This window comes from Trichechus manatus, unplaced genomic scaffold, assembly GCF_000243295.1.
Source record: "Trichechus manatus latirostris isolate Lorelei unplaced genomic scaffold, TriManLat1.0 scaffold00026, whole genome shotgun sequence".
Classification (NCBI taxonomy): Eukaryota; Metazoa; Chordata; class Mammalia; order Sirenia; family Trichechidae; genus Trichechus; species Trichechus manatus.
In genome coordinates, this window is record NW_004443962.1 from 21,846,911 (window position 1) to 21,909,935 (window position 63,025).

General features: G+C 38.5%; 1 protein-coding gene across 1 annotated transcript; it reads left to right on the top strand.

Annotated features, from left to right (window-relative positions):
* The first annotated feature begins 4,927 nt into the window (after positions 1 to 4,927).
* BTLA (B and T lymphocyte associated) lies at positions 4,928 to 44,361 on the top strand. Its single transcript, XM_023728894.1, has 6 exons — positions 4,928 to 5,197; positions 23,885 to 24,208; positions 33,383 to 33,418; positions 35,037 to 35,180; positions 39,955 to 40,001; positions 43,803 to 44,361. The coding sequence occupies exons 1-6, from the start codon at positions 5,110 to 5,112 to the stop codon at positions 44,076 to 44,078; spliced, it is 915 nt and encodes a 304-aa protein (XP_023584662.1). The 5' UTR covers positions 4,928 to 5,109; the 3' UTR covers positions 44,079 to 44,361.
* The last annotated feature ends 18,664 nt before the right edge of the window (positions 44,362 to 63,025 follow it).

The following is a 63,025-nucleotide window of genomic DNA, read 5'->3' on the forward strand; positions in this document are numbered from 1 at the left end:
CCATTCTGTCACTCTCCGTCTCTTTATGGGTGCATTGAGGCCATTTACATTCAGTGTAATTATTGATAGGTGTGAGTTTAGTGCTGTCATTTTGTAGTGCTTTTTTTTGTGGTGTTGATGTTTTCTTTCTTCCTTTTACTCTCCTGTGCTGAATTCCTTTTTTTTGTGGATTTTTTCTTCATTTCTTTTGTTTTTGTAGGTTTTGTTTTTACTGAGACTTTATGCTTTTCCTCTTTATTTTTATGAGTAGGTTTGTTAACTTTCTTTGTGGTTACCTTGAAATTTACCCTTATCTTTCTAAGTTTGAAGCAGTCTATTATTACTTGTCATTGCCTTGCCTTTCTCTCCATTAGAAGGTTCTATACCTGCGTCATTTATTCCCTGTTTTATTGTTGTGATGCTGTTTTCATTTACAAATTAACCTCTCTAGTTCTCTGTTGTAATTCTTTTGGTTTTGGATAGTCCTTAAGAGTTCATTTCTTAGGTTCGTATCTGGCTGGTACAATCCTGTGTCCTAGATTCAGCCTGTGGTCTGATGCTAGTTTGTTCTCAGATCGAAGGACTCCCTTTAATAAGTCTTGTAAGTTTGGTTTGGTTTTTACATCGTCCTTTAATTTCTATTCATCTAGAAATGACCTAATTTCACCATCCTATCTGAACGAGAGTTTTGCAGGATATATTATTCTTGTCTGGCAATTTTTTTCTTTCAAAGTTTTATATATGTCAAAAATCCCATCCCATTGCCTTCTTGCCTCCATGGTTTCTGCTGAATAATCCGAGCTTAGTCTTATTGTTTCTCTTTTGTATGTGACTTTTTGTTTTTCTTGAGCTGCTCTCAGGATTTTTGTTTTCTTTGGTTTTAGCGAGTGTGATTATGATATGCCTTGGTGATATTCTTTTGGGATGTATCCTATATGGTGTTCGTTGAGCTTCTTGGATGGTCAACCAGTCTATTCTTTTTTTGCCTCGTGTGTTATTGCTGGCCCTATAGACGTGTCTAATCTTTGGCTGAAAGGTGAACCTCAGGAGTGACTTCAGTATTGAGTTAAAAGGGTGTCCAGAGGCCATACTCTTGGGTTTCTCCAGTCTCTGCCAGACAAGCAAGACTGATTTTTTTTGTTTTTTGAATTTGAATTTTGTTCTACATTTTTCTCTCTCTCTGTTCGGGACCATCTATTGTGATTCCTGCCAGAGTAGTCAACATATTTCTAGCATTTTAAGGAAGAACCATATCATTTTCCAAAATGGTTGTACCATTTTTCATTCCCATCAGCAGTGCATGAGAGTTCCAATCTCCCCCCAACTTCTCCAGCATTTGTTATTTTCTATTTGTTGATTAGTGCCAGTAATGTTGGGGTGAGATGGTATCTCATTGTAGTTTTGATTTGCATTTCTCTAAAGGCTAGTGATCTCGAGCATTTCCTCATGTGTCTGTTGGCTGCTTGAATGTAGTTTTTGCTGAAGTGTCTGTTCATATCCTTTGCCCATTTTTTAATCAGATTATTTGTCTTTTTGTTGTAGAAGTGTTGGATTTTCCTGTAGATTTTAGAAGTTAGAACTTTGTGGGATTTGTCATAGCCAAAAATTTTCTCCCAGTCTGTAGATTCTCTTTTTACTCTTCTGGTGAAGTCTTTTGAGGAGCATAGCAGTTTAATTTTTAGAAGATCCCAGTTATCTAGCTTATCTTCGGGTGTTTGTGTATTGTTAGTTATGGTTTGTATCCTATTTATACTATATATTAGGGCCCCTAGCATTAACCTTATTTTTTTTCCATGATCTTTATAGTTTTTGGTTTTATATTTAGGTCTTTGATCCATTTTGAATTAGTTTTTTTGTATGGTGTGAGGTATGGGCCCTGTTTCGTTTTTTTACAGATAGACGTCCAGTTTTGCCAGCACCATTTGTTAAAAAGACTGTCTTTTCCCCCATTTAATGGACTGTAGGCCCTTGCAAAGATCAGGTGACTGTAGGTGAATGGATTTTCATCTGGGTTCTCGATTGTGTTCCATTGATCAAGGTGTCTGTTGTACCAGTACCAGGCTGTTTTGACTACTGTAGCTACCTAATAGGTTCTGAGGTCAGGTAATATGAGGCGTCCTACTTTGTTCTTCTTTTTCAATAATGTTTTACTTATCCAGGGCCTCTTTCCTTTCTATATAAAGTTGATTAGTTTTCCATCTCTTTAAATAATGCTGTTGGCATTTGGATTGGGATTGCATTCTATTTATAGAGTGCTTTTGGTAGAATTGATATTTTCACAATGTTAAGTCTACTTATCCATGAGCATGGTATGTTTTTCCATTTATGTAGATCTTTTTGGGTTTCTTGCAGTAGCATTTTATAATTTTCTTTATATAGGTCTTTTATGTCCCTGGTTAGATTTATTTCTACATATTTTACTTTTTTTAGGGGCTGTTATAAATGGTATTGCTTTCCTGATTTGTCTTTCATAGTTATCTTTATTGGTGTATAGGACTCCAACTTATTTTTGTATGTTTATCTTGTATCCTGCTAATCTACTGAATCTTTCTGTTAGTTCCAGTAGTTTTCTTGTGGAGACTTTAGGGTTCTCTATGTATACTATAATATCATCTATGAATAGGGATAGTTTTACTTCTTCTTTACCAATTTGGACTCTCTTTATTTATTTATTTTTCTTCCTTATTGTTCTAGCTAGGATTTCTAGCACAATGTTAAATAGGAGTGGTAATAAAGTGCATCCTTATCTTGTTCTCGTTTTCAGGGGGAATGTTTTTAGCTTCTCTCCATTGAGAATGATGTTGGCTGTTGGTTTTGTATAGATGCCCTTTATTATGCTTAGGAATTTCCCTTCTATTCTTATTGTGCTGAGAATTTTTATAAGGAGTTTGTCTTTCTCACTGATTCTAGCTAAGGAGGGGTAAGAGAGCCTGGTATGCTGATAAAGGTAACAAAATGTATCTCTTAAGAAAATACACACAGCAAAAAACAAAGAAAACAATTGTTGTATAGAGTTGACTCTGGCTCATGGTGCCCCTTTTGTGTCAGAGTAGAATGGTGCTCCATAGGGTTTGTGTGTGTGTGTGTGTGTGTGTGGTAAAAGTACACACAGTAAAAGCATATACCAATTCAATAATTTCTGCATGTACTGTTGAGTGATATTGATTACATTCTTCAAGTTGTACAACCACTCTCATTATTCTTTTCCAAATTATTCTACCACCATTAACATAAACTGACTATCTCCTAAGCTTCCCGTCTAACCTTTCAAGTTGCTGTTGTCAATTTGATCCCATATGATAGTTCTTTAAAAGAGCAAAATACTTAAGGCAAACATTCCTTACTAACTAAGCTAAACTATTGTTTGGTTTAAAGATGACTTCAAGCGCTCCACAGGGTTTTCAATGGCTAATCTTTCTGAAGTAGATTGCCAGGATTTTCTTCTGAGGCACTGCTGGATGGACTAAAATTTCCAACCTTTTGTTTAGCCTCTGGGTGCATTACCTCTTTGTACCACCCAGGGACTCACAACACACACATTAGATGTTACACAGGTATCCCCCACCCAAATGTTATCTAATTAACGTAGACTTTTTATATGCAAAAATCTTTAAAGTAGTGAATCATAAAGTTTTATGCTGAGATAAACAAATTTATTACGGCTTCTTTCAGGTTTGGGACAATAGTCTGGACTCTCTGGCCTATGGTTTATAGCTTCTGACCTCTGGGACCACTATAAAGGGACAGTGAGCCCTGTCTCAGCAGCCATAGGAAGTTTGTGCTCCATCTTGAGCAGGGGAAAAGAAAGGAGTTGTGTATAGATATTTCCCAGAAAGAAGATGTTTATTTGACCAGGAATGGAAGCTCATAAGAAGATATGTAGAGTCGCTCTATATTACACTGTGTATGGTTGAAATGATTGAGTAGTTAAGTGCCAATACTAAAGGCTGATGTGAGGAAATTACAATACCGCTGGACTATGCACTGTTTAGAATCAGGGACAGTGACTTATTCATCTTTGTATCTCCAACCATAGTGCATTGTCTCTTTGAATCAATGTATGCATGATAGCTGTTTTCTAACCTTATGCACTTATAACCATTGAATTCTGGCCTTGGAAGAAAGTCACCAACCTCTGAGGGAAATACTTACAAAATCAACTTTCTGTCCATGACCACAAATGCCACAAATCTGATCTCCCACCTGGATTGTAAATGCTGGGCAAATCTGATTAGTTGCTGTGGTTATTAAATAATCTAATTTTTACAAATGGCCTTGGAGAAAATGGTTACAGGATGACCCTAAGCTATCTCATCTGGAACAATTTCATTTTTTCCATTCCTCTTTTGAATCTACTTAATCCAGACAGCAACTGCAGGAAGAATGTTGAAAATGCAAGTTTCATTTAATTGATACTCAAGATGCCATTCGGCTCAGAAAACGTAGCCAATACTAGCAATGATCTTGTTCCACTGATAATGATCTACAGGTTGTCCTTCTCTCTTCTGCCGAGAAAGCACTTCCTGTCACTCATTTTCTCCATAACCTCAGATAAGCCTCCACTGATTGAATGGCAACAAGCATTATCATCTTACAATAACATGATGTTTGGGGGAAAAAGTCTAAAACCTTTCACATAAAAGAAGTTTCAAAATCACAGGCTATGAAAAGTGGGGAGAGAGGATATTTACCAGAGGGACTTTTAACATGAATTTCCTGCCCTTGGTTTGATTAAAATCTCAACCTAAAGATTGCAACAATATAGATTTCTTTCAAGTTTAATTGTTCATTTCACTCAACTTTGAATGAGAAAAACCTCAAGGTGAGGCAAAAGAGGAGGTAGAGCGGAAGGAGAACTTAAGGATGGAGCTGCTTTGCAGATCAGAGCTTTTGAAATAAGCAGTCGATTTGACGAGAAGCAAAACCACAGAACAGAGCGTCACATTGTCTTTCTGTTCACTTTGTTTCACAAAATCATTTGGGCTCTTCTTACTGTCCTCTCCCACCTCCTATCTCTTCTATTTCTCAGATGCTGCTGGGATAGGTAACCTGATTCAACCCTGAAGAACTCAGGGGAGGGAGAGAAGCCTTCTACTTGAGAATTTTTTCCATCCTTCATAGCCACACAAAATGAAGACATTGCGACGAATGCTTGGAATTGGGAAATTGCTTTGGGTCCTCTTCCTAATCCCTTATCTGGGCATCTGGAGTATCCACGGTAAGACACCTGCTTAGATTATTTCTGGATTTATTTCTCAGGGAGTGTTGGAGGCAATGCTTTCTTTTGCTGAGCTCAGTAGACTGTGATGTTCATGCCAAGTGATAATGGTAGACGAAACCAGGCCGTTAGATTTGCTCACTGAAGGTGTTAGAGGGCATAAACAAATTAAAGCATGGTACTCACCTGCCTGAATAGTGGCACTTTGCCCACAGCTTGGTGATCTTCCTAAAAGGTGTGGTGATGGTGAGGAAAGCGAACGGCACACGTGTTATACATCATTACGTGCAAATCTATCACTACAACCAGCAAAAATGCTCTAGCTGCCACACTCAGGGTGAAAAGTAGCTTGTTCTTTCCAAACTGAGTCCAGGACAGAGTTGTGTGCTCAGCTGGGTTGGATGGTGCTGGATATCCAGGGTTATACCTAGCTCCATGGTTACTCTCTGATTTTGTTGTCTCTAAACACTTGTTTCAGTGGGATGTGTGTTTTGAAAACACTGAACGAGGAAATACTGAGAAATACAGAAGGAAGCATTCTGTCATTGCTCCTATTCTGCTGAAAATGAATGATTCCTCCTTGGATGTTGTTTCCTATGAAGTAAATAGGAAGCAGCTGGGGCTCTGGCTTAGCTAACGTTTGTTTACCCTGTAGAGATTTATGCAGGCAAACAACACAACTTCTTCACAGTGCGGTCACTCGCTTCCCTACACGGACCCAGGGACCCACATATTGTGAAGGGGGAAGCCTATGAATGGCTAGCAGAAGTGTGTGGTTTTCTCAGTGAGTTCAGGTTTCAAATATCCTGCCTTATTGTGCTATAGGAGTCCTTGGGTGGTGCACATGATTAATACACTCTGCTGCTAACTGAAAGGTTGGAAGTTCAAGTCCACCCAGAGGTGCCTCAGAAGAAAGCCCTGGTGATCTACTTCCAAAAAATTAGCCATTGAAAACGTGGAGAACAGTTTTCTACTCTGACACACATGGGGTTGACACAAATCAAGAGTCGACTCAACAGCAACCGGTTTATTGTGCCAACTGGTTTTGTGTGCTGAGCTTTTAAACTTGAAAACGTGGTCACTGAGGTCCTGTGGAATGTCATCTTCGGTTCTGGAACTGTATGCTCTAGAGTTTGTCTCCATGATGCCGGGACCCCACACAACCAGGTGTAAAGTAAAAATTGTCTTTAGTCAACTAAGCACTTTTGTGCTTGGAGGATTTGATGGCCGACCACATTTTTCATTTTCCATCAGATAGTTACAGTCACATAGATACAACTGGAGTCAAATATTATTAAGCAGAACTCTTACCAAATATGTGAACTAATTTTTATGAAATAATATGAAGTAAAAGAATTTTCAGCACTGTGGCACACTGGGCTAGGGTACAAATTCTATTTCTCCTCCCAGTGTGGGATAGCATGTCATTGTTTTTAGGGGCCGTGGAGTTGGTTCCAACTCATAGTGACCTTATAGAACAGAGTAGAACTGCCCCATAGGGTTTCCAAGGAGCGGCTGGTGGATTCAAACTGCCGACCTTTTGGTTAGCAGCTGTCACCCTTAACAACTAAGCCATCAGGGCTCCAATGTTGATTATAAAATGGACTTGGGTGTTAGGATTGCGTTCCTTTACTGTCTCTTCCACTTAGTGTGTGACTTGGTTAAGATTCTTACCCTCTATTCTCCTTAGTTTCCTCATTTATAAAGTAGAGATAATAATTGTAAACTCTGGGGCTATTGTGAAGATCATAAACGCAACAACACGGGTAACGTGCCTAACGTGCCTGCACGTAGTAAAGCTCGGTAAATGTTAACGGTGTTTTGACTGATATTTTCATCAACCCACTCCGTAAAATTCAACTTTTAATATTATCATTTAAAATAATTTAATTTTTAATGCTAAAATAAAATGAATAAAATATATAATGCAATATATTTAGGCCAAAATATAGTGGTTCAAATTATTTGGAAAGGGAAATGGAAAGAGCTGGCCTACGTCCTGGCCAGTGTCTCGCGCTGCAGCCTGTACCGTGCGCTGCGGCATTCGTTGCGTTAACGTAAGGATACGGGTTGTGATAAAGGGCGTTTGGTGAGATTTATTCTCCCAGACAGAGCTAATGGCTCTATTCCTGTAGACCACGTTAATTATAACCTTTCTATCTTGGAAATTTCCTGTGATTTACTTAATTGCTGCCTTCTTTGCACTTGCACAGTTTCAAGATGTTTAAAGATAATTTTTTACAGGAGATTTTTTTTCTTACTTGAAAGCAATGTGAGGTCTGTATGCCTCTTTCCAGGAGGGAGGCTGCATGTGAAACAAGTTGGAAAAAGGCAATGTTCTCTACAAGCCTCCTATTTAAGGGCTTTCTTTATTGAGAAATTATGCTTCCTTTTTTGTGTGTGTTTCTCAAAAAAAAAAAAAATTAGAGGAAATCTGTACCTCAGTGTCGGATGAAAGTAATAAAATTGTCAACAGCTTTCCTTCCCCGACCGATGATGCTGGCAATACTCGCTGGGGCTGCGGCGGCTTCTGGCTATTGTCTGTCCCGTGGCCACGTGAGCTGCTCCAGCTCTGAGGCCCTGGGCCCTTGTTCAGTTGAAGGTCAACAGAGGATTTTCTACCCACACAGGAATTGTTAAGTGTCTTCTAGGGCTTTGACAATGCCAGCAAGTCTCACAGTGTGATCTCTGTAGTAGAATGTGTTAGGGATGTGAGGAAATATTCTGGAAGGAAGCGGCAATGGACTTTCCAATTATAACACACATGGCACCCTTACTCTGGGCATGACAATAACCACCTACCATTGAAGGCAGTATTTAGAAATACCCATGTTGGTTTCTGATAAAATACCAGAGGCTCTCTTGGATGCTACTTTCAAAAACTTCTAAAGTATGCTTTCTCTGCCCTACTTTTTTCCTGAAGTCACTGGGACCACGGTGATGGGCTTAGCATCCTCGAAGGGCAGGGCCCATCAGTACCAGGGAAGTCTCCCCTGACCAGAAACGTTCTCTAAATTGTCAACATGATGAATTTTTCCTTATGGCCCATTTAATTGGCTAAAAACTTTTGCTGCTCAAGAGAGATAATTACACATTGGCCAACTAACGCTCCACCAGATACTCATCCTTGTCAAACAGGGTGGGGAGGGCTCTGAAGAGGTGGGACACGTGTGAATCCTGCAGCCTGGGGAGGCAAAAGCAGCGACCAGTAGGCAGAACTGAAAGGAGACGTTAATCACCTGGAGAGAATGAGGGAAGAAGCACTGAGAGCAAGCTTGGAAAAGCATCCCAAGTTCAAGGTTTTTACTTCCCAGCTTTGTCCAAGGCCGGTTAGTATAACTCTGTAGAATTTCATTGCTCATATAAAATAAGGGCATCTTTCATCTTTATATGAGCTGTACTGCCTTTTCTATCCTTGTTTGCCTGGTATTTTTTATGTTTATTATATGTTAAGTATGGTGTAAACACACCAGTCACCATGCACTGCTGAGGATCCTTAAAGAAGCAGTTAGGAATAGCTGTTCAGAGCACAGACACTTGCGACAGGCCTTCTGGGTTTCCATCTTGCCTTTGCCACTTACTGGCTTTGTGGCCTTGGATGATTATTCAACTTCCTTGTCACTTCCCTAGATTCATCCTATCGGAAAGAACACAGTAAAACCTGCAAAAGCCAAAATTAACTCAGTAAGGCGGAAACCTGTCAGAGAAGGAAAACTCAAATATTTTCCACTAAATAGAGAATGATAAAAAATAAAGTGGTGCCTGCATCCTGTCAAAGAGTGAAAACTTGCAAGACCTGAAAAAACAAAGCAGTCCGTCCAGTTCTGGCTCTCAGTTTTTACTGTAATAATTCCTGGCATTTATTGGTGTTTATTATGCTCTAAGCACTGTGCTAACAACTTTTCCTGTATTGTCTCATTTACTTTCTCAACAACCCTAACAGGTAAGAGTTTGGAGTTAGGCCTGGATTCAAGTCCTTTCCCTGGCTCTGCCACCCACTGGCTGGTGACCTTGAGCGACTTAAAAATAAAGAAAATAATGGTCACTACCATATAAAATTGTTGTGAGGGTCAAATGAGGCAATTTAGGTATGGAACCCAAAAGTGCCTAGCACACAATCAGAACTCAAAAACTATTAGTGACATGCTTATTATTTGACCTGTCAGGATGACAATGTGAGGAGCAATGAATGCAAGGCAGTGACTCAGGGAGGACCCCACAAATGGGACTTAAGCTGTCCACCTGCTATCTGACCTGATGACCCTTTAAAATCTCTGCTTGTCACATTCTTAAATATCTTAAGGAGAGGAAATGGCACAGGCACTTACTAAACTTCTGTTACAAACGGCTTTGGAAAATACCAAAATGACTGTTTCATACAAAACATTTCAGAATTATCCCATCCTAGATAAAACCAAGAGATACATGGCTTAAGCCCTTAAATTACTGAACACAACTTGAAGAGACAGTCTTCAAATTTTCCGCCAAAATAGTCATATCAGTAAGTATGAGAAATTCTAGCCCTAGAAAAAATTTCTTCAAAGTGCACCATATGAAAACAGATTTTTTATAAAAGGTTTTTCATGCCATTAGAAGAAGATATACTTTTGGAAGAAGGAGATTTTCAGAGGAAGTAATAATAGAAGATGACTGTGAAAGTTCTCTCACTTTTCTTGTTTCACGGTCTTTGTTTTTTAAGTAATGGAAATAAATATAGATTCATACCAGGTGAATTCTTGGTGTGAAGTTCTTTCCAGTTCCATTTTTGCTAAGGCAACTTTTTATCAGGGGCATTGGTGGTTCACTGCTCAATTCTTGACTTCCATGAAGGAGACCTGGGTTTGATTCCCAGCCTACGCACCTCATGCGCAGCCACCAGAGCTTCCGGATTAAGATGGACTAGGAAGAAAGGCCTGGCAATCTTGTTTTGAAAATCAGCCAGTGAAAACCCTATGAATCACAATGGTCCTATCCACAACTGATCATGGGGATGGCACAAGATTGGGAAAATTCTATTCCACTGTGCACGGGTTTGCCATGAGTTGGGAGGCTGACTCGACAGCAGCTAACAACAACCACTTTTCCTCATGCGAGTGCCTGTGTCGTGTGTTTAGTGAGGAGATAGCTAAAGAGCAATATCAGACAATACCCACAGAAAAGAAGGACTTCCATCTGCTATTACACAGCATTTCTGTGTCTGGGGTCTCTGTTACATTCATTAGGTGCTCTTTGTCAGGGAAATGAATTTCCATTTCACAGTGGGGAGTGAGACTCGGTTAGTTTTTCATTTTACACCTAAGATTAAGTCCTGGGGTTTTTCTTAAACTAAAAGTGGCCATTCTTTACTATAGAAGCTCTGATTTTAACATAAGTGTGTGTGCACCATTCTTATTCAAATTTCCCCAGATATTCCTAGCATCTCTGGTAATATATGACTTAAAAAATCAGTTCTTTTATCACAGAGTTAAAGTAACAAGTTTAATCAACATGACATAATACAACATTAAGTTGGTGGCTTTGACCCTTGGTGGTGCAAAAGATTAAATACTAGGCTACAAACCAAAAGGTTGGTGGTTCGAGTCCACCAAGAGGTGCCTTGAAAGAAAGGCCTGGTGATCTCCTTCCCCCAAACTCAGCCATTGAAAACCCTAAAGAGCACAGTTCTTCTCTGACACACATGGAGTCGCCATGAGTTGGAGTTCACTCAACAGCAACTGGTTAGTTATATAAGGTGGAAAATTCCCACTCTAACCTCAAAAAAAAGCCCCCAAAATAAAAAACAACTGTCCAACAGATAGTTAAGCATTTGACTACTAATCAAAAGCTTTGCAGTTTGAACCCACCCGGAAGTGACTTGGAAGAAAGGCCTGGCCATGGGCTTCTGAAAGGTCACAGCCATGAAAACCCTTTAGAGAGCAGTTCTATTCTGACACACATGGGGTCTCCATGACCGTATTCTCATGTCATCCCTTTCTAATTTTGTAGGTCTATGTCAGCTAACTTAAGAAGATATTCAATCTGGACTTTTTGATGCATGCGATTCCCTAAGGCTGTCTAGGTTGATGTCCTTCCAGGATCTCTGATGCTTGATTACATGGCTGCCATTCTGTGTATGGATTTCCTTGATTATGCTCAAGGCACTGCTCATGGGACCCTTAAGCCCACACTGATTTGCAAGGGCAGGGGCACTTACTTCCTTTCCCTGATGACCATCACATCCCACCTCTCCTCACTACTCCAGCCGTTCAAAGTCAGCCAGAACACACCACCAACATGCTCTGGAGGCCTTTCCCTTCTGAGTCTAGACCTCTCCTTCTGTCAACTCCCACAGCGTGTGCCTGAAGCTTTTGCTTGTTTGTTTATTATACTATTTTCTGACAGAAGCCAAAATTCTGGTTGATGTCACAGAAAACTAATGGTATATTATGCCTTTAGCAATCACTTTAGTGTTTCAAAAATTATTTGTTTACCTTTCTTTGGTAAACTCTAATACTGTCTTAGCTCAGACTAAGGCAATCTGCATCCTTTACAGCCATTGATTTCTCTCAGTGAATGTGACCATTTTGAACTTTCCATAACTTTCTAAGAATTCTTCAATGGAGAGATAGCAAAGTTCACTGGAATTTTTCTCACAATGGTACTTATAATCAGGCATGTGGTCCAAAAGATTCATAAACACAAACTTTCATTTTTTTAATAGCTAAAATACTTCACAAATTAGCTCCCCTCTCCAGCTCCCGACTGTAGTTTCACATGCAGCTGTACGGAGCAGCTATGTAGCTGCTGGTAGCTGGATGGCCAAGGAGTATCACTTCTTAAATATCTTGAATATCACTTCAGTATGGACATAAATCAGGCCTTCTGACACTGCACACTTGCAAGCTGTAGTTCTTCTTTAGTGGTTGCAACTTAACCACCACAGAGTATGTCGAGGTGCACTCTTTACTTCAAAGGCTTCTGGCCTGCCCGCCTCTCCCAGGGAGCACGCGGCAGAGTTGGGAATCTTTCGTGAAGCTTTCTGTTCAGTCTGAGTGCATGTCTGCCTTCTCAACTTCATGCCTTTTCTAGGGCTGTCTTGCCCTGCAGTGACAGGTACCAAGCCACCATGGAGTTACCGACAAGATAGAAAGACAGATGCATAAACAGATATTCAGAAGTAATAGAGTGTGATGCACATCACACAGAAATGTCATGGAACATTCTCTGGGGGAACACCAAGTGGTCTAGGGTTTCTGAAGTATGAAGTATAGTGAGTTTGTATAAGGGAGGGGGAGATAAATGGTATTTGAGAAACTGGACTTTTTTTTGTAGGCATTGGGGAGTATCTAAAGGGTTTTAAGTAGAAAATCTTGTGGTTAAGTTTTTTTTTTTAAGAATGTAAACTGTGACAGTGATGTGGAGAATGGATGTGGGTCTGGAGAGAGGGGAGCAAGACCAAGTTTGGAGTGTAGCAGACTAGCTGGTAGGCTGTAACAATAATCCACATGAACTATAATGAGACCCAAATTAAGCAGTGGCATGGAAACAAACAAATCTGAAAGATATTTTGGATACCGAATTAACTTGTTGGCTGATTGAATGGGTCGGTAAAGAAGGAGATAAATACAGCTCACAGGTTCTGGTCCATGTTATTGCGTAGATGATGGTATTATATTGTGGTAAAGGGAGGAGAACCAGGTTTTCCCACAGAGGTGGACTGGATGTAGGGAATGGAGGAGGTTCAGCTCCATCCATCAATATTCTACATATCTTTGAAAACCTTGTTGAAATGCCACCTCTTCCATGAAGCCCTTCCTGATTGACTCAGCCAGCAGTGATCTTTGAGAGACTGTAATCTTGTCAAGATAATGAAAGAAAAATCTAGAGTCATCTAGGCATCTTTCTGCATCCCTTTACATTAGAAACTGTCACATTACTAAACTGTCTTGGACAGTGGGAGTGGACAGCCCTGGGTGTGGGCAATAAGTGAGAACATGGGTCTGTACAGAATTTAAACACAGCAATAAAGCTGACTAAAAGTTGGTCTGCTTTAATTAGCACCATGTACCAGCAATTCTAGACAGTATCAGTGATGAAATGCTCCTCTTCCTACAAGTATTTTTGGTCTAAGTAACTACTATGTTTACAGTTTTAATAGTATACATGTAAGCTCCTAATTAGCACATTTTTGGTACTTATCCTTTGATAAGGAGCCCTAGTGGCGCAGTGGTTAAAGCATGGGACTGCTAACTGAAAGGTCGGTGGTTCACAACCACCAGTGGCTCTGTGGGAGAAGGATGTGGTAGTCTGCTTCTGTAGAGATTTACAGCTTTGGAAACTCTATGGGGTCGCTATGAGTTGAAATCGACTCAACAGCAGTGGGTTTTGTTTTGTTTTATCCTTTAATAAATATTGTATAATACATGAAGTTTAGCTCGGAGAACTTCCCAGTTATAGAGTTGGCCTGGGATACATATGGATTCAGCTAACCAAAAAACAAAACAAACTTGTGCTGACCAGTTGATTCTGACTCATAGTGACCCTGCAGGACAGAGTAGAACTTCCCCATAGTGTTTCTAAGGCAGTAATCTTTACAGAAGCAGACTGCCACACCTTTCTGCCCTGGAATAGCTGGTGGGTTCGAAACACCAACCTTTTGGTTAGCAGCCAAACACCCACTACGCCAACAGGGCTCCTTACAGGCTCAGCTACATGTGTTCATTTCAAGAGCGAATTCATAATGTTCCCCATCGCTGGCACTTCCTTCGTGCAGCTTACATCTCCAGTCCCTGTGGAACTACACACTCCCACGTGTAAACAGTAGATTCTAAATAAACAAGGATACCACAGTCATTGCAGAGACAAAGAAACAGAACTTGAGCCATTTCATTTCTGTCATTCTATGCAACCACTTTGAATTTTTATTTGTGTTTAAAAATTTAAAATAGTGAAACAGAGTGCAAATTGTGAGGTGATATTTTTGTTTGATATTAGTTCATATGTGAAATGTTTTACTAAATTTGAATAATATCTTTACAATTGAAATTTATTTTTCTTAGTAAATTGTTCATTGTTTGTTATAAAACTAAAGAATTAATTGAGAAAATAAAACTTTAAATTAGTGGTACAATTTAGTAGTTCCCTAAATTTTATCATTTACAGACATTTCAATTTTAATAAAATCCACTTACTAGTTACTGGACAGTTATTTACCTAAACTAAATGCAAACAATGGCTCACAATTCAATGGTTTAGGTAGATATAAACATTATTGAATAAATAGCTATGCATTTTTCCTCTTTTGTATTATGATGTTATTTTTAAATATTTTTACTTGTAAGATTTTATATATGAAGTTTAATAAAAGAAAATACCCACTGTCTATGTTTATTTTCTGGTCATTTTTATTGTTTGTTTCACTTCATGATTATTTCTGACAATATTTTTTCATAGAGAGGAGGGAGTTGTTAAAAATGATCCACTCTGTGCATCAGATATGCTAGGGACACCCACTCATGGAATGTATATACTACAATAATACAGTACACCCACTCCTCACTTATCGACATAGTCCAAAGACCAGGTCATTATGTGAAAATCGGTATAATGTGAAAATGGAAGATGACCAAGTCAGATCACAAAATGGAGGATGACTACATCATTACATAACTGTTAAACCACCGAGAATCATGGCCCAGCCAAGCTGATACATAACCTTCACCATCATAGCCAGTGTTACTCTTGCCTCACACTTATGTCATTAATGTGCAAGATAGTCAGATAGTAGATTTGTTACTATTGTTGTAAATGTGAAATGTCAGATAATGAGGTAATAAGTGAGGAGTAGGTGTACTAGTTTTTATAAAGGAACCCTGTTGGCACGATGGTTAAGCTTGGCCACTAACTGAAAGGTTGGTGGTTTGAACCCACCCAGTGGCTCTGTGAGAGAAAGACCTGGCAACCTGCTTCTGTAAATATTATAGCCTAGAAAACCATATGGAGGCAGTTCTAATCTGTCACATGGGGTTGCTATGAGTCAAAACAGACTCGACAGTACCCAACAATAACAAGTTTTCATAAGATTTTAAAAATAAGAGACTGCCTAAAACTAGAGCGATTTTAAAAAGCTATGTCCTCATATGAGGACTTGGGTATGGTAGACGTTTTTGTCCTCTTACTGCATGTATTTATTTTAATTATTTTTGAGCATAGCAGATTCCCTACCATCAGATGTGAATGTCTGAGAAAAACAACAGGAACAAACAGCAGCAATAACTGATAGTTGGGAGATAAGTCACAGCCGAAAGCAACTATGAGCTTCATTCCTTTCCAGAAAAGTTTTGGTTGAAAAGATAAGCCTCTTATAGATAGCTTTGGGTATTCCGAGTGTCATAAGATTGATATGCATAATTCAAGACAAGCAGAAAAGAAGCACCCAGATGCTCATCAGGTGGGAAATTAGAATTGTGCCTTGTGGCTTAGTGGATCATTCTGGCACTAAAAATACTAATTTGAGTCTCAGAGAGATAGGAAGTCTAAGATCTGTGTTTGTATAGAGGGAATGCTCTTGATGAATTTTAATGCCTGTTTGCAAGCCTGCATTCATTCATCTATTCATTCCTCTATTCAGGAAGGAGGAATGGCCAGTGTACCAGTCAGTGATCCCAATCTGCTGATTAGAATATTCAGAATTTACACTGATGTTTCCATAATTCCACTGAAAGTCAGTGATGTGGTCAGGACTACCACCTAGCTCTCTTCTCTACTCCAGCCTATCTTTTGCCCTCTTGCCAAGCATATACTCATAGGATGCTGGAGCTAGAAGGGGTGTTCAATTGTACCGCTAGCATTGAGTGACAGTCTTATGGCTAAATGGGAAGGTAACATAGTGTAATGGAAAGAGGGACTTAGAAGTGATTCTACAGTGTCAACGACAAGCACGAACGGAGGTGAAGTTGTGCACGTATTTATGTATAGGAGGGAAGGGTGGTGTTGCTGTTGTTCTGTACCATCGAGTCGATTTTGACTCTTACCAACCCTATATGACAGTTCTACTGCCCCACAGAGTTCCTTAGGAGGGCAGGGTGGGTAACTACTTTTATATTTTTGTAGTCCAACCTTTTAATCTTATCTTGAAGAAATCGAGGACCAGTGAAACTGCGTGTCTGTCTCAAGGTCAAAATGTGTTAGTATTTGAACATCATGTTCAAATGAGCATTCTCCTTTCTAACTATTCCCATGCTGTTTATGAATATCCCAAAATGTGATAGGTACTATATTTTCTCACGGTAAATAAGCAAAGCTTAAACTTCTCCATGATCCAGGTGTGTATCAATTCCTTGAATCAGCCATGAGGTTTCTGGCCTCTATGCCTTCGCTCTTCCTATTTCCTCAGTCTAAAAATACCTCCCATGTCCCATTCACTGCTCTGATTGTCAAAGGGCTACTCATTAATTGAGGTTCAGCTCAAATACAACCTTTTCTTGGAGCCTTGCCCTGATAGCTCCAGCTGGAGTTAATCCTCTGCACTCCCATGCAAAGTGGTTTGTATCTTTTTAGAGTGTTGTTTCATTCTCCCATTTGTTATGCATCTTAATGTCCCATTAGAAGGCAAGCTCCATAAAGACAGGGACTGCATCTAATACCCTAACAACTAGCATACAGGGCCCCCTGAGCCTACTTTCAGCTCAGGTAAACATGTAGAAAACAGGAGTGGTAGATAGTAAGTTTATTCCAGAAAAGTGGCCTTGTTAGTTAATCTTGCCTCAATTATCAAATGGTAAGCTCCTGGAGAGCAAGAGGGTCTTTGTCTGTAAACTCCTTGCAGTTTGCCACAGCACCAGCACAGTTACAGGCTCCATAAATTATTACGGACTTATCCAAGCAAACAAAAGGGAAGTTAGGAGGCTAAGATTGGCTATTAACTTTAGGGAGAGGAACCAACTTCTGGAAACAGGGGTTTCACTTGGACTTTCTGCCTCTAGTTTCCTTGCTCTTTTGTCATGAGTCTAACCACATCTAGCTGTTATGTTTTAAGATAGTTCCTTTTGGTAAATTATCACCCTTTCTCTTCAATTTTTTGAAAACCTCATCCTCATAATTTGCCCTTTCATTTTTAATCTAAATTTTTGGAAACAACTGAATTAGGAAGTTTTAAAGTGAACTTGCTTAAGGTCTCAAAGCATTTACAAATAAATAAACACTTAGAGCCTCTAAAGTTCTACAGGTCCCTGGCCCAATCTGGTTCTTGGGAATTCAATCAAGTTTCAATTATTCTGAACAGAGGTTGATAAGCTGCGAGCAGGAATTAGAGTGAGGGTTTTATTGGGCATTAGGAACTAGCTAAAAATGAGAAAAAATTGGGACATTGTTCTAGGTACGGAGGTATGGGGAGTGTGAGCCCAAAAGGTGTGCCCCAGTTCAGTCTTTGACTAGCTGTGTCATCATGGACAAGGCCCTTAGCACCCTGGGGTTCTGCTTCTTCATCTTTAAAGTGAGAGGGTTGGTGGTAATCTCAGATATGCTTATGTCGTTATAACCTACAAAACTGTAAATCTATCCAGAACGCTTGGAGATAAGTGACAGAAATTAATGAAGGAAATGGGTTGGGTATATTGCTGGGAGAAAGATTAGTTCAAAACAGAAACATAGCACTAAGAAAATAATTAAGGTTATAGGGAAAGGAACTTAAAGAGAAAACAGTCTAAGGCCATGCTTAGCCTTAACCTTACTGGAAAAATGTTGTTGTTGTTAGCTGGCTTTGAGTTGGACCCCAGCGCCTGGGGACCCAAGGCACAACTGAATGAAATACTGCCTGGTCCTGTACCATACCCATGACTGGATGCAGATTGGACCATTGTGATCCACAGGGTTTTCACTGGCAGATTTTTGGAAGTGGACGGCCAGGCCTTTCTTCCAAGACCATCTCAGTCTGGAAGCTCCACTGAAACCTATTCATCATCACAGCAACACACAAGTGTCTATTGACAGATGGGTGGTGGCTACATATGAGGTACGTTGGCCACGAATACAGTCTGGCATTCCCGCAAGGAAGGTGAGAATTCTACTACTGAACCACCAATCCCTCGCTGGAAAAATAAAAAGACATAAATTACCTCTAAGTGCTTAAGTAAAGGGATCTGCTTATTTTAGTTATTTTATCAGTGCAGGAGTCATTTCCACAGTAGAGTATTTCATGACTTATACGTACTCATGACGTAGCTGATGCAAATATACATAACAAATGAGGTTTTAAATACGGCCATTTCTCATACACTTTTTATGCATGGGTTTCAAAAGGGATAAAATATTCCAGCATTTATCAAAGAATAAATTGTTGTTGTTACATGCCATCAAGTTGGTTCTAATAACTACACTATGTACAACAGAATGAAGCAATGCCTAGTCCTCGCCATCCTCACAATCATTGCTATGTTTGAGCCCATTGTTGCAGCCACTGTGTCAATCCATCTCGTTGAGGGTCTTTCTCTTTTCTGCTAACCCTTTACATTAGCAAGTATGATGTCCTTCTCCAGGGACTGATCTCTCTTTATACATATCCATCCACTCTTCCAAGGAGCACTCTGACTTTATTTCTTTCCAGACAGACTTGTTCATTCTTCTGGAAGTCCATGTTCAATATTCTTCACCAACATCACAGTTCAAAGGCGTCAATTCTTCTTCGGTCTTCCTTATTCATTGTCCAGCTTTCACATGCATATGAGGCAATTGAAAACACTATGGCCAGGGTCAGGCACATCTTAGTCTTCAAGGTGACATCTTTGCTTTTCAACACTTTAAAGAGTTTTTTTTTTTTTTTTTAGCAGATTTGCCCAATGCAATGCATCTTTTGATTTCTTGACTGCTGCTTCCATGAGTGTTGAAGTAAAGTGAAATCCTTGACAACTTCAATCTTTTCTCCATTCATCATGATGTTGCTTATTGGTCCAGATGTGAGGATTTTTGTTTTCTTTATGTTGAGATATAATCCACACTGAAGGCTGTGGTCTTCGATTTTCGTCAGTAAGTGCTTCAAGTCTCTACACTTTCACCAAGCAAGGTTGTGTCATCCGCATAACGTAGTTTGTTAATGAGTCTTCCTCCAATCCTGATGCCCAGTTCTTCTTCATATGGTCCAGCTTCTCATATTATTTGCTCAGTACAGATTGAATAAATATGGTGAAAGGATACAACCATGATGCACACCTTTCCTGATTTTAAACCATGCAGTATCCCCTTGTTCTGTTCGAACAACTGCCTCTTGGTCTATGTACAGGCTCCGCATAAGCACAATTAACTGTTCTGGAATTCCCATTCTTCACAAGGTTATCCATAGTTTGTTATGATCCATACAGTCTAATGCCTTTGCATAGTCAATAAAACACAAGTAAACATCTTTCTGGTATTCTCTGCTTTCAGCCAAGATCCATGTGACATCAACAATGATATCCCTTGTTCTACATCCTCTTCTGAATCTGGCTTGAATTTCTGGCAGTTCCCTGTTGATGTACTGCTGCAGCTGTTTTTGAGTGATCTTCAGGAAAATTTTACTTGAGTGTGATATTAATGATATTGTTCAATAATTTCCACATTCTGTTGGATCACATTTCTTTGTGATGGGCACAAATACGGTTCTCTTCCAGTTGGTTGACCAGGTAGCTGTCTACCAAATTTCTCGGCATAGACAAGTGAGCACTTCTAGCATTGCATCTGTTTGTTGAAACATCTCAATTGGTATTTCAATTCCTGGTGCCTTGTTTTTCGCCAGTGCCTTCAGTGAAGCTTGGACTTCTTCCTTCAGTACCATTGGTGCTTGATCATATGCTACCTTCTGAAATGACCGAACATCGACCAATTCTTTTTGATACAGTGACTCTGTGTATTACTTCCATCTTCTTTTGATGCTTCCTGTGTTGTTCTGTATTTTGCCCACAGAAGCCTTCACTATTTCAACTCGAGGATTAAATTTTTCTTCAGTTCTTTTAGCTTAAGAAATGCTGAGTGTGTTCTTCCTTTTTGGTTTTCTAACTCCAGGTATTTGTACATTTCATTATAGTACTTTACTTTGTCTCTCGAATGGCTCTTTGAAATCTTTTGTTCAGCTATTGTACTTCATCATTTCTTCCATTCACTTTAGCTACTCAACGTTCAAGAGCAAGTTTCAGAGTCTTTTCTAACATCCATTTTAGTCTTTTCTTTCTTCCCTCTCTTTTTAATGACCTCTTGCTTTCTTCATGTATGATGTCCTTGATGTCATTGTACAACTCATTTGGTCTTTGGTCATTAGTATTCAATGTGTCAAATCTATTCTTGAGATGGTCTGTAAATTCTGGTGGGATATACTCAAGGTCTTATTTTGGCTCTTGGGGACTTGTTTTAATTTTCTTCAGCTTCTACTCCTCTGTCAGTTTGTCTTACTGTGGGGGCTTGCGTGCTGCTGTGATGGTGAAGCTATGCCACCAGTATTCAAATACTAGCAGGGTCACCCACAGTGGACAGGTTTCAGCTCAGCTTCCATACTAAGACAGACTAGGAAGAAGGAAGTGGCAATCTCCTTCTGAAAAGAATTGGCTAGTGAAAATCTTATGAATAGCAACAGAAAATTTTATGAGATAGTGCCAGAAGATGAGCCCCTCAGGTTGGAAAGTACTCAAAATATGACTGGGGAAGAGTTGCCTCCTCAAAGTCGAATTGACCTTAATGAGGTGGATGGAGTCAACCTTTTAGGACTTTCATTTGCTGATGTGGCACGACTCAAAATGAGAAGAAACAGCTGCAAACATCCACTAATAATCAGACCATGGAATGCACAAAGTCTGAATCAAGGAAAAATGGAAGTTGTCAAAAATGAAACGGAATGCATAAACATCAATATCCGAGGCATTAGTGAGCTGAAATGGACTGGTATCGGCCATTTTCAATCAGACAATGATATAGTCTATTATGCTGGGAGTGACAGAAGAGGAATGGCATCTCATTCATTGTTAAAAAGAACATTTTAAGATCTATCCTTGATATATTTTTTTCTATCCTTTGAGTTTTAGTTTGTTTGTGTCTTTAAGTCTAAGGTGTGTCTCCTGTAGGCAGCATATACGGATTGGGTTTTTTAATCCATTCTGCAACTCACTGTCTCTTTATTGGTGCATTTAGTCCATTTACATTCAGCATAATTATTGATAGGTATGAGTTTAGTGCTCTCATTTTGATGTCTCTTTGTGTGTGTTGTTGACAGTTTCTTTGTTCCACTTAATTTTCTGTGCTGAGTCATTTTTCTATATATATATATTTTCATCTTTTTCATTGTTGTTGATTTTATATTTGCTGAGTCTTTATGTTTTTCTTGTTTTTTATTTTCATGTGTAGGATTGTTAGTTTCCTTTGTGGTTACCTTAATATTTGCCCCTATTTTTCTAAGTTTAAACCAGTCTTTTATTTCTTTATATTGCCTTGACTTCCTCTCCATATGAAAAATCTATACCCACATTTTTTAGTCCCTCTTTTTTGTTTTAATGCTGTCATCTTTCACATATTGACAGCTCTGTTTCCCTATTTTGAGTATTTTAGCTTTGATTAATTTTTGTGACTTCCCTATCTGGGTTGATATCTGGTTGCTCTGTCCTGTGTTCTAGTCTTAGGTTGTTATCTGATATTATTGATTTTCCAACCAGAGGACTCCCTTTAGTGTTTCTTGTAATTTTGGTTTGGTGTTTGCAAATTCCCTAAACTTCGATTTATCTGGAAATGCCCTGATTTCGCCATCATATTTGAGAGACAGTTTTGCTGGATACATAATTCTTGGCAGGCTGTTTTTTTCCTTCAAGGCTTTATATATGTCATCTCACTGCCTTCTTGCCTGCATGGTTTCTGCTGAGTAGTCTGAGCTTATTCTTATTGACTCTCCTTTGTAGATGACTTTTTGTTTATCCCTAGCTGCTCTTAAAATTCTCTCTTTATCTTTGGTTTTGGCAAGTTTGATTATAATATGTCTTGGTGACTTTCTTTTGGGATCTACTTTATGTGGGGTTCAATGAGTATCTTGGATAGATATCTTCTCATCTATCATGATATCAGGGAAGTTTTCTGCCAACAAATCTTCAACAATTTTCTCTGTATTTTCTGTTATCCTCCCCCATTCTGGTACTCCAGTCACTCATAGGTTATTCCTCTTGATAGAATCCCACATAATTCTTAGGGTTTCTTCATTTTTTTAAAAATCCTTTTATCTGATTTTTCCTCAAATAAGTTGGTGTCAATTGCTTTATCTTCAATCTCACTAATTCTGATTTCCATTGCCTCAGTTCTGCTCCTATGACTTTCTTGGAGAATATTTCTTTTTCATGTATCCTGGTTCTCAGGTTTGTTCCAGATGTTGAAGTTACCAGGTAAATACTTTTATAATTAGGGTAACAGAACTTATTCAATGACATAATGAATCAGTTTTCATTTTTCTGTGCTGCAGACATTATATACATTTGACAATTACTAACTGGGGGTTCATAGCCATTCATAGGAAAATGTATTTCCAGCAAAAAGCTCTCCCCCGAAAATAAATGGAAGTGTATTTCCCACGTGTCAAGTCAGTAGGCAGAATTTCCAAAAGAGGCATTTCACTGCTCCCCTCCTTCTTAAAAAAATGTAAGAAATTCAGGTTATCTCAGAACATCCTATCTTCAGCAGGTAATCGAGAGTTGCATGTCTCCTATACAGAAAGATTCATGGAAAAAATTTCAAGACAGCATTGTAGTTGTTGTTAGCTGCTGTTGCGCCAGTCCCCAACTCATGGTTACCTCATACACAATGGGATGGGATGGTTGTAATCCACAGGATTTTCACTGGTTGATTTTTCTGAAGGGGATTGCCAGGCCTTTCTTCTTAATCTGTTTTAGTCTGGAAACTCTGCTGAAACCTGTTCAGCATCATAGAAACACTCAAGCCTCTACAGACAGATGGGTAGTGGCTGTGCTGAGGTGCACTTGCTAGGAATCAAATCTGGATGTCCTACATGGAAGGCGAGGATTCTGCCACTGAACCACCACTGCCCCTAAGGCAGCAGCATCATAGTTGTGGTCGTGTGCCATCTCATTAGAGCCATTGACCAACAACTGAGGGAAATTTCTGGTGTCACATATTCTAGGGAAATGGTTGTCTATACAAATTTCATGCTCTGTCCCACTAAATGGAATATACCAGAGCTAGTAATAGAAAACGTGATTAGTGCTCAAGAAGCAATTTGTAGTAATGGTTAATGAGCTATAGAATAATGAACTCGAGGGTGAGTTTAAATTTTGGTCCTCTTAATTATTAGCATCTAACTTGAGGGAAGCTCTTTACTGCCTCAGTTTCCTCATCTATAAAGCAGGGTTTATAATAACATATGTTGTTGTGAGGATTAAATGAGTTAGAATAGTTACTGTAGTTTGAATGGTACCTGGAATATAATAAAAAATTGACAACAATTTAATATGGTTATTTGCTAACTATTTCAATAGCTACAAAAGAAATATCAAGGATGCCAAGGAAATGCTTAATTCAATTTTTCCACAAATATTTGTTACATGACTGCTCTGTGTCATACAGTCTGCTAATGAAGGTTAATTACCTAAGAAAATTATAGAACCATGCTTGAGAAATGAGGCAGAAACTGTTGAAGTGGCAAATACCTGGTCCATTCAGAACAGATCTGATTTTATTTTTGTTTTCACCTTTCAGGGGGAAAATTATGTAATGAACAACTTTACATTAAGAGAGGTTCCATATACTTCGTCTCACCGGGGGACCCATTTAAACTGGAGTGCCCTGTGACATACTGTGCTAATCGACCTAATGTGACCTGGTGCAAGTTCAAAGGAACACACTGTTCACCTCTTCAGGATGAACGTCAGGAACGCACAAGTTGGGAAGAAGGGAAGAATATTTCAACTTTTATTCTCTATTTTGAACATGTGCTTGCTAGTGACAATGGGTCATACCGATGTATAGCTGATATTTTATCTGGAGTTGTTACAAGCCACTCAGTAACCATTTATGTGACAGGTGAGTTCTAGACATTGAGACCATCTAATGCCTTTCTCACCATTTCAAGGAAAAGGAGGACCCATATTCTTATGTTACTAGGTTAGACACTGAACTTATGTAAAGTATCAGAAGGTTACCATGTCCCACAGATTGTGGTGGACATGTATATGTGTATAAATCATATATAAAAGGTATTGCCCTTGTCTTTAAGGACTATTCAAATGTATGTCAATGAAATATGGGAATAGTTACAAGGTGTGTACCAATAGAAGTCAGCTCAATTACTTGTCCTTGGGTTAATTTCTTTTATTTTTCATTTCTTACTTTTGTTGATTATAATTCTTTGAAGTTGCATGTGTGGTGCTCAGATAATTACACACTTGTTGATAGTTCAGTTTGCATAGAGGGCAAAGGGCACACAAATAACCTGACTCCCTAATGAATTTTAAAAATAGCTTCAGCTGCCCCCTCAATCCCTCTTCAGAGGTCTTCCATAGGCTCAAGCAGCAAAGCAAGGTTAAGCTGGGCAAAACCAAGATGAAAAAAATACAGAGAAACAATAAAGAGAGTGGAAGAGGAGAAAGTAAAAACATATATAGTTTATGAAAATCCTACAGCTAACATCATATTCAATGGTCAAAGACTGAAAGGTTACACCCTAAGATCAGGAACACGACAAGGATGCCTATTTTCACCACTTCCATTCAACATTGTGTTCTAGCCAGAGCAATTAGGCAAGAAAAAGAACTAAAAGACATCTAAATTGGACAGGAAGAAGTAAAACAATTTTTATTTGCAGATGACATGGCTTTATCTATAGAAAATCCTTAAAAAAATCTACAAAAAACAAATTCTACAATAAACAAATTCAACAAATTTTCAGGATACAAGATCAACACACAAAAATCACTGGTATTACTATACACTAACAATGAACAATCCAAAGAAGAAATTATGAAAACAATTCAATTTACAATAAAATTAAAGAGACTAAAATACTTAGAAATAAATTTAACCAAGGAGGTGCAAGACTTGTACACTGAAAACTACAAAACATTGCTGAGAGAAATTCAAGAATGTCTAAATAAATAGAAAGTCATCCCGTGTTCATGGATCGGAAGACTTAATTTGTTAAGATGGCAGTCTTCCCCAAAGTGATCTATACATTCAATGCAATCTCTATCAAAATCTCCATGGCCTGTTTTAAAGAAATGGAAAAGCTAATCCTAAAATTCATGTGGAAGTGCAAGTGACTCCAAATAGCCAAAACAATCTTGAAAAATAAGAACAAAGTTGGAAGACTCACATTTCCTGATTTCAAAACTTACTACAAAACTATAGTAATCGAGACTGTGTGGTTCTGGCGTGAGGACAGACATATAGATTAATAGAATAAAATAGATAGTTCAGAAATAAGCCTAACTGAATTTTGACAAGGGTGCCATACGGTTTAATGGCGAAAGAATATTCACTTCAACAAATGGTCCTGGGACAACTGGATATATATTTAACAATAACAACAACACACACACACACACATTTGTTGTTGTTAAACACCATTGATTCAGTTCTGACTCATAACAACCCTATGTACAACAGAATGAAACACTGCAAGACCAATGACTTCATTGCAAATACCTTTTTTCAACAACATAACCAGGGTCTATACAAGTGGACCTCGCCAGATGGAATACACAGGGATCAAATTGACTACATCTGTGGAAAGACACAATGGAAAAGCTCGATATCATCAGTCGGAACAAGGCCAGAGGCTGACTGTGGAACAAACCATCAATTGCTCATATGCAAGTTCAAACTGAAGGTGAAGAAAATGAGAACAAGTCCAGGAGAGCCAAAGTACGACCTTGAGTATATTCCACCTGAATTTAGAGACCATCTCGAGAATACATTTGGCACATTGAACACTAATGACTGCAGACCAGATGAGTTGTGGAATGACATCAAGGACATCATACATGAAGAAAGCAAGAGGCTTTAAAAAGACAGGAAAGAAAGAAAAGACCAAAATGGACGTCAGAAGAGACTCTGAAACTTGCTCTTGAACATCAAGTAGCTAAAGCAAATGCAAGAAATGATGAAGTAAAAGATCTGAACAGAAAATTTCAAACAGTATCTCGAGAAGATAAAGTATTATAATGACATGTGCAAAGACCTGGAGATAGAAAACCAAAAGGGAAGAACATATTCAGCATTTCTCAAACTGAAAGAACTGAAGAAAAAATTCAAGCCTCGAGTTGCAATACTGAAGGATTCTACGAGGAAAATATTAAAAGACACAGGAAGCATCAAAAGAAGATGGAAGGAATACACAGAGTCACTACACCAAACAGAACTGGTCGACGTTCAACCATTTCAGGAAGTAGCATATTCAGGAAATGATGGTAATGAAAGAAGAGGTCCAAGCTGCACTGAAGGCATTGTTGAAAAAGAAGGCTCCAGGAATTGATGGAATACTAACTGAGATGTTTCAACAAATGGACGCAAGCTGGAAGTGCTCACTGTCTATGCTAAGAAATTTGGAAGACAGCTACCTGGCCAACTGATTGGAAAAGATTCATATTTATTCCCATTCCAAAGAAGGGCAATCCAACCAAATTGAGAAATTATCGAACAATATCATTAATATCACATGCAAGTAAAATTTTGCTGAAGATCATTCAAAAGTGGCTGCAGCAGTACATCGACAGGGAACTGCCAGAAATTCAAGTGGGATTCAGAAGAGGACACAGAATGAGCAATATCATTGCTGATATCAGTTGAATCCTAGCTGAAAGCAGAGAATACCACAAAGATGTTAATCTGTGTTTTATTGACTATGCAAAGGCATTCAACTCTGTGGGTCATAACAAAGTATGGACAACACTGCAAAGAATGGGAATTCCAGAACACTTTATTGTGCTCATGAGGAACCTGTACATAGATCAAGAGGCAGTCATTCAAATAGAACAAAGGGAAACTGCATGGTTGAAAATCAGGAAAGTTGTGAGTCAGGGTTGCATCCTTTCAGCATAGTTATTCAATCTGTATGCTGAGCAAATAATTCGAGAAGCTGGACTATATGAAGAAGAACAGGGCATTAGGATTGGAGGAAGACTCATTAACAACTTGCATTATACAGATGACACAGCCTTGCTTGCTGAAAGTGAAGAGGATTTGAAGTACTTCCTGATGAAGATCAAAGACCACAGCCTTCAGTATGGATTACACCTCAACCTAAAGAAAACAAAAATCCTTACAAATGGACCAATAAACAACCTCATGATAAATGGAGAAAAGGTTGAAGTTGTCAAGGATTTCATTTTACTTGGATCCACAATCAACACCCATGGAAGCAGCAGTCAGGATATCAAATGACATATTGCATTGGGCAAATCTTCTGCAAAAGACCTATTTAAAGTGTTAAGAAGCAAAGATATTACCTTGAAGACTATGGTGCACCTGATCCAAGCCATGGTGTTTCAATCACCCATATGCATGAGAAATCTGGACAATGAATAAGGAGAACTGAAGAAAAATTGATGCCTTTGAATTATGGTGTTGGCAAAGAATATTGAACATGCCAAAAGAATGAACAAATCTGTCTTGGAAGAAATACAGCCAGAATGCTCCTTAGAAGCAAAGATGGTGCGACTACGTCTCACATACTTCGGACTTGTTATCAAGAGGGATCAGTCTCTGGAGAATGACACCATGCTTCGTAAAATAGAGGATCAGTGAAAAAGAGGAAGACCCTCAATGAGATGGATTGACACAGTGGCTGCAACAATGGGTTCAAGCATAACAAAGATTGTAAGGATAGTGCAGGACCGGTCAGTGTTTCGTTCCCTTGTGCACAGGGTTGCTATGAGTCGGTACGGACTCGATGGCACCTAACAACAACAACATACATATAATGTATATACATATGTATACATAAATATGTATATGTATAGGAGCCCAGGTGGCACAGTGGTTAAGAGCTCGATTGCTAATCAAAGGGCTGGCAGTTCTAATCCACCAGCCACTCCTTGAAAACTGTATGGGACAGTTCTACTCTGTCCTATAGGGTTGCTATGAGTTGGAATTGAATTGATGGCAACGGGCTTGAGGTTTTTTTTTTTTTTGTTGTTGTTGTTGTTATACTGCAAAATATACATATACATATGTAATATACATGTGGAAAAAATAAGTCAAAATTGATCAAAGATCTAAATGTAAGAGCTAAAACTATAAAACTCTTGGAAGAATATGCAAGGGCAAATCTTCCTGACTTTGGATTTGGCAATAGTTTCTTAGACATGACATGAAAAGCACAGCAACAGAAGAAAAATTAGATAAACTGACTTCATCAAAATGAAAAAACTTTTTGCATCAAAAGATATTATCAAGACAGTAAAAAGACAATCCATAGAATGGGAGAAAATATTTGCAAATCATTTATCTGATAAGGGTCTAGTATCCAGAATATGTAAAGAACTCTTACAAGTCAATAACAGACTAACAATCCACTTAAAAAATAGGTGAAGGACTTGAATAGATAATTCTCCAAAGAAGATATACAAATGGCTAACAAGTACATGAAAAGATTCTCAGCATTATTAGTCATTAGGGAAATTCAAATCAAAGTCACAATGAGATACCACTTCACATTTACTAAAAAACCACTGCTGTTGAGGCGATTCCAACTTATAGGGACCCTATAGGACAGAGTAGAACAGCCTACATAGGGTTTCCAAGTCTGTACATCTTTTGGGAAGTAGACCGCCATATCTTTCTCCTGCGGAGCAGCTGGTGCATTTGAACTGCCGACCTCTCGGTTAGCAGCCAAGAGCTTAACCACTGCACCACCAGGGCTCCTTTCACATCTACTAGGATGCCTATTATCAGGAAAATGAGAAATAACAAGTGTTGGCAAGGGTGTGGAGAAATTGGAACGCTTGTGAATTGTTAGTGAGAGTGTAAAATGCAACAACTGCTATGGAAAATGGTTTGGAGTTTCCTCAAATGTTAAACATAGAATTACCATATGACCCAGCAATTCCACTCCTTGGTATATACCCAAAAGAATTGAAAACACATGTTCAAACACAACGTGCACACCAATGTTCATAGCAGTGTTAGTCACAATAGCCAAAGGTGCAAATAACCCAAATATTTGTCAATATTGTCTATATTGAGGATGTACAGAATGAATACTGTCTTAGGCTGGGTTCTCTAGAGCAGCAAAACCAGTAAAGCATATAAATATATATATAGAGAGAGATTTATATCAAGGAAACAACTCATGCAATTGTAGAGTCTGGAACGTCCCAAATCCATGGATCTGGATAGGGCTTCTCTTGATTCATGTAGCTGCAGGGGCTGGTGAAGCCAAGATCAGTAGGTCAGAGAGCAGGACTCTTGCTCACAGGCTGTGAAGATCAATGAATCCCAAGATCTACCAGCAAAACCACAAGGCTTCTCCTGATTCATGTAGCTGCAGGGGCTGGCGAACCCAAGATTGGCAGGTAAGCTGCTAGCTCAAGTCCCAAGAATGGGAGGTCAGATGAACAAAAGGCAGCTGCAGGATCCAGAACAAGCCAAAAACCTTGGCAAGGCAAGCAGGAAGGAAGCAGAAGGCGGAGGATGAAAAGATGAAGGCTGAGGGGGCAGTGAGCCACCACAGGCCCCTGCCTCCACTGGTACCACTCAGCACATTCCATCAAGGGGGTGATCACACATCAGATTTCAACAGGGAAGTGATCACAACATTATACAACTGCCAAAACACTGAGAATCATGACCCAGCCAAGTTGACACATAATCTTAACCATCACAAATACCTTCTGGAGAGAATCACATTATTAATTCACATGTTTGAGAGAAAATATTGAAAATTTGAAGTACATTTTTTTAAACTGGCAAAATAAATTATAATAGTAAGCAAAACTTGAAGAACATTGCTTCCAGGATAAAATGATTAAGTGCTATAGAATAGTTTATATAATATGTTATTGTTGTTAGGTGTCATCCAGTTGGCTCCAATTCATAGCGACTGCAAGTACAATACAGCGAAACACTGCTTGATCCTGTGCCATCTTCACAATCGTTGTTATGCTTGAGCCCATGGTTGCAGCCACTGTGTCAGTCCATCTTTGAGGGTCTTTCTCTTTTTCGCTGACCCTCTAATTTGCCAAACATGATGTCCTTCTTCGGGATTGGTCCCTCCTGTCCAAAGTATGTGAGACGAACTCTTGCCATCCTAGCTTCCAAGGAACGTTCCAGCTGTACTTCTTCCAAGACAGATTGGTTCGTTCTTCTGGCAGTCCATGGTATATTCAATATTCTTCATCAACAACATGATTCAAATTCATCCATTCTCCTTCGGTCTTCCTTATTCATTGTCCAGCATTCACATGCATATGAGGTGATTGGAAATTCCATGGCTTGGGTCGGGCACACCTTAGTCCTGAAAGTGACATCTTTGCTTTTCAACACTTTAAAGAGGTCTTTTGCAGCAGACTTGCCCAACACAGTATGTCATTTGATTTCTTAACAGGTGCTTCCATGGGCATTGATTGTGGATTCAAGTAAAATGAAGTCCTTGACAACTTCAATATTTTCTCCATTCATCATGATGTTGTTTATTGGTCCAGGTGTGAGGATTTTTGTTTTATGTTGAGGTGTAATCCATACTTAGTCCATGGTCTGGAAGCTCAACTGAAACTTGTACACCAAGGGTGACCTAGCTGGTATTTGAAATAACAGTGGCAAAACTTCCAGTATCACAGCAACATGCAAGCCACCACAGTACAACAAAATGACAAACACGTAGTGGTTATATAATACATCTGTTTATTAACATAATATATAACAAAAGTAAATTTAGCTATATTGAGTGCACCTTGCTTGGAAGAGAAGTCTTCTTGTATAAATTTGCATTGTGTTTGTGTGTGCTAAAGTAAGAAATTTTCATTTAAGTTTAGCCTTGCTTCGTGGAAAACGATCTACTTCTGTACAACAAGGAGGAATTTAGCTGGGGTCAGAAGCAAGCTAATACTTCCTTGTGACACAAAAGTCTCCCAAGAGCATTACAGTTTCTCCTCTATCCCATATTTGGATCATCCCATGGCTGTTGCACATGGATGTAGAGTCTGAAAAGTGCACTATGGACCAAGTGAAGGCTGAAATTAGGATCAACAATCTGTCTACCCTGGGGGAGTGGGGGCTAACTTCAGGGGGAGGGAGGCAGCATGTCCTTTTTCAAAGCCTGTGTCCTGAGGAGATGTGCTTATTACTGTCGGACTAGAACAGAATGTAAAGGATGAAATGATGAGACAGAAAGTCTAAGGGCTGAGTAAGAGACATATTATTAACGGCCTTGTAAATCTCTTTGATGTGTTCTATTCTCCTTGTTTCCTACTCTCCTACCTTTCTTATCACTCCCTTTCTTATCATTTTGTTAATTAATGCCCTTGACCCCCATTGGGAACTCCCCAGGACTTTGCCTTTGTCCTTCTACTATTGTCTGTCAGCACTCTTCTACTCTGATTTATTCCCTCCTACAGCTTCCATGTACACCTCAGACCTTCATTACCTGCCATCTAAACAATTTCAAGTAATTGTCTGGCTGGACTCATTTTCTTTAGTGTTTCCCCATTTTAGTTCATTTCAGCCAAAATCTTCCTAATACTCTTGTTTCATAATGCCACTCTTCTGTTGAGTCCCCTCCAGAGCATTCACAACACTCATATTCGGCTCATGCTTTTTAACCAGCATCCTCGCCTTCCACAGTCTGTCTCAATCTACCTCCCTGGATTGTTTCTGGAATCCATACAGAACTTCTCAACCCTAGCCTAACAGCCGTGTTTGCTGTTGGCATGTCTTCATCATGACCCTTTCCACACTACTCTCACACTTGTAGGGCACACATTCATCTGTCTCCACCTATCAACGTTCTACCTCTCCTTCTAAGGGTAGCTCATTTCCCAAGTTCTCAATGAAACCATCCACGATCACCTTAGGGGATTTCTCTTTATCAATTTTTATGACGTTTAAGGTCTATGCCTCTTATTTATCACACACTTCCTTGTACCGTAGTAATGTGTGGAAATGTCTTTTGTCCAATAAAGAATTATAATGTCTTAGGAGACAGAAATTGCATCATATTTCTGTGGGTCATCTCTGTTTCCTTTATAAGAGTTAGGGGTTGACTTGAAACTGGGTTGTGGGTTGTGAAATAGTGAAAATAGAGATACCAGGGAAAGGGTGGAAGTAAAATTCCTTTTCCTTCTGTACCCAGGAGTGCTCAGTAAAATTAGTATAAGGTAAGGAGAGAAATATAGTCAGGACTTATGTTCTAGGACCATGCTTTAATAAATACATTTTGGAGGTATAATGAAAAAATATTTTATATTCTTCCCTGAAATATCTTTCTTAAGGAATGTTGGGAATTTTCTTTATTTTGTATCTGATTCTCCTTTGCTTTTTATGGTTAAATCAAAATTTGGTTTTTGTAAGAGCAGGTTTGTGATAGAGTAGGAGCTTAGAAACTCTTGGGAAAGCAAAATTCTCTCAAAATGAAGAAAAATGCTTTCCAGAGAAAGTCAAAGTCCCAAGAGAGAAGGTGACAGAGCTAGGGAACAGTCTCTGGAACAGGCTTTGGCCTTCGACTCTGTCCTCTTCAACCAGCCCTCGGTTACTCCCTGCTTAGGGACTACATAAAGCTGGGTAGTCCTTATCTGTGCAGGAAGGTGGGGGCTGGGAGAATGGGCAGGAAGAGACAGGCATAATCTTTATTTCAGAATGAGGGCCCAGCATGTCACCATGCCTTCCACAAAAGCTCACTCAGAGCACCTGCTCAATGTGTGTCTTGTTATTTCAGGTGCCAGAAGGCATAACACAGGCTGTATTGTGTCACAATACATAAATGAGTGGGGAGGAGAGATCAAAGCAGACAGATGAAGGTTATGTTGTTTCTACACAGTTTTTCTATGAGTATAGAAATGAACCCAGAGATTTACTTTGTGCCCTTGATCTCAAAGCAATGATCCACAAATTATGCAAACTGTCTTCGGACTGAAATATTGAATTATATGTTAGTGTGCAAACACAAGTCCTGTCAGAGACGAGCTCTGACATGAACATGCCTGAGTGTGCACCCTTATTGTTTTCACAGCCAGTTTCAATTCTTATCTTGTTTTTCTATTTCAGCACAGACTCAAAATAATTCAGAACATCTTCTAATAAGTAAGTATCAAATTAGTCATATACAATTAAGGACATTAGATTGTTTGGTGGTTGGAGAACTCACAATAAAAGTTGGATCTTAATCAAGTAGATTTGTTTTGTATTAGGTTATCTGTGTTGGGAACCTTAGTCCCTATTCCTATCCATGCCCCTCCCCCAGACAGCTGGGCCTGCCACTCTTGGCAATGACCTGGCTGCCCAACCAACCTTAGCAGCAGCTGGAGCAGGGACAGCACAGCCTTTACTTTCGCTCTGAATTACCAAACCACTTTACGTCCAGTTCCATTTGCCACTGACTACGTAAAACCAAGCGTCTAGGGAAGCAAACCATACATATAATAGAGTATCTTAGTCCAGTACTTTTCATACTGTGTAACAGCAACCCATAATAAAAAAAAATGCATCTTATATCCTAACCCATAATACAAACACCCCGTACATGAGTAACTGAAACAAAAGTTTCCCAAAGCCATGTCTACCCCAAGCCAGGGTTTCTCATCCTCGACGCTGTAGACATTTTAAGCATTTAACTATATAAGGAGAGGGGGGAGCTGCCTTTTGCAGTGTAGGCTGTTTAGCATCATCCCTGGCCTCTACTCACTAGATGCTAGCCCCTCAACCTTGTGACAACCAAAACAGTCTCCACACATTGCCAAATGTCCCTTCTGAGGCAAAATCACCCCAGCTGAGAATCATTGCTCTAGTGAGTGTAATACATTCTGATGTTTTTTATTCTGCTCTGCTTCATTTTTTAAAATATGCTGTTTGTGACCTACTAAATTATTTTCATGACCTCCTAGTAAGTTGAACCGAGCGTGGACAAACAAGGCCTTAACGCGCACTAACACTGATTAACAGTAATAAGCGCCAGCTGTACGCCCATGCAACCAAAGAGTTATGAGACAAGGAAAGATTGTTGTGTTGAACGAACTTGAATTTAGTATCAGAAAGATGTGGGCTTGAGTCCCAACTGCCACTTTGTAGATATCCGAGCTTGGGCCTGTCTTGGAACGATAAAATACATCGAAAGTCATGGGACTGAATACAAATTATGGCTCCCTACTTTTCTTAGGTCGTAAATATGAGAGTTAAGTAAGATAATGTAAATGAAAGGGCTTGGTGAGGTGCTTTCTGAAAGCTGTTACGGATCTCTACAGAGGATTAACCCTAGCCTAAAGAAGGACTTTTGCATAAAATAAATTATAATTTAGGGCTGCATATGTAAAGCAAGAGGTGGGTAAGGGCACTGAGGTCGGGGATTCTCAGGAAGGGCTTCCTGGAGGTAGGGGATGGAGGCATCTGCCTGTAACCTCCTTCATTCAAGTTCTGACAACACAGAAAATCAGTTGCTCTCAAGTGGGTTTCAACTCTGCTGACCCCAAGTTTTGCAGAATAGAACTGCACTCCATAGGGTTTTCAAGGCTATGATCTTTTGAAGTAGATCACCAGGTCTTTCTTCCGAGGTGCTTCTGAGTGTTTTGGAACCGCCAACCTTTGGGTTAGTAGTGGAGCAATTAACCATTTGTACCACTCAGGGACCCCATCAATGTAGAAGGTGTTGAAAATGCTAATACATCTCCGAGTTCCTAACTGTCTTTAGCATTGCCTAACATTTCAGATGCAACCAGTGCCACGGGACCTCCCTCCCAGAATGAAATGGTGGACAGAAAATGGCTCCTTTATGGTTTGCTTCCTTTGGGGGCATTGTCATCACTCCTCATTACCTGTTTCTGCCTGTTCTGCTGCCTAAGAAAGCGCCAAGGTGGGTTTCATTTTCCCTCTGCACCTACACTGGGGGTTCTCTTCCTGGAACTGGTAGATTTTTACTTGGTTTCTGCTGTTTTCTGTCATGATCTTCTGGGATACACCATGGACAATGATCTCCTGGGTGGCGTCTCATACACCAGAGAGCCAAATGGATTAATTCAAGCTCACTCAAGTCATGGAGCAGGCATGCTCACCATATCACAGTCCTCCAGTCAGGAATGTGGTAAGGAGGCACATTGCTGGGAATTTCTCCTTCAATTTGTGTGAATCTTAGGATCAGATCAGAAGAATCTCTTATAAACCTTAAGGAGGTCGAAAGGGAGGTTGAAATGATCTCTCAGATCAACGTGCCTTTGTGATTTGAGTAGTTTTGCCTCATCCTCTTTTTTCACTGCCACACCACAGCCTGCCAGTCATACACACTCTTGATGTCAGTTCCAACACTCTCCATGCTTGAACTGAACCCTAACTCAACAATAATGTATTTGAAAAATGCGTGTTTGGTTATGATGGGAGCGGTGTGACATTTTGAAAACAATACGTTCTGCTTATGTAAAACATCCTTCAACCTCACAATAACTTACACACAGTAAGACAGTGTGGCATGGAGAATTTTGATCTAGCCTGAGCCAGTTCAGTTCTCTCTTCCTTTTATCCTCTCTTCCATCTCCTCGTATCCCCTTTCCACAACACGGCCAGTGTAACTATGTTGTTGTTGCTGTTAGGTGCTGTCAAGTCAGTTCCCACTCATAGCAACCCTATGTACTACAGACGAAACACTGCCTAGTCCTGCACCATCCTCACAATCACTGTAATGCTTGAGCTCATTGTTGCAGCCACTGTGTTAATCCAGCTCACTGAGGGTCTTCCTCTTTTTTGATGACCCTCTACTTTACCAAGCATGATATCCTCCTCCAGGAACTGGTCTCTCTTGGTAACATATCCAAAGTATGTGAGATGAAGTCTCACCATCCTCACTTCTAAGGAACATTCTGGCTGTACTTCTTCCAAGACAGATTTGTTCGTTCTTCTGGCAGTCCATGAATTCAATGTTCTTCACCAACACCATAATTCAAATATATAAATTTTCTTCAGTCTTCCTTATTCATTGTCCTGCTTTTACATGCATATGAGGTGATTGGAAATATCATGGCTTGGGTCAGGCGCACTTTAGTCCTCAAAGTAACGTCTTTGCTTTTTAACACTTTGAAGAGGCTTAAAAAGCAGCAGATTTGCCCAATGTAATTTGTCGTTTGATTTCTTGACTGCTGCTTCTATGGGTGTTGATTGTGGATCCAAGTAAAATGAAATCCTTGACAACTTCAATCTTTTCTCTGTTTATCATGACGTTGCTTTTTGGTCCAGTTGTGAAGATTTTTGTTTTCTTTATGTTGAGGTGTAATCCATACTGAAGGCTGTAGTTTTTGGTGTTCATCATTAAATGCTTCAAGTCTTCTTCACTTTCAGCAAGCAAGGTTACGTCATCTGCATATCTCGGGTTGTTAATGAGTCTTCCTCCATTCCTGAACCTGTGTTCTTCTTCTTATAGTCCAGCTTCTCAGATTACTTGCCCAGCATACAGACTGAATAAGTATGGTGAAAGGATACAACCCTGACTCACACCTTTCCCGGTTTTAAACCACAAAGTATCCCTTTGTTCTGTTTGAATGACTGCCTTTTTGTCTATGTACAGGTTCTGCAGGAATACAATTAAGTGTTCTGGAATTCCTATTCTTCACAGTATTATCCATAATTTGTTATGATCCACACAGTCAAATCCTTTGCATACTCAATAAAACACAAGTAAACATCTTTCTGGTATTCTCTGCTTTCAGCCCAGATCCATCTGACATCAGCAATGATATCCCTCATTCTACATCCTCTTTTGAATCTGGCTTGAATTTCTAGCAATTATCTTTAGCAAAATTTGACTTAAGTGTGATATTAATGATATTGTTCGATAATTTCCGCATTCGGTTGGATCACCTTTCTTGGGAATAAGCATAAATATGGATCTCTTCCAGTCAGTCGGCCAGGTAGCTATCTTCCAAATTTCTTGATATAGACTAGTGAGCGCTTCCAGCCTTGCATATCCATTTGTTGAAACACCTCAATTGGTATTCTGTCAATTCCTTGAGCCTTGCTTTTCCCTGATGACTTCAGAGCAGCTTGGATCTCTTCCTTCAGTACCGTCGGTTCTTGGTCATATGCTACTTCCTGAAATGACTGAACGTTGACCAATTCTTTTTGGTATAGTGACTCTGTATATTCCTTCCATCTTCTTTTGATGCTTTCTGCATTGTTCAATATTTTGCCCATAGAATCCTTTAATATTGCAGTTGGAAGCTTGAATTTTTCCTTCAGTTCTATTAGCTTGAGAAATGCTAATTGTGTTCTTCTCTTTTGGTTTTCTAACTCTGGGTCTTTGCATACTTCATTATAATACTTTGTCTTCTCGAGCTGCCCTTTGAAATCTTCTGTTCAACTCTTTTACTTCATATTTTCTTCTGTTTGCCTTAGCTACTCTATGTTCAAGAGCAAGTTTCAGAATCTCTTCTGACATCCATTTTGGTCTTTTCTTTCTTCCCTGTCTTTTTAATGACCTTTTGCTTTCTTCATGTATGATGTCCTTGATGTCATCCATTAGTATGTCTGCCTGGGTAAAATTGCTTCTGGTGCTTTGGGTTGAGGACTTCTGGAGCCCAGAACCTTTTTCAAATGCTGAAGAATTTCTTTATAATCCCAACTCTGGATCTTAAACTCCAGGGCTTTTTCTGTGGTCCCTCTGTAGATTTCATGTTCTTTTTTTTTTTTTTTTAATCCTTTCCCATACAAAAATTTATACTTACATTGTTATGTGACTCTAATTGCTCTCCCCATACTGTGACAGCACACTCCTCCTTTTCACACCTGATTCCCCATGTCCACTCACCAGCTCCTAACCCTCTCTGCCTTCCTATCTCACCTCCGGACAGAAGCTGCCCATTTAGTCTCTTGTATCTACTTGAGCTAAGAGGCACACTCCTCATGAGTATCACTTTATATTCCACAGTCCGGTTCAATCCCTGTCTGAAGAGTTGGCGTCAGAAATTGTTTTAGTTCTGGGCTGATAGAGAATCCAGAGGCCATGCTTTCCAGGGTTCCTTCAGTTTCAGTCAGACCATTAAGTCTGGACTTCTTATTAGAGTTTGAGTTCTTCACCCCACCTTTCTCCTGCTCCATCAGGGACTCTCTGTTGTGTTCCCTGTCAGGGAGGTCGTTGGTGGTAGCCAGGCACCATCTAGTGCTTCTGGTCTCAGGCTGATAAAGTCTCTTGTTTATGTGACTCTTTCTGTCTCTTGGGCTACTACTTTCCTTGTGTCTTTGGTGTTCTTCATTCTCCTTTACTCCAGGTGGTTGGGACCAATTGATACATCTTAGATGGCTGCTTGCAACCTTTTAAGACCCCAGACGCCGCTCACCAAACTAGGATGCAGAACATTTTCTTAATAAGCTTTGTTATGTCAATTGACCTAGATGTCTCCTGAAAGCATGGTCTCTAGACCCCTACCCCTGCTACTCTGTCCCTCAAAGTGTTTGATTGTATTCAGGAAACTTCTTAGCTTTGGTTTAGTCCAGTTGTGCTGACTTCCCCCGTAGTGTGTGCTGTCTTTCCCTTCACCTAAGATAATTCTTATCTACTATCTAGTTAGTAAATAACCCTCACCCTCCCTCCCCACCCTCATAACCATCAAAGAATGTTTTCTTCTGTGTTTAAACTTATTCTTGAGTTCATATAACAGTGGTCTTATACAATATTTGTCCTTCTGTGATTGACTAAAGTCACTCAGCATAATGACTTTCAGCTTCCTCCATGTTATGTTTCACAGCTTCATCGTTATTCTTTATCTTTGCATACTATTCCTTTATATACCATAATTTGTTTATCCGTTCATCTGTTGATGGGCACCTAGGTTGTTTCCATCTTTTTGCTATTGTGAACAGTGCTGCAATGAACATGGGTGTGCATATATCTATTCATATGACTGCTCTTATTTCTCTAGAATATATTCCAAGGAGTAGGATAGCTAGATCATATGGTACTTCTATTTCTAGCTTTTTAAGGAAGTGCCAAATTGATTTCCAAAGTGGTTGTACCATTTTACATTCCCACCAACAGTGTATAAGTGTTCCAGTCTCTCCACAAGCTCTCCAACATTTATTATTTTGTGTTTTTTGGATTAATGCTAGCCTTGTTGGGGTGAGATGATATCTCGTTATAGTTTTGATCATGATCTTTCTTGAGGCTGCTGGAACTTCTCTCAGAATGGCAGGAAGAGCAGCAGGGACTAGCCAGTAGGGAATTCTGAGTTTGATGGTGACAGGACTGTAGGGTCTCTGTCATTGGGTATGAGATGTCCCCAGTGTAAGGATTTCCAGCCTTTTTAAAGTGATGTTCTGAATTCTGTTCCTTTCTCTTGGATATGCCATAGGAGTATCTTGCTTGGATGGGAAGTAATGAAGTAGTGAGGAAAATGGCCAGCATGATTTCTCACAAACTGAGGGATCCGTGGCATGCTAGCTACAGCAAATAGACCAATAATAATAGCATCATGCCATACAAGGGGGGAGGGATGCTTAGGGTGGATAGGCTGCCAACCTTGCTCCAGACACTGAATTTCAGTTTAGCAGTTGGATTCCAGAATTAAAACCCCAACTAAACAGGGAATTAGGGAAGGGTTTTGTTCTGTTCTGTACTCCTTTTGGTTTCTTTTTTTTTTTTCTTCCAGAGAAACGAAAGAAGTCTTTTGATCCAACAGGAAGGGAAATTCACATGGTATGTTTGATGTATCTGTTAAAAGAAATGCAATTTGTGTTGTGCTAATACTTAGATAAATTTTTTTATTTAATGAATCTATGTAACACCGTGTGTCAGACACTGTTCTAAGTGCTGTATATATATAGACTCATTTTTTTTAGAAACTTTTTTTTTTTTTTTTTACATTCACCTCTGTCTGATGCAAAATTTCATCAGGATTAACAAGTTTCATCATAAGTGGTTCTTAGAATGGGAGGTGGGAAGCAGTGTAGACCCTCAAAAGAAAAGTCAGGAACTGCTTCAGGCTATTTATTTATTCTCACAGCAACACCTTAAAGTCTTTCTGGAAGAAAATAAGAAGTTAATGGAAGGATGAACACATAAATAACCTCATAAAATGACTGGATTTCCTAATACCTCACACACACGGTTGAACAGGCACGCTCACAGGCTCATTTGTTATGCAGAAACCCCTGATTCTGTGTGGGCTCATCAGAGATGAGACCTCTCCGACTAAGCAAAGAATGTTTTGGAGGCAATGCCAATTTTTCTTACAATTTCTTGGAAAAGAAATTTAGGCCTTTATTTTGGGTTTAATGATGTGTAAATATTGGAACTCAGAAAAGAATACAAAATAAGGCAATATATTTGTGAAAAAATATTTTATGAATCTCTTTAATAAAAAACAAATAACTGGTCAAAAATGAGTTACTGTAAACAAGCATAATTTTTTTCTGTGTGTTTCAGTAAGGAGGAGTAGGAAAAAAGAGGTACTCCCATAAAGATTTTAGCCTAGGAAACCCTTTGGGGCAATTCTACTCTGTCCTGTAGGGTCACTATGAGTCAGAATTGACTTGACATACAAACAACAACAACTCTCTTCAGTGGAAGAAAGGCATGGCAATCTGCTTTTGTTAAGATTACAGTCAAGAAAACCCTATGGAGCAGTTCTAATCTGTAACACATAGGGTCACCATGAGTTGGAATCACTTCAATGGTAATGGGTTGACCTGCTTTTAAGAGCCAGAAAAACCAGATGCAGATATTGCCAGTAGTTCGATATATAGTAGTAAATGGCGCAAAGCTTTCCCCACCAATATGCCTAATTTTAAACCAGACAAAATACTTTCAACTTGGTAAATTTGTATTAAGTTTTTAGTAAGTATCAATAGACATTGTGTTTGGTTCTAAGGTTTTGTTTCCTCAAACAGGGAGATTTTCTTAAACATTATTTCCTCTCTTCCTATAGCAAACAATAACAAAAAGTATACATTCTGTCATAAATCAGGCCTGAGAGTTATGAAACCATTTAAAACCATAAATAATTTACTGTGCAAACAAAATCCAGTTTGGTTAAAATGTAATCATATTTTTTGTGTGTAAGCTGGATAAATTATAACTAGAAGTTGAATTTAAAATGTGTTTTTCTGTGTGTGCATTTATTTGGGAATATTGTTTTAAGGTGTTCATGTCTTTCACTGAAATTTGAATTGTTCCATTTGAGTTATCAAGCATTTCAGGAAATGATCAAAGAGATGACATATCAAGTCATTTCGGCTAACGACTTTTCAAGAGGGAACTCACTTGGGAGCCAGTAGATTAGAAGCCCAAAGTAGAGAAAAGGACTGGCGAAAAGAGGGCAGATATATACAAAAGCCAAAGTTCTGATCTCGTTCCAGAATGGTTCTTTGAGGGAATAAAAAGGCTTTGTATACTAAAAACAATGCAATTGTACATTTTTAAAAGGTGATTTTTATGGTATGTGAATTATATCTCAGTACTTTAAAAAATGCTTTGTGAACTGTAAAATGCCATACAAATGTAAGGTGTGACTGCCACTTCTGTCTTTATCATCTTTGTCCACCATATTGTGGTGCAGCAGCCTCGTGGTTCCACCCACATTGACGAGTACACACTCAGTCACAGAGTACCATGTTTTCTTTCACCCCATTCATTCCAACACAATTTTTCATGAAACGAGCCATCTTTTGAGAAGAAAGCTGAGTAACTGAGTTAATAGACTTAAATGAATTGAAAAGTACAACAGAGACCTTGCTGGTACATTGCAGATTTATGGCTGTTAGGTTACACAATAGTCTTTTCTTCTTCAGTGCTCCACCTACTGACTTTAACTGGGTTTACGCCTGTGGAAGTCGGCACATTCTATCTTAGTCCAGAGACTGTGAAGGTAAAAGCAAACACTGCCTCTCTCAGTTATCCAGACTTCATGTTACTTCCTGGGCAGCCACCTCTTTCAGAGGCAGGCCATGCGCTCAGCAGGTAACACCTAGTTTCTCAGGATACCACCAGATATGCTTGTCAGGTTGCACTTCGTCAAAAAGGTATAATAGACACGCTGCTGCACACATTGCAGTGAGGACAATGAAGGACTAGACAATCATGTAGACCATCAAGACCATGGACCTGAAGCTGTAAAGGAGTTAGAACAATTTCAGAAACATAAATTGACTGGTAAAATTGAAATTAAAAAAAGAAAAGAAATAACAACCCCTAGCATTAGTATAACATCTTAGTTTTTACCAGGTGGACACCACGTGTAACTAGGGATGGCTAGCAAATAGCTGAAAATAGTAAGAAAACAACAAGGCCTGTTTTATTTTTACTTTCCATAAATTCATCTCTTTCTCAGAAGCTGTAAGACATTTGAAGCTTTAAGACATTTATCTGGCAGCAGAAGAGTTTTCTTGTGGTATAAATAACTACAAAAACAAAAAACCAAATCAGGTGCCATTAAGTTGATTATGACTCATGGAGATCCCATGCAGAGTAGAATTGCACTCCATAAGGTTTTCCTGGCTATGACTTTTTGGAAGTAATTACCAGGCCTTTCTTCTAAGGTGCCTCGGGATGGGTTTGAACTGCCAGTCTTTCAGTTAGTAGCCCAGCACTTAACCATTTGCATCACCCTGTGGGAATACTGTAGCCCTGGTGGTGCAGTGGCTAAGAGTTAAGGCTGCTAACCAAAAGGTCAACCGTTTGAATCCACCAGCTGCTCCTTGGAAACCGTATGGGGCAGTTCTACTCTGTCCTATAAGGTTGGTGTGAGTCGGAATCAACTCAACGGCAGTGGGTAATGGTATAGAAATACTATTTTAGGGAGTTTTTCTAACTTTGTCCCCCAAAACTGACAGCAATTTTAAAATTCTGTATTTCAAATTATAATAATACATCATGAGTAAACCCACTTCCCTCGAGTCGATTCTGACTCACAGTGACCCCCATAGAGTTTCCAAGGCTGTAAGTCTCTACGGAAGCAGGCTGCCACATCTTTCTCCCATGGAGCCGCTGGTGGTTTCAAACTACAGACCTCTCGGTTAGCAGTCGATCACTTTAATATCATGAGTAACTCCTAATATTTATTCTTTCTGCCCACTTAAAGATGATCTGTTCTGTTTTATTCTTAATTGTTCTAAACTGTGTTAGTACTGGCTATCAAATTGTAAGCTGCCTGAAGTTTGGATATTTTATATTTCCCGTTAGTTTGTGCTGTGGTTTTCATGTAGAAGAAGGGTTGAAAAGTATGCTGGTACCTCAAAAGTGACCAATAATAAAGCAAAAAATAACAATTTGGGGAGAACATAGTGGTCCTCAAGTCTTTCATCCTTTAATAACTGAGTCTGTTACAAACTTACGTGTCAGCAGCAAGTGAGAGGAGCAGTAGATTATTTCTCTTCTGAAGGTACATTTAGCTTCGCAGTCACAAGCCTGTGAGCACTCGCACACGGGTGCGGTTAGTGCTAAAGGACACGCACCACCAGGTCCTTATGTGATACTTAAACCTTCTTTTGCCTCTTACAGGCTGCTGTCCCCCAGCCCTTTGGAAGTGAACAAACTGAAGCGGGCACCAGGCAAAATTCCCAAACACAGCCATCAGAAACTGGAATTTACGATAATGACCCCTGGTTCAGGGCACAGGAAGGGCCTGAGGTTTATTCTAACCCATGCTTAGAGGAAAACAAGCAGAACATTGTTTATGCTTCCCTGAACCATTCTGTCACTGGAAAGAACCCAAGACCAGCAAGAGATGTGAAAGAAGCACCTACAGAGTATGCAGCCATATGCGTGAGGAGTTAAATCTGGCCCTCATCGCCCTACAGCGATCACTGAATGTCTCCATGCCAGCACCATCATCTGGGCCCAACGGGATGTCAAATAAGATTCCTCAACTTGAGAATTTTCACGTTAAGGAAGTTTGTGTTGGTGCTTGGATTTTAAGGATCTGTATGACAAGTGACTAAAATTTCTCCTGAGAACTTCTCTGGGAGAGTTTGTTACTGTAGTCTTGATTTACAAAATCTATTCTCCAAAAGTGATTGAATAGCAGAATGTTAGAACATTTAAACTTAGCTACATTTTACCCAATATAAAAACTCAATAATTTCTTTAGATCTGTCAGAGAGACAAGGAGGGAAGAGTGGGTTGTGTTATCTGGATCGGCTCACTACAACTCTTAAAAAAGAATGTCCCGATCCAACCCACTAATCTAAAGTACAATAATGATCCTATATTTATTTCCAGTCAATTTTCCATAATAGGAAATTTTTCTATGTCAGTGTAAGACTGAAGTGTCTTAAGGGTAGAGGAGAAATAGACTTCATGATATAAGGAAAGAATAAGTCATGCAATAAGGATATGGAATACACCCTTTGGGTATGGGATAAAGATGTTCTCCTGACAACCAACCTGAAAAACGAATGCTTATATTCACCCTGTTAGATTGCTAAGCACATGTAGGTATCAATGGAACAATTAATGTACGATGCATTTTATGAGCAAAGTGGTGGCTTGGTCTTTGGGTTGCGTAGACTAATATATGTGAATGTGACATAATGCTGCTGAATAAATACACTTGTGTGTGTCTGAAACCTTAAAAATCAGCGAAAATAGGTGTGATCAGGCAAGTGCAGATTGATGGCTTAAACTGTTTCATGGGTGACCTGATAGCAAATTAAAATCAGAATTAATGGAATGGAGAAAAGTCTAGAATATTTAGTTGGTCAGTATGGGTCAACATATTTTCCTTCACCACATTTGTTTCTTGCTGTTCTTCTCATTAAGGAATCAGGGCAAATGACACACAATGAAATTGAAGCCACTTAAGAGTATAGCAAGAAGAGATAGCTTCAGATATTTTGAATTTCCACTGAGTACTTGAGTCTAATTATTTAAAAAATATCCTACAACTTTATTCAATAACTTGAAGCTATTAGAGTTCTCAGGTGCTGCTGCTACTAAATAATGTAACAGCCCTCATAAAAAGTAACCAGCAAAGGTCAGGATCCAAATGTGAACTGCTGTATAAGCGAAGTGGTGTGTGTGCACGTGTGTGTGTGCACGTGTGTAGGAGAGGTAGATGACTTACAGAAATGACAGAACAGAAACTGACCAGAGTGACATTCCAGTTTTCATTTTTCTCCAAATACTATAATAAATAGATCGTTAAAGAAAACGGTGTATGATGGAATAGGGATGGGCGTATGAGTGGAGTACACACAAAAATAGGCAAATCTGAGGTTTGAAGTGATGGTGGTGAGGTTTTTCTTGGGTAACACTGGCATTAAGTTTCTGCCGCTTAGATCCTGGGTTGCAGGTATTTTTTGTGAGTTACTGTTCTAGCCCCTATGGTGTTATTACACCTGAAATTTTAAGAAACCAATTTTAGGTACGCTTTTTTAGCTAAGCTTCATTTATGGGCAACCTATGCAAAAGACATTCATTAGAAGAGCCCCTTGAGGTATTCTTAAAAATAGAAACAGGAAGCGTGAGGAGGATATGCATTCTTCTTATCAGATAAGAACACAGGCAGGCAGTTCCTTCAGAATTCTCTTTAATTTAAAAAATAAAATATTTCTGTTATTGCTATTTAGAATATTCATAGGAGTTCTTACAGTAAAGATCATGCTGATAATGATTTCACCTCTGTGAATCACTAAATTTATATTTGTATAACATCTGTCAAAATCACAAATCATTTATGTTTTTATTCCTTCTTAATAAAAAGTATCAGAGATATGTATGTATTTCTTCTAATAAGGCTATTTCAGTATTATATGCATAGCATATTATCTTAATTTATAGGTCATTTGGGAAAAAGAATATGCAGAGAATTTAAATGATTTTTCCATGAATTTTAAGTTTGTTGATTGTTCCCAATAAGAAGGTAAAGTTAACTAAAACTTATTTGGAATTCATTTGGCTTTGCTTTTGTACATAAAAATGTCTGAAGAAGAGTGATTCTCAAGCCTTATGGCACATAAATACCACTCAAGGGACTTGCTACACTGCAGAATACCAGGTTCTAGCTCCAAGAAATTCTGATTCAGGAGGTCAAGGATATGGCTTTATAATCTTTCCCTTTAAAAGGCATCCCAGGGAATTCTGATAGAAGTTTCCTAGTGTCGACAATTTGAGAAACTCTGAAATAGAGGCTAGATTTGACATGTGCCATTTGTTTGAACAGTGCTACTTGCTAGTCAAGACTATCTAGCCCCCAGAGTGGATTCTCTGGCCTAATTGTAGTATTTCACAGCAGTTATTAGTTATTGATGCATTTGAATTGTGGAGCTGGTGAAGAATATTGAATATACCATGGACTGACAGAAGAATGAAGAAATCAGTCTTAGAAGAAGTACAACAAGAATGCTCACTAGAAGCAAAGATGGTAAGACTTCGTCTCGCTTACTTTGGGAGTGTTATCAGGAGGGACCAGTGCCTGGAGAAGGGCATCATGCTTGATAAATGGAGAAAAGATTGACATTTCCAAGGATTCCATTTTACTTGAATTCACAATCAACATTCTTGGAAGTAGCAGTCAAGCCATCAAATGACGCATTGCATTGAACAAATCTTCTGCAAAAGACCTCTTTAGAGTGTTAAAAGGCAAAGATATTACCTTGAGGACTAAGGTGCACTTGACCCAAGCCATGGTGTTTTCAATTGCCTCATATGCATGCGAAAACTGGACAATGAATAAGCAAGACTGAAGAAGAATTGATACATTTGAATTATGTTGTTGGCGAAGAATATTGAATATACCATGGACTGCCAAAAGAACAAACAAATCTGTCTTGAAAGAAGTACAGCCAGAATGCTCCTTAGAAGCAAGAATGGTGAGAAGATGGTGTTTGGGGGGTTTTGTTGGGACCTAATTAATCACACTCCAATTGAAAAATAAATAGAAAAGTCAGATTGGGAAAAAATATTATTATTAATAGTAAAGGTGGATTGGTGAGTATGGCTCTGACCCAAAGATAAGATAGGTTTCCTATTCATTCTTCCATCTCAGTCCTGCTTGGCTTTGGGACCATTTATAGGAAGAGTTAGGTCTACAGACAGATATTCCAATGATCCATGTGGGGGATCTCAATCTTACCCAAGTATCCACGACTGCAGATGAATGAGAACCGGGGATATGAAGGCTGACTCCTTGCCTTTAATGGGAGGACTCTTTCCCTAGGTTAACATTCCAAGATTGAGAAGCTCTGCCTATCTCAAGAGCTAGAGGAGTCAGTCTGTTTTTTCTGAGAAGTCAGCAAGAGGATAGATAGACAGAAGACATTATTTCATAGACTAAAGTGAGAACATGATTTTTCTTTCTAATTTAAGAGCATAATAAATACTCACTGAATGTTAAATTATTGAACTGAATGAATTAAAAAGAAGAAAAAACTACCTCTTTTAGGGAAATTAAAAAAAAAAAAAGGCATTTGAGTTCTCCCTTAGAGCCAGGAAAATGGGAGGAGGAAATTCTAGATGGAAAGGAGAGATGTTCAAAAGAGCATGGCACATTCTGAGAATGGCCAGAAACCAAGTGTCTATAGTACAGGTTACATAGAAGGTGAGACAGGATATGAGAACAGTTTTAGCTGTAATTATCACTTAAATAGCATGTTTGGGGTTACAAAGTGCTTTCCTGCATATTTTCAAAAAAGAAAAAAGTATACATTGTGTCTTAGTTATCTAGTGCTGCTATAACAGAAATATCACAAGTGAGTGGCTTTAACAAACAGAAGTTTATTCTTTCACAGTCTAGGAGGCTAGAAGTCCAAATTCAGGGCACTGGCTCTAGGGGAAGGCTTTCTCTCTCTGTCGGTTCTGGGGCAAAGTCATTGTCTTTTCTGAGCTTCTGCTCGTGGGCGATCTTCATGTGGCTTGGCATATCTCTTCCTCCATCTCTACTTTCTCACTTGCTTGTTTAAATCTCTTTTATATCTCAAAAGAGATTGACTCAAGATACACCCTAATCCTGCCTCATCAACATAACAAACTTAATCCTCATTAATGTAACCAAAACCCTGGTGGCGAAGTAGTTAAGAGCTACGGTGGCTAACCAAAAGATTAGCAGTTCAAATCCACCAGGCAGTCTTTGGAAACATTATGTTGCCGTTCTACTCTGTCCTATAGTGTCGCTATGGGTCGGAATTAACTCGACAACAATGGGTTTGGTTTTTTTGGTTTAATCCTGCCTCATTAACATATTCATAGGCAGAGGTTAGGATTTACAACACGTCACAAAATAGAGGATAATTACATCAGATCACAAAATGAAGGACAACTACACAGTGCTGGGAATCATGGCCTAGCCAAGTTGACACATATTTTTGGACACAATTCAATCCATGACACACTGTAAGAGATCTACGGCAACTATTTTCTCTTTAAGCTTCTTGGCTGTCAAAGATGTGCATAATTAACAAGCTGATATAGCCACAAATTTTATTTTTATCTTAGGCAATATCATTACAAAGTTATAAAGTCTTAATTAATGCTTAACAATAGAAAATAATTTTATGTGGGGTTAAAAAATAAAAGCAGGATTGGCTAGAATTTCAACAAGTCTTATGTGGTGACAACCAAATAAAAAGATGTTAGAAACTTCAAACTGTGACATTTGCCTTTCACAAGCTACCTTAAAATGATTAAAGATGATAGTTCTAGTCTGGACAACCAAGATTGCATCATTCTTGAAACTTTCGGGAATTAATGTTTTCTTTGAATGCTACTCTGTTGGCCCACATGGGAACTCAAAGTTTATCTGAGTGAGATAAATGTTTAGTATGTATCTTTTAAAAAGTTGAGAAATGCAAAGTAAGTAATATTATAACAAATCTCTTTCAAGGAAGTATTCCAAGTAATAGTGGAGCAAGCCCATCAATGGACTAAAGATGTTGCTGTCACGTAGATTCTTGACTCATAGGGACCCCAAGTATGTCAGAGTAGAACTGTCCTCTACAGAGTTTTCAGTGGCTAATGTTTTGGAAGTAGATTTGACTTGAACTTTCAGTCTTTTCGGTTAGCAGCTAAACATGCTGTTTGCACCACCCAGGGTCTCCATAGAAGGACTACTATATTAAATTGAGATCTACACTATGATTCATACCCATGCATTAATCAATCTGTAATATTTTACCTCTTATGATTCTTGATGGCTACATCTACGCATATCATGGGCAAATTGCTGAAAACAAAACACGAAAAAAATCTTGACAGCAGTCAGAAAAAAAAGGTCATTTTATAAACAGGGGAACAATAAGACTGGCTACTAACTTTTAACTGAAAACAATGGATTGCAGATTTTAAAGTGCTGGAATTAAAACAAAATTGTTAGCCCAGAATACTATATAGAGAGAAAACATTCTTTAAAGATAAGGGTGAAATAAAGACAGATTCAGATAAATAAAAGCTGACAGAAGTTACCAGAGGAAATGCTCCACCCAAAATGTTAAATGGCATTCTTCTGACTAAAGGAAATGATAGCAGAAAGGAACGTGAATCAACACAAAAGAATGAAGAGTGTCAGAATGTGGTTAAATATAAAAGCCATTTGAAATCCTATTTTTAAATTTCTTTAAAAGATAGTTGACTGTTTAAATGCATAATGCAATATGGATTTTATAGAATATGTAGAAGTAAAATATATGACAGTAATAGCCTAAAAAATGGGGAGGTGGTAAATAAAAGCATAATATCATATCAAGGTAGACTGTGATAAGTTAAAGATGCAAATTGAAATCCCTAGGGAATCATTAAATATTAAAAAAAAGAATTAAATCTAAAAATACTAATAAAGAAGATTAAAATAGAATATTAAATAAATACTCAAGAGAAAAAAGGTAGGAGGGATGGAAAAAATGACAAAGAGCATATGGGCAAGTAGCAAATATCAAGCTGGTAAACTTAAATCCAACCCTTTCGATAATTTCATTAAATGTAAATGAACTACAGATTGCAGTTAATAGAGATTCTCGGACTGGAGAAAAAAAAAGCAAGACATCACTACAAGTAATTTACAAAATATGCACTTTAAATATAAAGACACAGGTAGGTTAAAAGTAAAGTGTTAGATATAACACACAAACATCAGTCATAAGAAAGCTGGAATGGCTTTATTCACATAATTGAAAGTAGAACTTAAGACGGGGTATTACCAGAGGTAAAGAAGGATATTGAATAATAATGCACAAGTAATTTCTCAAGAAAAATGGTAATTATAAATGTGTATTGATCTAATAACAGAGCTTTAAAATACGTGAAACAAAAAATGACAAATCTAAAGGGAGCAATGGACAAATCCACGATTGAAACCCCAGTTGAGAAAGCCCGGACTAGACAAAAGATCGATGGAATAAAACAGAGAACCCATAAGCACACTCACGCATCTACAAACAATTGATTTTTTTTAAAAAAGGATGCCAAAGCTGTTCAATAGAGAATGGTTTTGGAAAACAGTGAAGATGCATATGGGGATCTTGTTAATTCACATTTTATTTAGTAGATGTGGGGTAGAGTTCTGAGGTGATGCAGATGCTGCTGATACTCAGTTCACACTTTGAATTAGCAGGGTCTAGAGCTTTGATTTCACTAGTCTACAAGTGGAGTATAGGAAAACAACATAATTACACATAATTGCCTGACACAAAGAACCATAAAAGGCAACACCTCCAGGAGGTAAAATAGGAAAAACAAAAAACCCCACAACTTTGCATCAAAATTTAAAGTTTTTGCTCATCGGAAGACACTGTTAAGAAAATGCTCAAAAGTTGCTAATCCTATTAATTCATTAATTTACTCAACAAAAATTTCTTGAGAGGCCTCTATATGCCAGGCCTTGTGCTAGGTTCTGGGGGACGCCTTGCTGTCTGGTGGAGAAGGCATAAACAGGTAGCTGTAAATATCAAGGTTAATCTAGAATGCCATGAGTTGATGGATGGAAGAAGGGCATCCACCTGGCCTTAGTGTGGGCAACCATGATCGGGAACAGTTTTTCTCATATAATCCAGTATCACTGAACTATAAACACACACAAAAAAACATGAGTTTCTTCTCATAGATGCTGCTAATCAAGAGGCCCTGAGACAAGCAGATCAATGTGAGGGGGAAAAAGTGACTTTCTCAAACACCTCAAAATCATTAACCAGAAGAATACACAGATAATAATAGCATTTACTGACTGCCTACTATATACCAGGGAGTGTGTTATGGGCTTTACATGGTTTATCTCACTTGATCCTCACAACATGCTTGTGAGGTAGACACCAACCAAAATCCCAATTAAGAGATGAGAAAACTCAGACTTAAAGAGGATTTTTTTCCCTTAAGGCAATTAAAGTTGGGATTCTGTCATTTGCAATAAATTTTTTTTAAAATTAATTTATTTACTAAAAAAACAAATCTGATTAACAATGCTTCCCTGTTCAGAAAACTCCATGAATTTCCTATTGCCTATAAGTTCTTCCCTCTGAGATGTAGATGCAAAGGAGGATAGACCAAGCCTGTCTTGTCATGGATGGTTGGGCCAAGAGCATGTGGGTTGTCCATGGGTCACAGAGTATAAAATGACAATGGTAAATCTGAGAGGAAGCATTCACAAGAAATGTAAACCTGAGTCCAGGCAGATGTCCGGCCAGGTTTTCTGACTGAAGGGAATAAGTAGAGAGGGATGGAAACAGGGAGAAACTAGATCACAGTGGGTGGCATGCTCAAATAAAGCAAAGGCCAGGAGGAGAGGCATTGAGTAAAACCTTGTCAGAGGTGTCCATCCCCAGAGGATTCTTAGTGAAACTCCAGTAGGTTTCCAATTTTCAGGTTCCTCAACCTCGGGTCCCATTCTCAGATTTCAATGATATCTGGGGAGGGTGGCTTTCAGTATAGATCAACATTTCTAATGAGGTCTCACTCTGCTAAATGCATGCATTAACAATGAACAACAGCCTGATTATAAGACCTTTTTAAGCTTATGGTTGGTTCTTAGAGAACCCTGTTGGTTACATTTTTGGCCAGATAGAGAGCTGTAATGGCTTGGATTGTCAGTACTACTTCATCGTCTGCCTTGACAATGAGTGCCAAATATCCCCAGGAGCCAATCCCTGTAGCCCAGAGAATCAAGAACATTTGGATATCAAGAGAATTTCCTGAAGCTGTTTAAGTCTTAGTTATTTTCTGAGAAATGAATTTGTGAACACTCAGCAATAACATACAGTAATTCCCAAAATATTGTGGTCTGAAAAGCCCATCTGCCCACACCTCTAGGTTACAAAATATTTCTCCTTCCACCTGCTCTCGTTCCAATCCCTGGAAAGTAACACACAGGAAGAGGACCCTCTCAGCTCTCTGTGGCTCTTTTCCCTTCTCATTCTTGTCAGCCCAATTTCCGGAGCTGGTCTCTGTTCCCGGGCTTCCCTGTCTTGTTTTGGGGAAGGTTTCTCTCAAGGACGTGACCTTGTCTGATGGTTCCAGTCTGATTTGCATAGCCAGAGCCATAGGTCCATTCTTCTTTCTCATATAGGACCTTTCTTGGATAAAGTTATCTGCCTGTGACTAGAGGATATTTATTTCTCATCTGTCTTGATTTGACTATTGAGTCTCAATTCCTTTGCCAGGACCACTTTGTCTGCCCTGGCTGGCAAATACATTCCTCCTAAGTTCTCAATAAATGTTCTCACAAAATAAATGCTTTTATACATAAGAAAAGAAAAAAAAAACAACTTGTTGTCGTCAAGTCAATTCCCACTCATAACAACCCTATAGGACAGAGTGGAACTGCTCCACAGGGTTTCCAAGGAGCGGCTGGTGGATTCAAACTGCCAACCTTTTGGTTCGTGGCCGAACTCAACCACTGGGCCACCAGGGCTCTGTTTTTATACATAGGAATCCATTTTCTCAATAGTTTTTCTCAGGGTCACATTCTTCTGCTCACTGTTTTCTGGCTCTCTTCTCTGTGTGTGTCACATAGCCAGCTCCTTGTATTCTAACACTTTCTCTAAAAGTCAACACTGATGATGATAATCTACAAACTCCTAGGCAGGACATTTTAAAGTCTTTGCAATGTAATTCCAGTCTACATCCCCAGCTTTATTTTTCCCACTTTCTTCCACACCCAATAGACAGAAAAGCATAACCAGAAACTAATGTGAGAATATGAAAATTTACCACCTAACCTCAGAGGGTCCGAATCTTTGGAGGGAGAGTGAATACATAAAAATGTACTGGTGTTTGACTTCATTTTCTTCACAATTTATAGGCTAACTACTGATGTTTCAGCTGAATTATGAATAGAGCAATGCTTACTTTCACACTGCTTTCTCCATGCCTTTTTAATTAAAGTCTTTGTAATAACCATAAAACGAAAACCAAACCCATTGCTGTTGAGGCGATTCCAACTCATAGCGACCCTATAGTACCTTAAAATTGTTGACAAGTTCTACGTTTAGAGAATGTGCATAGGGGTAACAAGAACGTCCCTTCTCTGTAGCCTTCTTGCTAATCCACAGTCTATGAGTCTACCACGTTGCAATCTTTAAGTTCCCATGTCCTCTCACACCTCTGTCATCTTGAAGATTCTGTTCCCTTTGTTTGCCCATGGTTTCTATCTTCTGAACCAGAAGAATTCTTGATCATTTAAGACTTAGTTCAAGAGTCACTTTTCTTTTTACATTCTTCCATAGCTTCACTGGCAGAATTATTCATGCCCTATTCTGTGCTTCCTTAGAATTTTAGATTATGTATTTTTGCATGTTTGAGAGTATCCTGACCCCTTTATTCACCCTTATTTTATGATCTTTTCATGCCTGGGTCCCAATTTCTACTTTGTCTATACATTATCTCAATGTTCAACACTTGCCTATAGAGTTATTTCTTATTACTATTCTGACCAAATAGATATTCCTAACTAGATTCTGCATTCATCTTGTCTAAAGACCTTTTCACTTTAAGTCTTCTCTCCTCTTAAGTTAATGTTCTAGTTCCTGTTTCACTCTCCAGATGTATGGCCCCACAAGCTTATCCCTAGTTTAACTCGTCTACCTGCACAAGTGTTGAGGAGAAGCTGATTCAAGGTGTGCCTGCCTCTAGCTGGTAGAAAAAGGAGATGCCTAGAATAACCTCTGGAGAAAATTAAGAGGAGAAATGAAGTCCTATACTTGAAAATAATTAAATACTAAATATTACTGGATCTACTATATCCCCAGCACTCCGAAGGTTATAGTGGGTCTTAACTACCAGGCTATCAAATTTGGAATATATTTAATAGGCAATGCGCAGCTATTGAATGATTTGTGAACAAAGAATTTACCTCAACTTTTCTGAGGTACCAACTTTTCAGATGAAAAATGAAGAGGTTGGACTAGATCACGTGTATAAGAACTGACTGTAGAGCTTTCTCTTGTCCATGACAATCATTTACAAATCAATTTACATGGCACTCCAAGAAGCCACTTCTACTGATAAGCTTGCCTTGAAGACAGAACCTATATGCCATATGTTCTCTTCTCATTCTTAAATTCCAAGTCTTTAATTGTACTCCAGGACCTAGACATGACAGGAAAAAAATGTATAAATCATGGTTTCTGCCTTGAAGAAACATGAAATTTGATTGGGAAGAAAGAATGAAATCAATTAGGAGAAACTTGTGTAGACATTTGCCAAATGTAAGGCTTAGGTACCAGTAAGAAAAAATTTTAGAGGCAGTATTCTAAAACTCCAAGAGATGAGAATGTTTCATATGAGACAAAACTCTTATCCCCATTAAAGTATTCATATTCTTTGGTACTTTCTAAAACAGGAAGTGAGAGATTTCTCTTTCTCTTTTAACTATTTAAAAAGCAAAGTGGAAAATCATCATTTAAAAAAGTTATACTTTGTAAGCCTGTATAGAAAATAAAATTAGTCAGATAGACATATTAGATTCAGGCTGCTGTAGGGAACTGGCCAGCATCATCTAGCAGTTCTCCTCGTATTAATATCAGTATGTTCAGCCAGGGAGGTTAAAGAAGATACTTCCTTGGGTGTAAACTGTCACCCACCTGCACCTTCAGTGTTTCTTCTGGGGTGCAATACAGGAATAAAAAAACTAGTTGCCGTTGAGTCAATTTCTACTCATAGTGATCCCATTTGCATCATGTGTAGAGCTGTGCTCCATAGGTTTCAGGGGCTGATTTTTTGGAAGTAGATCACCAGGTCTTTCTTCCAAGAAACTAGAATCTTGAACCTTTCAGTTAGTAGCTGAGCACATTAACTGGTTGTACCACTCAGGTACTAGAAAGATTAGATAGATAGATAGAGAGATAGATATATAGATAGATGGGTAGATGGATGGACGGACGGACGGATAGATGATAGATAGATAGATAAACAGATAGCTGATGTCAAGTCATCTACAACTCATAGAGATCTTATGCATAACACAATGAAAATTTGCCTGGTCCTGTGCTGTCCTCATGATTGTCGGTATGCTTGAGTCCATTACTGCAGCCACTGTGTCAATCCTTCTCACTGAGGGTCTCCCTCATCCTTGTTGATCCTCTACTTCACCAAACATAATGTCCTCGCCCCGTGATTGATCCCTCCTGGTGACATGTCTGAAGCTAGTGAGTCAGAAAATGTTTCATTGTGATCCACAAGTGTTTCATTGGTTAACTTTCAGAAGTAGATTGCCAAGCCTTTCTTCTTAGTCTGTTTTAGTCTGGAAGCTCCACTGAAACCTGTCCACCATGGATGACCCTGCTGGTTATTGAAATATCAGTGGCATAGCTTCCAGCATCACAGCAACATGCGAGCCACCATAGCATGACAAACTGACAGATGAGTGAGGGGCTCAGAGACTACATTAGCCTAAATCTGATGGTTATACCTGTCAGAGTGATGTAAAATTGTTGAAGGAATGGACCTCAGACAAGCCAAATGCCTGAGCATAAAGAAGGGTGATTCTCAGAAATCTCTCTTGGCTTCATCTGGTTGAAATGTGTTTGGGTTGCTTTACACCAGCTGTTTGTGTATTGTGAGCGGGAGGCACATAGCCAGAATATCCAGGGAAGTCAAGCAGGAGAGGGTGCTAGGAGGGTCTTAAGTCTACTCCTGGCCCCCAACGACAACAATAATAAAGATTGCTTGTCCACCTGGTAGACTGTCCATTCTAAACTGGTAGGATCGTCGACAGCTGTATGCCACCAAGGGGCCTTTTGGAGACTTGGGAAGCAGAAATTGTCAGGGAGAATGCTGTATTGTCCTACGCTTAATGAAACCATCTCTGTATGATTTACAACCCTATTGAAGTATTCAGGTTTTTTGGGTTTTTTTTAATGGTATGTCACTTTCTCTTCTGCACCATGTCTTCCCATTCTTGGTTATTGATTTATTTTGCAGGCAACTGGAGTAGTTCTTCTGATAATTTATTTAAGCAAGGTTATTCAGGAGGTTTATTTTTCTGAGTCCTTCCACATCTTAAAATATATTTCTGTTGCTCTCACATATAGAGAATAACTTGACTGGATACAAAGTTAGTGGGTAACATTTTTTTTTTCTTTCAAAATAGTGTAGCTACTGTTTTATTTGAGCATTATGGAAACCATTTCTATTGTACCCAAGAATTTTTTTCCATGTTAGGTACCTATGTTTGTTTTCATTATCTGTTTGTTTTGTTTCTTTCTTTTTTTTTCCTTCCTGACTGGATACTTGTAGAAACTATTTCTTTATCCTTGAAATTCTAAATTTCAAACATCATGTATTGAAATGTGTGTCTTTCTCGACTCTTCTCTATTTCTGGAATTTCAACTAAAAGCTTATTTTTCCTCTTAGGACTCTTGTCAATTTCTCTTACCTTTCAGCTATTCATATTCGTTTATTTATCCTCTTTCTTTGAGATTGGGATAATTGCTTCACAGTTTTTCTAATTTGCTGAATTGGCCATCTGCAGTATGCCACCAAATGTTCACTGCCTCTCCTGTTTTTATTTTTAATTTTAAGTACAAATTTTTAGAAGTAAACCACCCATAGAGGAAAGAGTACAAATAGTAAGTGTACAGTTTGTTGAATTTAATTGAGCACCTTCGTGTAATCAGCACTCTCCCAGGATCAAGAACCAGAGCATTACCGGCACCCAGAAGCTCTAATGCCTCCTCCACGCCATGTTCTCGCTCCTCAAGGAAGCTGTCCTGACTTCCAACACCGTGTATTAGTTTCATTAATATAAACTATTAGCTTGTGTTCCTATTAAAGTAAAGGAGAAAAGGGAGAAGTAGATGTTTGTTTGTTGTAATTGTTTTCTTTTATTGTGATAAAATATGTATCACAAAAAAATTGTCATTTCAACCACTCTTGAGTATACAATTCGGTTATTATTAATCACATTTACTGCGCTATGCAATGGTCAGCACTATCCATTTCCAAAAATTTTTCATTACCTTATAGAAAAACTCAGTACCCCTAAAGCAATAACTGCCCATTTCTCCATCTCCCCACCCCCTGCTAACCACTGGTAAACTTTTGTCTCTATGCATTTGTCTGTTTTAGATATTTCATGTAGTGAGATCATACAATATTTGTCCTTTTGAGTCTGACTTACTTCACTCAGCATAATGTTTTCAAGGTTTATCCATATAGTAGCATATGTCAGATCTTCATTTCTCTTTAATGGCTGAATATTTATTCCATTGTATATATGTACCACATTTTGTTTATTCAATCTTCTGATGGACATTTGGATTTCTTCTACATTTTGGCTATTGCAAATAATGCTGCAAGGAACATTGGAGCTCAAGTACGTTTTTGATTCCCTGATTTTAGTTCTTTTGGGTGTATATATACCTCAGAGTGGAGTGCTGGGTCATGTGGTAATTCTATGTTTGTTTAACTTTTTGAGGAACCACCAAACTTTTTTCCACAGTGACTGTATCATTTTATATTCCACCAGTAATTTCTGAGAGTTCCAATTTTTCCACATCCCTGCCAGCACTTATTATTTTCCATTTTTGTGATAATAGTCATTCTGCTGGAGTGAGGTAGTATGTGATTGTGGTTTGATTTACATTTCCCTAATGACAAATGATGTTGACCATCTTTTTATGTGCTTGTTGGACATTTGTATATCTTCTTTGGAGATATGTCTATTTAAATCCTTTCCCTGTTTTTTAATTGGGTTGTTTGCTTTTTTGTTGTTGAGTTTCATAAGTTCTTTATATATTCTGGATATTAAACCTTGTCAGACATATAATTACTAAATATATTTTTTTCCATTCTGTAGGTTGTCAATTCATTTTCTTGGTAAAATTATTTGATGTACAAAAATTCTTAATTGTTGGCAAAGTCTATTTTATCATTTTTTCTTTTGTTGCTCAAGCTTTGGTATCATTTCTAAGCATCTATTGTCAAAAACTAGGTCCTGAATCATTACCCCTGTGTTTTATTCTAAGAGTTTTATGGTTTAAATTCTTATATTTAGATCTTTGATTCATTTTGAATTAGTTTTCATATGTGGTGTGAGGTATGGATTCAACTTCATTCTTTTGCAGCTGTTGTTCCAGCACCATTTATTGAAGAGACCATTCTTTCCCCCATTGAATGGACTTGGTACCCTTGTCAAAAATCAATTGACTCTACATGTTTGGATTTATTTTTGGATTCTCAATTCTATGTATATGTCTATATTTATATCAGTATCAGACTGTTTTGATTACTGTAGCTTTATAGTACATTTTGGAATTGGAAAGTATGAGTCCTCCTATTTTGTTCTTTTTCAAGATTGTTTTGGCTATTCAGGTTTCCTTGAAATTCATATGAACTTGAGGACTGGCTTTTCCATTTCTGCAAAGAAGGTTTTTAGAATTTTGATTGGAATTGTGTTTATCTGTAGACCACTTTGGGTAGCATTCATATCTTAACAATATTCAGTTTTCCAATCCATAAACATGGAATATCTTTCCATTTATTTTTCTTTAATTTCTTCAGCAATGTATTATAATTTCAGTGTACAAGTCTTTCATTTCCCTGGCTAAATTTATTTTATTCTTTTTGATGTTATTTTAAATATAATTGTTTTCTTAATTTCCTTTTCAGATTGCTTATTGATGGTTTATAGAAACACTATTGATTTTTGCGTGTTGACATTGTACCTTGTGACTGCTAATTTATTTATTAGCTCTAGTGACTTTTTGTGGATTCTTTGGGTATATATATAATAATACCATCTACAAATAGGGATAATTTTACTTCTTCCTCTCTAATTTGAATACCTTTTCTTTCTTTTTCTTCTCTAATTGTTCCGAATGAAACTTTCAGTACAATGTCAAAGAGCAGTGGGGAAAGCAGACATCTTTGTCTTTATCTTGATCTGAGGTGGAAAGGTTTCAGTCTTTCTCCACTGAGTATGATGTTAGCTGTGAGTTTTTCATAAATGCGTTTTATTATGTTGAGGAATTTCCTTTCTATTCCTAATTTGTTTAATGATTTTATCATGAACGGATGTTGGATTTTGTTGAATGCCTTTTCTGCCTCTATTGAGGTGATCATGTATTTCTTTTCCTTTGTTCTATTAATGTAGTATATTATATTGATTTATGTTCTTCTATCAAACCACCCTTGCATTCCTAGGATAAATCACACTTGGACATAGCATATAATCTTTTAATATGGTCTTGGATTTGGTTTGCTAGTATTTTGTTGAGTATGTTTGTATCTGTATTCATAAGGGATATTGGTCTCTAGTTTTTCTTTGTGGTGTCTTTTTCTGGCAGCGGTATCAAGGTAATGCTGGCCTTATAGAATGAGTTCAGAAGTGTTCTTCGTCTTCTATTTTTTAGAAATATTTGAACAGGATTAGTGTCTATTATATTTGGTAGAATTTCCCAGTGAAGTTATCTGGTCCAGGACTTTTCGTTCGTTTGTTGGGAAGTTTTTGACTACCGATTCAACTTTTCCTCTTGTTATGGATCAGTTGAGATTTGTTATTTCTTTTTGAGTCAATTTAGCTAGTTCATGTGTTTCTAGGAATTTGCCTATTTCATCTAGGTTATTTAATTTCTTGACGTACAACTGTTCATAGTACTCTCTTATGATCCTTTTTATTCCAGTCAGGTCACTTGTAATGTCCCCACTTTCCTTTATGCTTTTAGTTATTTGCGTTTCTCTATTTCTTTTTCTTTGTAAACCTAGCTAAAGGCTTATCAATTTTATTAATTTTTCCAAAGAAGCTACATCTGACTTTGTTGATGTTGTCTGTTGTTTTTGTTCTATTCTCTATTTCATTTATATTTGCTCTAGTCTTTGTTCTTTCCTTCGTTCTGGTAGTTTTTGCCTTAGTTTGCTCTTGCTTTTACAGTTTCTTTTGTAGTTTTATAGTTGTAAACTTTGGTTATTTACTTGACATCTTTATTCTTTTTTAATGAAGGTGTCTACAGTTATAAATTTCCCTCTGCACTGTCTCCCTATGTCCGATAAATTTTGGTGTGCTGTGCTTTAATTTTCATTAATTTCTAAGTATTTTCTGATTTCCTCTTTGATTTATTCTTTGATCCATTGGTTGTTTAATAATGTATTAATTTCTACATATTTATATTTTCCAGTTTTCCTTATGTTATTAGTTTCTAATTTCACACCAACGTGGTCAAAGAAAATACTTTCTATTATTTCAAATTTTTTATTGTGCTTTAAGTGAAAGTTTACAATTCAAGCTAGATTCTCATACAAAAATTTATACACACATTGTTATGTCACCCTAGTTGCTCTCCCTATTATGTGACAGCACACTCCTCCTTTCCACTCCGGATTTCTACCAGCTCCTGTCCCTTTTTGCCTTCTTCTCTTGCCCCTTGACAAGAGCTGCCCATTTAGTCTCATGTATCTACTTGAGCCAAGAAACACTCTCTTAACAAGTATCATTTTATGTCTTATAGTCTAGTCCAATCTATGTATGAAGAGTTGGTTTTGGGAATGGTTTTGAGTTCTGGGCTAACAGAGAGTCCGGGGGCCATGTCTTCTGGGGTCCCTCCAGTCTCAGTCAGACCATTAAGTCTGCTCTTTTTACTAGAATTTGAGTTCTGCACCCTACTTTTCTTCTGCTCCGACAGGGGCTCTCTGTTGTATTCTCTGTCAGGACGGTCATTGGTGGTAGCCCGGCACCATCTAGTTCTTCTGGTCTCAGGCTGGTGGAGTCTCTGGTTTATGTGGCCATTTCTGTCTCTTGGGCTAATACTTTCCTTGTGTCTTTGGTGTTCTTCATTCTCCTTTCTTCCAGGTGGGTTGGGACCAATAGATATATCTTAGATGGCCGCTCGCTAGCTTTTAAGACCTGAGACGCCACTCACCAAAATGGGATGCAGAACATTTTCTTAATAAACTTTCTTATGCTAATTGACCTAGATGTGCCCTGAAACCATGGTCCCCAGACCACGTCCCCTGCTACTCTGTCCTTTGAAGTGTTTGGTAGTATTCAAGAAACTTCTTGACTTTTGGTTTAGTCCAGTTGTGCTGACTTCCCCTGTAGTGTGTGTTGTCCTTCCCTTCACCTAAGGTAATTCTTATGTACTATCTACTTAGTGAATACTCCTCTCCCTCCCTCCCCACTCTTGTAATCATAAAAAAAAAGTTTTATTCTGTGTTTAAACCTTTTCTTGAGTTCTCATAATAGTGGTCTCATACAATATTTGTCCTTTTGCAGCTGACAAATTTCACTCAGCATAATGCCCTCCAGATTCATCCATATTATGTTTCACAGATTCATTATTGTTCTTTACCATTGTGTAGTATTCCATTGTGTAAATATACCATAATTTGTTTATCCATTTGTCCACTGATGGGCACCTAGTTGTTTCCACCTTTTTGCTATTGTTAACAGTGCTGCAATGAACATAGGTGTGCTTATATCTATTTGTGCAACTGCTCTTATTTCTCTAGGATATATTCCGAAGAGTGGGATTGTTGGATCATATGGTACTTCTATTCCTAGGTAATTAAGGAAGCCAAAATCGATTTCCAAAGTGGTTGTACCATTTTACATTCCCACCAGCAGTGTATAAGTGTTCCAGTCTCTCCACAACCTCTCCAACATTTATTATTTTCTGTTTTTTGGATTATTGCTAGCCTTGTTGGGGTGAGATGGTATCTCACTGTAGTTTTGATTTGCATTTCTCTAATGGCTAATACTCTGAACATTTCCTCATGTATCTGTTAGCTGCCTGAATGTCTTCTTTGGTGAAGTGCCTATCCATGTCTTTTGCCCATTTTTTAATTGGGTTATTTGTCTTATTGTTGTTGATGTTTTGCAGTATCTTGTAGATTAGATGCTGATTGAATTTGTCGTAGCTAAACATTTTTTCCATTCTGTAGGTTGTCTTCTTACTCTTTTGGTGAAGTCTGTTGATGAGAGTAAGTGTTTGATTTTTAGGAGCTCCCAGTTATCTAGTTTCTCTTCTGGTGTTTGTGCATTATTAGTAATGTTTTGTATTCTGTTTATGCGATGTATTAGGGCTCCTAGCATTGTACCTATTTTTTCTTCCATGGTTGTTATCATTTTGATTTTATATTTAGGTCTTTGATCCATTTTGAGTTAATTTGTGCATGGTGTGAGGTATGGGTCTTTTTTCATTTTCTTGCCAATGGATATCCAGTTATGCCAGCGCTATTTGTTGACGAGACTGTCTTTTCCCCAATTAATGGACTTTGGGCATTTGTCAAATATCAGCTGCTCATAGGTGGATGAATTTATGTCTGGATTCTCAATTCTGTTCCATTGGTCTATGTATCTGTTGTTGTAC

Excerpts from the sequence above, each read along its gene's own strand:
- BTLA (XM_023728894.1), top strand. The coding sequence starts at position 5,110 with ATGAAGACATTGCGACGAATGCTTGGAATTGGGAAATTGCTTTGGGTC. Across the intron at positions 33,419-35,036 it reads TTCAGAACATCTTCTAATAA|ATGCAACCAGTGCCACGGGA; the intron begins GTAAGTATCAAA and ends CTAACATTTCAG. Across the intron at positions 35,181-39,954 it reads CTGCCTAAGAAAGCGCCAAG|AGAAACGAAAGAAGTCTTTT; the intron begins GTGGGTTTCATT and ends TTTTTCTTCCAG.